Source organism: Phyllobates terribilis, unplaced genomic scaffold (assembly GCF_046119375.1).
Source record: "Phyllobates terribilis strain yellow unplaced genomic scaffold, ASM4611937v1 Scaffold_4126__1_contigs__length_64735, whole genome shotgun sequence".
Lineage (NCBI taxonomy): Eukaryota > Metazoa > Chordata > Amphibia > Anura > Dendrobatidae > Phyllobates > Phyllobates terribilis.
In genome coordinates this window covers 1-64,736 of record NW_027366878.1, presented here as the reverse complement: position 1 = coordinate 64,736, position 64,736 = coordinate 1, and the positions used below count along the sequence as shown (strand labels likewise).

At 35.6% G+C, this 64,736-nt stretch overlaps 3 protein-coding genes across 3 annotated transcripts; 1 reads left to right on the top strand and 2 right to left on the bottom strand.

The window, feature by feature from the left end:
- Window positions 1-32,052: 32,052 nt before the first annotated feature.
- Window positions 32,053-34,589, top strand: LOC141248875 (uncharacterized). The gene is made up of 2 exons (XM_073669477.1): window positions 32,053-32,086; window positions 33,217-34,589. Exons 1-2 carry the CDS (start codon window positions 32,053-32,055, stop codon window positions 34,587-34,589), a joined length of 1,407 nt encoding a protein of 468 aa, XP_073525578.1.
- A 9,730-nt stretch (window positions 34,590-44,319) lies between these two features.
- On the bottom strand, window positions 44,320-46,270 carry LOC141248873 (uncharacterized). Its single transcript, XM_073669474.1, has 6 exons — window positions 46,159-46,270; window positions 45,255-45,400; window positions 45,071-45,190; window positions 44,817-44,984; window positions 44,653-44,742; window positions 44,320-44,421 (listed from the first exon to the last, which is right to left on the bottom strand). Exons 1-6 carry the CDS (start codon window positions 46,268-46,270, stop codon window positions 44,320-44,322), a joined length of 738 nt encoding a protein of 245 aa, XP_073525575.1.
- A 239-nt stretch (window positions 46,271-46,509) lies between these two features.
- Window positions 46,510-50,361, bottom strand: LOC141248874 (uncharacterized). Its single transcript, XM_073669476.1, is given in 12 exon segments — window positions 46,510-46,563; window positions 47,009-47,127; window positions 47,486-47,707; window positions 47,750-47,848; window positions 48,192-48,326; window positions 48,408-48,556; window positions 48,628-48,880; window positions 48,962-49,149; window positions 49,240-49,397; window positions 49,475-49,692; window positions 50,155-50,209; window positions 50,212-50,361. Coding segments are annotated over 12 exon segments (1,800 nt in total).
- Window positions 50,362-64,736: the final 14,375 nt, after the last annotated feature.

Here is a 64,736-nt window from a genome sequence, read left to right as displayed (position 1 = left end):
AAGCTTGGGACTATTAATAATAGGTTGGCGTAGAAATTTAAGATCCCAATTTATCCGGGATGATTGAGCATAATGAGGTCAAGCCACGACGTTAAACAAAGCGCTTATCGAGAGGCAACCCAACCTAGGTAATTCCTAATTTCCCTATTCTATAGTTTGTTTTGATTTTTTGAGTCATAAACTCATAGAGTCTTTTGTCGGATATCTATTATGATTTTGGTGCCACCTATTTTCTTGTTTCACTTTGTATTCTGATTTTTTAAAGGCTTTTGAACTTGTTTTTGAAATTGAGCGACTATGGGAGGTTTCGAGACAGAGAACTAAAGCATTTCCAAATGTCTTTAGGTGAAGAAATGAGTGAAAAGAATTTAGAGAACATACGAGTGATTACGTGAGCCAAAAGAATTGACGGCGTGAAAGTAGAAAAGAAAGAGTTGCTAGAGTGAAAAATTGAAAGGGAATCCCCTTAAAGAAAAATTAGAGTTTAGAGATGTGAGCATTTAGCTATTGTATTGTGAGGATTCACCGCCCAAGACCATCTTAAAGACTGAAGAGTTCCATTGTTGTCCATCACTACTCAAGGACAACCCAATTCATGATTCCACAACTTATCCGGATATCCTATTTCCACCACTGTCACCCTTGTATTTGCATATGCTAGATTGAGTCAGAATCCTTTCATCCCTGACAATCTATTGCAAGTAAATATCCATATTCAATAACCATTGCAACCACAAGTGTCCATTCAAGACAAAGATGAGTGTTTTCTGAGTTCCTTTCATCAAGACTTTTACCTTAACTTTTGGGTATCGCTCTCTTTTCCCTAATCTTTTATGTCCATACATTGAGGATAATGTCTACTTTGAGTGTGCGAGAGGAGTTGGGTATTCTACATATTATTTTTTAAAATATTTAAAGAGCATAAATCTAGGGAGGAGTTGAAAACCCGAAAGGGTGACTCAGGTAATAAGCAAGTATCTCGCGGGTAATATGCATGTCAAAAACAAGATTCATAGTGATAGTGAGGTTGGTGAGCACAGTTTTATGAGTGTGTTAGGCGAAAACCCGAAAGGGCGCCTAAGAAAGAATTGGAGTCTAAAAGAATTGAGTGTCTTAGGATGTTTGATTTTACCTAGAGCAGAGATATAAGTGTACGGTGTATCGGAGTGTTTTCGTGTAGGTTTTCAATTGGAGAGATAAGTGTAGTATCTATGAATTCACTCACGTTTCGAGCTTGTTGAAGAAGGTTAGTTATGTATTTTCATTTTATTGTGCTTGTGGAACTTTATTGCATATTTAGGACTTGGTTGTGTTGAAGTGTGGTAGAGTAGAGATTTCGATATTAATATGGCATTTTGGTGCACATTTGATGATGGCATGGAGTAGTCTAGGTTATATTTGTTCTCATATGCTGTTTGATGTATATTGATGTTATTGAACTATGGAGATTTTTCCTAGGAATTGATCTTTGATGAAGATGAGATTGGATGATATTTATGAGTTGAGATCATTTAGTGGAGTTTAGGTTGGTTTGAGCATATTGTGTCCTTTTTCTTGTTAATGACTTTTCACTTATAGTTCTACATGATTTTCATGTCATATAAAGTGGTAGCGCATTCCACTCGAGAAGAGTGGAATTCAAGTGTGAGGGAGCTTGATAGGCACGTCTATGACACATATATTTTTATTATTTAAGGATTTGATGGTATTATTGGTACCATATGAGATAAATTAGTGCATATTTGGATACATTGCTTGTTCTATATAATATGTGCAAGATAAAGTTATCTAGAGTGATTTAGATATAATGATAGCTTGCGAGACTTTGATGAGTTTGAATGAAGATCAAGACCGAGTCAAGAAGCCAAAGACAAAGATATTAGAATAACCGAAGAGAAGACGAGAGATGAAGATCAAGGTTCATAAGAAGAGAAGTTGAAGTTCATGAGATGTGTTTGTGACCCGCGGTGCCCGCCTCCATCCTTTGGCGCCCGCCGGTGATGTCCACGTAAGATTCCCATATATGGAATGGCGGCGCCCATCTACGGGTCTTAGGTGCCCGCTGGTGGTCCTTTCTTAATGTTCGTTGATTTCCCTTGCAAGTTGGCCGCCATTGCTAGATTTCCATGATTGGAGTTTGGCCGAGATTCTCTGCATAGTTTAATATTAGTTTTCATATCTTTGTTATTCTAGATGAATTAATTAAGGTAGTTATTATTATTATTATTATTATTATTATTATTATTATTATTATTATTATTATTATTAGTTTCCTTATCTTATTATTGGAAGATTTGATTTTAGGTTTTAGTATTTAAGGAGAACTTCTATTTCTATTTCATGACTTCTTCCTTGGTAATTTCTACCTAGGGGGATTTTGCCCTAGTTTTCCATTATTGTACAATATGAACATGTGCTAAGCTCTTTCGCTTAGCCGGATTATGAAGTTTTCAGTTTGATTAAGTTGGGAGATTTTCTACCCTTACCTATTGCTTTCATGATGTTATCTTTTATCTTGAGCTTAGTTGTTTAGGATTGATTGATATATTTTTTAGTTTGACCAACTAGTCTATGTGTTGATTATATCCACTGCTCGGATAGATTGTGCTTGTTTAATGCTTTCTATTCCTTAAAATCTAGCATGTTATTCTAGTATTTGTTTGTGTTAGGGTTTTCTTGTAGAGAATTGATATTTAGGGCTAGTCGCTCATGCTCATATCTTGATGCTCTTTGCTTAATGCCTCATATGGTTTGAATCATTGATGGGTTTGTCGTGGTCAACTAATATGGATAGGACTATTATGCTCTATTTGATGTTCTAGTTAAATTAGTATAGGAGTAAGAACTCAACTGCGTGTTGGGTATTTGATGAATTTCTATGATCAACTTTTCTACTGGAGATGTATAGACTCAGTTAAGTGTTTTGCATATTTCATTCTCGCATTGCTTTGTTCTTTTCCTTTTTGTTCTTTGTTTATTTGTGTGACTTTTTCTGTAATCCCTGATGTGTTCACATGAATGTTGGTCCTGACAAGACTTGCATTCTTGTGATTTGTTATTGTTGAGATTGGCATAAATTATAATTATTACGTATCTATATCTCCCGAGATTTTGACCCGTACTTCCACTAGACTGCCCTTGGGTTAGTTTGTTTTAGTCTGTTTAAGAGTTTAAAGAATTCTATTTTTCATAGCGCACTTTTGCATGTCTATAAATGACCAGGCAAAAGTCTTCTATCAATAGAGCAGTTATAATCACACTAGTGCCTACACACCGATAAAGTCCACCAAGGAGCAGACGTTTTACTCATCAGATACTCACCCAAGAGTAACTCGGATGATCACCACAATTGTGCTTCTAAGAAAGTAGACCATCAGAAATACTGTGCACCCAGGACTCATCCCGCCAACCAATTAAGATGGTTAATACTTAATAACATTGAGATCCTGGTATCCTATCCATCATGTTTCTTCGGCATGCACAACTTAGCCCAAGAAAGCTAGTGTGCTTTATGTTCCCGATCTCACAATCCCAACGAGAACCATGCTAGCATCACATTGATCTTGTCAAATAAGGTCTTACGCAAGTGGAAAATGCTCAGTACATACAAGGGTATCGCATGTAGCACAGATTTAAAAAGTACCTCTCGCCCCTGCCTTAAAGTTATTTAAATCGAGATTTTTGGATCGGATCATGAAGAATCATTGAGATCGGATCGTATAATTTGATCTTAGTGTCATAAGACTTAACAATTAATAAAAGACAATTTGATATTCAATTATAAACATTGTACTACAAAAAATCTATTCTAAATTTGAAGTCTAGAAAATAAAATTTAAAGCATTGGTTCAAAGGGATGATTATTCTTTGCAAATTATAAACAATCACGTATGGATTGTTTTAGTTGTAGATCACAAATGAGTAAATCATAGGATTTTGATCTAATACTACTATATGAGAGATGCACATATATAGAGATTTTAATCATATGAAAAATAAAATATAGAATAATAAGATTCATACAGGCGTTAGTGTCTCACAAAAGTTCAACATTAGAATCTTACACGGATGATAAAATCGTAAGATCCTATTGATATTAAGAGATCCAATAAGATCCACAATAAAATTTTGATACAAATAGAGTATAGCGATATATCTGGATCAGATATCTATCTTGGATCGTAACATCATAAGTGTTTAAGATCCAGATCTAGATTTTAATAACTTTGACTAGCTTTTCTTTCCGACCATTAGCTTTCTTCTAAATGCTCTTTTTAACCTCCATCAAAGATAATCTTTTTCGACCTCCCCGCAATAGTTGGCAACCCCATGTATTTTGAATAACAAACTACTTCCTTCACACCCAACAGATCTTAGAAACTCAAGCGGACAACAACTTTCACATTGGCACGAAAGAAAGTTCCCAATTTCGACATACTGACCTTTTGTCTCATATACACTGAAAATGTCAGTTATAACCGAGAACTCAAAAAAATTCGGTTTAGCAAAGTGCCAGCTGCCATTAGAGGTACGTGATTGGTGGGCCCGAATGACAAGTTTGAATCTCATGTATCAACCCCAAGCCAGCAGCTTTATAAATCAAAGAAGACAGTCCTTCTTCACACATGCATGATGAAAAGATAAGGCGGGAGAGGGCATCCCTAACGCAAACCACGGGTTAGAGTAAGATGTCCATAGACGTATTTGAATGAGAACTGGACCATGTTGAGGCAGCTAAGAACTTGTTTAACCCATGCACGTGAGGAACCGATTCTACTCATAACAGCCTCAAGAAACGCCCATTCCACACGGTCATATGCCTTCATACATATCAAGTTTAGCACCAAGTCCCTTCCCTGATTTTTCGTTATTTCATCTTGTGGAAAGCGTCAAAGGCAATCGTGGAATTATCAGTAATCATCCTATTTGGAATAAAAGCACTATACACAGGTTTGAGCTGATTTGCCAATATTTTGGAAGCAATTTTATAAAGCACGGTACATAGCCTAATGTCCTACAGTCACTAACTTTCTTTGGGTCCTTAAGTTTTGGAGTCAGAGTCGCAAAATTATACTTTAACTCCCTTAGAGACCTCTCCCCCTTCCACCAACATTGTACATAAGCAATAAATTTGTTCCCCATAATCTCGTAGAAACGTTGAAAAAATATAGCGTGTATACTATCAATGCTAGGTACTTTGGTGAGATGCATATGAAATTAGGCAACCCGAATCTCATCCATAGTAGGCATACAATCCAGTTCACCACTCACATCCTCCGAAATTGCACACGAGATGTTATAGATTGTTTCATCCAAGTCAATACATGCTTCGGATTTGAACAAGTTGTCATAGAAAGTAAAAATTTTCGACTCCAACTTTATATTGTATGCACACACCATTCGCATTGAAAAGGCCCTTGATGCGATTAGTAGCATGACGTTGGTCTTCCTTGTGGTGGAAACAAGGTGTATTTGAATCCCCTTGTTGTAACTTATTCGACCTTGTTTGCATAAACTAGAAGGCTGTTAAGATTCCCTAGTTTTGATGGTAAAAAACATTTATTTAAACACATTTTCATGAGTGATATTAGTATATACTTTGTTATATAGAGCTAGAAAGTTATTTTTTTCAGATTAAGCACTTAAACAAGCCAAGTTTATTAATGATGTGTTGTAATGTGGCTTATTTATTAATGATGTGTTGTAATGTGGCTTATTTAACACTCTAGACATCAAAATTAAGCATATTTTCATATCTTTAAACTGTGTTGTAGGTACTAGTAGTGACAACAAATGTCCTTGTAGATCCTAGTTATCAGTGTCATGAAGGCAGTTTTCCACATTTTCATAGATTGGCTGAGTCTATCACGTACTTCTCCATTGCTTCTAATTTCTTCCCTTTTTAGAAAGAATTATGCTCTAAGTTATAACATCCTGAGATAATATTTTGACCAAGTTCCTATTGAATTATTTTCTTGGCTATGCAGAGTAATGAATGGAATAAATGCTTCTAAAAGTAATGGATGGTATTTTGAAGGTTGTTTTTTCGTTGTCGTTAGCTTTTTGTTATTTGTTTTTCATCTCAGACCATATAGCACCTAATTTGCAAGCATCACACCCTAAGCTCTGTGGAAGTTCCACATCAGCTGCAGATTAGTTTATCCTTCCACCCTTGTATATGTTTGAGTTTCTATCATGATTTGACTTCAATAATGGTCTGAAAGGCTCCATACATTCTTAATAGAGGTCTATAGAGTTTGTTTAGATTTAGTGAAGCTTTCTTAGTAGTGCTAACATTTCTTTTCTTAGACATTTCCACAGATCAAGCCTTGGTCCATCAGAAGGTATAGTCATTGTGATATAGGTGTTGATCTGATATTGTTTTAGAGGCATCCTTCTAAGTGTTCTACATCATGTTCTATACAAGAACTGCATATTTTGTACCATAGTGAGGTGTGCATTGTTCCAAGAAATGATGCTTCTTTTGCTACTCATGTTTTGCTAGTTGTCCATGGCATCTTGAAGAGCTAATGTTGTTCTACATGAGGTGTTTGATGTGCTCATGCTTTAGCTTGTTCAATTTGTTGGCGAGAATGGTCATTGTTGTATGTTATTGCATCAAATTTTCTATGTGCCTTGTTATTGCTACATCGTGCAACTTGTATGTTTGTTTTTTGTTTTTGTTGAAGCTTAGGTTGTATGGTTGTTTGTGCATGAGATATAAATGGCTTGTATAATGATGTTTTCTGTATAGGTGGTAGCATATTAGCTCAAACAGCAGGGCAACGTGTTTGTGTTAATGTGGGTTCAAATTCCTCATGGTCTATATATGAGATTTTGCAAATTTATAAAGATTTTTGTTCCCTTCACAAGTTTTATCTAGGTTTATAGTTTTTCGTAATAGAGTGTTAGATTATGGGTTCATGGTTTTTATATTGTGGGTTCATGACTTTTATATTGCGGGTTCATAATTTTTTATTTAAGTTTGTTTTTTAAGTATTTCATGGTTTTTTTCCTCACAAATTCAAAAGTATTGTTTGAAGGTTCATGAGTTTTGTATTATACGCTCAAGAATGTATATTGAGAATTCACAAGTTATTTTATTTAATTCTATTGTTTTTTTCATTTAATTTTATGCTTTTTTTCCCTTGTAGTTTATTGAATTTTTTATTTGTAATTTAAGAATATTTTCTAGCAATTTCAAGAGCTTCTTTATCAAGTCTAATGAGTTTTTTATTATATGTTCATGAATTTATATTGTTGGTTCATGACTTTTGATTGCAGGTTCAAAGGTTTTTCATTTAATTTTGTTGTTTTTTTTTATAAAATCTATGTTTTTTCCTTGTAGTTAATCAGATTTTTTTTATTTTGATTTATGAATATTTTTTCTATAAATTTCAAGTGTTTCTTTTTAAATACTATTGAGTTTTGTATTATACGTTCATGAATTTATATTTTAGGTTCATGAATATATATTGCAGGTTTATAAGTTTTTCATTTAATTCTATTGGTTTTTTAAATATTTTAATAATTTTCCCTTGTGTTAGTCGATTTAATTTTTAATTTATTACTATTTTCTTGCGAGTTCAAGATACTTTTTTTAATGACTAATGAGTTTTTATAATATGTTCGTGAATTTTATATTGTAGCTTCATGAATTCATATTTGCAAGTTTTTGATATTGAAAGTTCATCAAAAAATCAACAAAATCTAAATGAAGGTTCACGTCTTTTTGATCATGAATTTTCTTTTGGATTTCTATTAAAAAAATTCTGGTTCATGAGTTTGACTCATGGACTAACTCACCTATTTATAAAAATATGAATTTTTTATATCGTGAGTTTTGTTGAGGTTGCGTAGAGCAACGTTGGGGGAAGTTTTCAAGGATTTGGTAGTTTTCTAATTGTAAAAAGAATGATGAATTTGAAGAATGGAAGATTATAGAAGAGTTGAAAAAGAAGATAGATGGAGAAGCCTTTTTTCAAGATTCATGAATATTATATTATGGGCTCATGATTTAGTATTGTATATTCAGAACTTTATATTGCGGGTTCATAAGTTTTTTTTCATTTCAATCCATGTTGTTTTACGGGCTATCAATTTCATATTTTAGGTTCATAAATTTATATTAATGGTTCATTAATATTATATTACAGGTTCATAAATTAATTTCACGAAACTTTTATTGAAGTTCACGTTTATAAGACTCATGAATTTTCTTTTGGATGTCTACGATATTGTTTTGAAGATTCTTTACAAGTTCATATTTTTAGGTTCATAAATTTATATCAATGGTTTATTAATATTATATTACAAGTTCATAAATTAATTTCACGAAACTTTTATTGAAAGTTCACGTCTTTCAGACTCATGAATTTTCTTCTAGATGTCTAAGATATTGTTTTGAAGATTCTTTACAAGTTCAAAAACCTTTTCAAAGATTCATGATTTTTATGAGATTCTGCAAGTCTAAAAGATTTTTTTGTTATAGGTTAAAGTTTTATACTTGAGGTTCACAAAACTATATGTAAGGTGCATAAATTTTATATTTTAGGTTCATGAATTTATATCAAAGGTTCGTGAATTTTATGTTGAAGTTGATAAATTTTATACTACATGTTAATAAATTGTTTTTAATAAATTATATTGGAGGTTCACATCTTTCATAAAAAAAATGAACGTCGTTGATCTTTTTTCTGGTCCACAAATTTTCTATAGTGAGTTCATGAGTTTATAATATTTTTTTTCAAATTCATGAATTTTCTATAGTAAATTCATGAGTTTTCTCTAATAAGCTCATTCACATATTTATGAGAGTTTGCAAGTCAATTTGAATCATTGTTATGAGATACGAATTTTATATTTTAGGTTCAATAATGTATAGTAAAGGTTTGTAAATTTTATATTGAAGATTCATAGAATTTAGATTGAAGATTCTTTTACAAAATTCCAGTTGAAGGTTCACGTTTTTTAAGATTGATAAACTTTCTTTTGAACTTTATGATATAATTTAGTCACCTATGATTTCTTAAGCCTATAAGAATGTTTTATTTTGGATCATGAGTTTTTTACTTTAAGTCCATGAATTTATATCAAAGGTTCATAAATTTCAAATTGAAGGTTTATTAACTTTATATTGAATGTTTGTAATTCTTACATATAATTTTATGGTTTTTTCCTGTATTCATTGTTTTTTCTATTTCTAAAAAATGTTTTTTTTTCGAACAAGTCTAACAGCCTTTTTTGATGTTTCAAAGCCTTTTGTATGTTTTTTGTCATTGAAGTCACTAAAATGAAAGAAAAAGTGCCCTCAAAGAAACCACTTGAAGTTGACACATCTCTATTCTCAGCTAAGTTAATCTCAAAGCTTGGCCTTCCGCCATTAATGATGGGAAAGGCTTGAGAAAGTTGGATTCGCAACCCCTGTTGATGTTGGATTCGTAGCAAAACTAATTCAAAAATAAGAGTCTATTGTTTCTGAATTCTTGTGCATTGAACAACAGAGAAGCTAGTCACTAAGGTTCTCATGGCTTGTCATCATTCTCTCAATTTGTGCAAGAATGGGATCTCCTAAGACTTAACAAACTTCCGGCTCACCCTCAGTACATTTAATCACCACAAAGAGCCAAGCACAATGATGTATCTATCCTTATTGATTGTTGCAAATTTAGCATAATATTCCTTTCACTTCCTACAACCCCATAGGCTATTCCAGGAAAAAATAAAACGGAGCTAGAAGAGAGTTGGGAAGAAACTGAAACAAATGTATAGTTGAATTTTATGTTGACTGTTGTTGACAATGTAAAATAGGCACTACTAGAAAATTCCGATGGACCAATAGTCCTTTGCTAATCACCAGCAATCCTTCGCCAATCACAGATAGCGACGGATTCCCGATGGACCTTGTCCACCAGTTCCATTGTGATCGTGAATCACTTTCAGTGACGGAATCGGTTATTCGTCGCGGATTTAGCAACGGATCATCCGTCGCGAATATAAACTGTCCATCGCAAATCCCAGTCCCCCTTGAGACTAGTAGGATACGTTTTGCCGATAATTTTTTTATAAATGGCGAAGGATTTCCGTCACAAAATGGTAATATTTGAAGGCATTTTCCAATTTCGTCGCTATCACGTCACTAGATCTCTCGCCAACCCGTTACTAAATCCATCGCCAATCCGTCACCACTCCATCGCTAATATGTCGCCTATATTTTTGGAATATATCATTTGGAAACCTCTATTCATCTCAATTTATGTCTAAATCCGTCGCGAAAAGGAAGGTTTTTTTGGTTTTACGTCATTTTGTCGTTTTCCAACAAAAACCTGGTAATTCAAGATTTACATTCATATTCAAACACGGTATTCAAAGTTTACACAAACATAAAGTTATATTATCCAGATCATAACATACAAAACACTACAAACAAAGTTCATCCAGATCATAACATACAAAACACCACAAACAAAGTTCATCCAGATCATAACTGTTAAGAAATAAAACATAAAAATACTACATTGTTGTAGTATCGTCGTCATCGCTTGATGATGGGCAATGCTATAGAGGAAGGTTCAGCATCAACTTCGACACCTCCTCCCGAACAAGCTCGACCATTTATGCCTACGTTTGTGCCTATGCTTGTGCTTGCATTTGCATTTGCAATTGCGTTTTTTGCATTTTCTCCTGCATTTTCTTATGCATTTTCTCCTGGATTTTTTGAACACACCAATGAACCTTCTCTACGTTAGACTGTGAATATGAGTTGGGTCGTGATAAGCCAGGTTACGCCCTGTTGTGAGCTGTATTGATATATGCATTGGTCGTTGAACCAAGTCTATACACTCGATGCTTCTTATTGGTTCCCTCGATATCCAAAAACAACTTGGTCTCGTCCACGTCTTCTATGCTCGAGCAACCACCTCTCCGATTGATGAATGGGACGCTAGCAACAAGCTTCTGAGCGATCGCGTCCTATAGTAAGATTGAAAAACATATCAGTTAGATAGTAAAAACGCATAACATGTTATTAGTCTACAACTTACCGTCATGTTCTGGGCCCTCTTGTCCACCAAGAGGTTCTTGTCCTTCTTCGTGGTGTGTAGATGGCTATACATATCTGGGACACTCGGCTTGCGACCAAGCTGTTTAGACTAATACATATAAATAGTTTGCCACAAATATAAAAGATATCGTTATACAGAAAAAAATAGAATTAAAAATCAAACGATGATTTCTAAATGCATAATGGCGGAACAACATAAGCCCAATGATTAATTTTCCAATTTAAAATTTAAAGATATTTTGATTCGGTTTATTGTTGTATCTAAGTGCTTATGGGTATGTGGCATTTTTAAACATGTCCATGTCACAGTATCTATAACCTATTCATTTTGACAAAAATATTATTCTCATTTCATTTATATATTTGTATATCAATATTTAGATTGATCAAAATTTTTACATGAATAAATCAAAGTTTGTCTCAACTTGCCAAAAGCTAAGCACGAATATATAAACTACAATATTAACTAATCAGAACATGAGGGGTAACACATTTGTGTGTTGCTTAATTATTTATATTAAACGCATACAATATAAATAATGTTCAATCTATATATAATCTCCTAAAATGATAAAACCCATGCGAAGCATGGGTAATAAAAACCTAGTTGATTATATAAGCATAACTCAAGCATATTTTTAATGATTCCTATCTTGAAGAATGATATGATCGAGATCCTATATCGCTTTTTGTAAAGGAAGGCGAAGATGGTTAGTTAAAAGAATAAAGAACATCATATATACAATTGCTTTAAGAATGTGGAATGGTAGAAGATTATGTTATCAATTGATCTATACTATTACTTTTTCAAAATTTTGGAATAATCTAATATGTTTTGATATTGTATTTTTCTTAATTGTTGACTTTCAAATTTTATGAAATATGTTAGACTTTGGAATAATTTTTAATTTTATTATCATTTAGTTTGTGATTTGATGATATATAACGAGTTTCGTATAAAATAGTAAACAAATAGTATTGTTTAAGCTTGTTAAGCTAGTTTTATTTTATTTTACTGAACACTCAAGATGCTAATTAAGAAAAAAAGAGCTATTTTAAGCTCCAAAAAACTCGGCCGAACGGAGCCTATATAAGCACAATTATTATTTTCAAAATAAAAATATTGGATAAACATTTGCATGAAACACGAATTAAACTAGTTCTTATCCCAAGATATCATTATACTGTGATTCAATATGACATTTTTCATCACATCAATTATTTATGCGTATTTTAATATTTATAATATATACTCCCTCTGGATACAAATACATGTCATTTTATATCACTTTTCTTGGATACAAATACATATCATTTTACCAACTTTTTCCTACTTTTACCATATTTACCTCTATGCAATCATTACATTAAAGCTACTTTATTTACCTTTTTACATTTCCAATGTACTTTACTAGGGTTATTTAGATAAGTAATTTCTAGCTTGATTTGTGTGAACTTTTGTCTAAAGACATGTATTTATATCCGGAATAGGTATATGAATATTCTATTTTACGTATAAGAATATTAGATAAAAAAATCACGTGATATAATTTCTACTCGTTTATGAAATACCAAATAATAATACTTCACGTATTTTTCTAGCCCGTCAGTCCAAATCTTGGATCACCGGACATATCTAGTTTAAAAAAATAGATTATGGAAGATAGATTTAGGTTCACGTAAAACAGTGAGTTATGGTAAAATAGTAGTACTATTATAAACTGTAACACCCCCAAATTACCTTGGAATATTACCGCCAGTAACCCCGAATCATCGACCCGAAGTTACTAAGGCTTAGAACATTAAATGAAAAAAAAACAAATACTCAATGTATTAATAATAAATAATTGTCTTACAATGCAAAACCAAATCCCAAAAATAATAATATAGCGGAAGACTTAATCATAAACAGATCGTAACCTTGTTGAAACTGAAACAAACAAAACAAATAATCTTCAACTGCCCTGCGCCCGAAATCTTCAATCCTTGAAGCTACCACCTGATGTGCCGTAAAGAGACGGATGACACCAGCCAACCATAAGGAAAAAATAGTGGTTGGTTAGTCGAGAGACTATGCAGTGGGATTTATGTGATGCTCTATGTAGTCGTATCTAGTTAAACCTAACGGTTTCTCGAATAAAAAGCCGATAACCAAGGCAACTCCGACACTTCCACGGAATAAGGAAGAGATATAATACTATATATATATATGTATGTATATATAACAAGAGAAGACTCCAAAAAGTTGAGTCTTATGGGAAGATATTAATATAATATTAATATAATAACTGTGTGGGAACATTTTATATAATTCAAGCAATAGGTTTTGAAATCACCCCCATGAATAATTGGGTCAACGACCAACCTCACCGCATACGTGTTGTGCGAATTCAGATCGGAAAGATGGCTTACTTACCCAGGAGGCCAGACAATTTTCCAAGTTGTACTAATTGTCCGGAACACATTAATTATGCACAAAAGTGCTTATCTTTCGTACTTCCAAAACGATTTACGTTGAAGCTTTTAATGATGTCTCGCAATGAGAACAAGGGAATAATCCCGATAATCGGCACCAGCTGTGTGCACCACCCTCATATAAGGATAAGGGTATGATCATGACCAAAAAGGCTATTAGGGCAAAATCCTCCTAATACCAGTTATAAAGAAACCACTAGACCTCGTGAGGTACATAGTGTTCCTACGAATACTCGTTCTAACTATATAGTATACATATCCACAACAATCCACAACAAGTCCATCTATCACCCTAAGGTAATAATATAAATATCATCATATATATAGTATATCCACTATATGCATAAACCTAAATAACATTTATTTTAGGTTATTAAAGTTCCCAACACACAAGAGAATAATATTTTACCCAACTTAATATAACAATCGATTCATTGTTAATTAAGACAAATATGGAATAAAAGCAAATAGATAAGCAAGAGCGAACCGCCACTTGCCTTAGTTACGGGAATTTATCGGGATCTCAGATGGAGTTTGGAGCCTTGTCAACGAACTCGATCTTCAAGAATTCCGATCCAACGCGGTACCCAAACACACGAATAAGATTATAATTAGACTTTGTTTGATATAATTATCTCATTAAATTATATCAATCTTAAGTAGGAGTCAATTACAAAATAAACTAACCTTATTGAATATTATTATACTCAATATATATTTATAAATAAATATATGATTAGTTTACAAATTAGGAGAATGTAATAGTATGTATGAATTTGTCTTCACCTTCGTGTATACATATGTGATATATGGTTAATCACATCATAAGTATAAATTAGATGAACCAAATATACAAATCATAAGTGATATAAGGATTGTCTTCAGTCTCCACCTTCGTTCTCTTTATACAGAGGAAGTGAACAACTGCAATTCAATGAAACAGGGCAACCCAGCAACTCACCGGAGGATGACGAACGACGGCGGTGACTGCGGGTGGCACAACAGCGGCACGACGGCGATGGATAGGGCTGGGAACGGAACCGGAAAGGTTAGCACACCAGAGCTATATATACAAACTAAAAACATTGAAAGCTCGGAGCTTTACCGACGGTCGACGACGACGGGGGCGGAGCCACGGTGAAGACGACCACTGAACCGACTTCGACGATGCCGTCGACGACTATGATAGCGGACGAACCGGTGGCGCGGAGCAGCTTTCGTCGGCGCCGAAACAGGGGAGCGTCGTCGACTTTACCGAGAAGGGAGGCACTCTCTCCGGAGGAGGGAGGAGGTGCTGCGGTGGTTGGCAAGCGACGACCGAAACAGAGGAGGAAGACGGCTGGGGGAGTAAACGAAACCTCTGTTTCGTTTATTTGTGCGGCCGTTTAAAGAGATATAAAAATATGTGGAACGGAGGTGGGTTTATATAGGGGTAGAATAGATACCTCCAAACCCTAATTTTAATTAAGGAAATCACTAATAAACAAAATTTAATCTAATTAAATTTATGGAACCACTTTATGGTTGATACACCACAGATCACAGATACTACTCGTCGAGCATCTCCATGAGGTGCTCGTCGAGTATCTGTTGACGGCCAAAGAGACACATAGATCAGATAGTCTTTGGGAGACTATCTGCTCGTCAAGTATCTCTCCAAGATGCTCGTCGAGAACCAATCCAACATGCTCCTCGAGAACCTATCCAACACGCTCGTCGAGAACCTATCCAACACGCTCGTCGAGAACCTATCCAACGTGCTCGTCGAGAATCTAACGACAGTTACAGAGATACGTATAACAGATAGTCTCTGGGAGACTATCTGCTCAATTCATCCAAAAGATAACATTCATAAAATCAACTGAATATCAAAGTACCAAAATAACCTTCAGAAATAGAGGGTTATTACATAAACCGTCAGATTGAGTTACATTTTAGGGTTGAGATTAAAAGCTAATAATAAAAACAGAAAATAATAAAGTAAATTAAGATCTCTTCCCTAAGTTTAGGGATTTAACCTCTCTCATATCCAACTTATCATTTTTGGGCCGCTTAATTGGGTTCGTCGATCGCACTACCTACTCCCTCACTTCCTTTCTCCTATCGCAAGGGTACTCGTTCTCCTCCGGATCCATCCTTCTAACCGGAGACTCACTTTATCCGGCGGCTGATAACTACTGATCGGCAACAACGAGGCTGAGGCATAATCAGATCTGATTCTCCTTCAAGCATATCTGCTTTCTTTCCAATGGCATCAAGTCTACTGGCTTCCAGATTCGCTTCCTATCTCAAGATCTCCACCTTCAATAGAGGCTTCGGTTGTTGTTGTCGAATCTTATATCCTCCATTTTTGGCTAATTAGAAATTGTGATGCTGCGTTTACTAATGAAAGGGCTATCGCTGTTATGCCGCTCTCTTCGGTTCACCGCATCTCTGTCTCGCTCAATCAACCGATCTTTGTTGTTTATTGGATAATCTCTCTCTTTTCGGCAATTATTTGTTTGCTGGTCGTTTTTCTTTTCCAGTTACAGTTTGGACTATGAAATTCGCGATTTATGGCCTCTTCCTTTGACGTGATTGTTAAAGATTTGAGAATTTTTCTGTTGTTTGTGATTCTCGGATTGACATTTACTGATTTGATGTTTCAGGTAAATTCACTACTTACAAAATCAATAACATACTCCTTGAATCCCTTCAAATATTTTTTTGTATCGCAAAAGATCATACTCATTTGATAATGATTGTTATTTCTTAAGTGAGGAACCAAGTGAGTCAGAAGTAGATGAATTAGTTGAATGAGCAGAAAAGTACTCCCTTGCAAATCATTTCATCTGGGGATAATGGGGCTTCATTCCGGTATGCAGACTTAGTGCAGTTAAACTTATCTCTATGTTGATCCCATCTTTTTATTTATGGATGCTAGTTTCTTGGTTTATCAAGTCATTTGCAGGTATACGTTAACAAGATTGAGTTTAACTGCAAGGAGTAAGCAAGGCAGAGGCTCCAACAATACTGCATTTTTGTGATTACTTTTCTTTTGAACTTCAGTAACTTCTTAGAACTTTCTTGTGATTATGATGATTTCAAAAAAAAATTGTTGAGATCTATTGCAGATTGAGATTCTTTAATCGGATAGATTAAGCATGTATAGTTATTTAATTTGAAATTTATGGTTCGATATTTGTGAGGGATGAAATTCTGCATATTTGGCCACTGTTTTGGGTTTGTCTATATTTGTTGCAATTTTTGGTGCACTGTGGTTATGTTCTCTAATTCTGGTTGAATTTTGGTTATCCTCGTTTTCACGATATAAGACTTGTTGTTCACTCTAAAACTTGCTTTTCGTGATGTTATTCATAATTTACACATGTTTTCACAATCCGAAACTCGTTTTTCACATACAAAAACTTGTTTTTCATGATCAAAGATTCATTGTTCACAATCCAAAACTTGTTTATTCACACTTCACATTTATTTTCACGATCTGAAACTCGTTTTTCATAGTCTGGAACTTGTTTTTTCGTGATCTAAGATTCATTGTTCACAATCTAAAATTTGTTGATCTAGCTTGTTTTTCACGATCCCAAACTTGTTTTTCACAATCTAAAACTTATTTTTCACTATCTAAGATTTGTTGTTCATAATAAAAAAGAGTCGATAAATTATAGGAACTATTTTTTCACGCTCTAAGACGTATTTTTCACACTCTAAGACGTGTTTTTCATGATCCCAAATTGTTTTTCATGATCAGACTTATTCATTCGCATCTGATTTCCGGGAAAAACACAACCGAAAATCAGTACTCCAATCTCGAAAATCATTACTCAAATTCGCGAAAAAAGAATTTGTAAACATTGAAATTGAGTTATTCGTAATAGAGAATTCGCGAAAAACAAAACGAGAAAGTTTGACAGCAATCACTACTAAAAAACAGGAGATTAGCGTCGAAATTTTTCGACGCTAATCTCCTATATTTCGACGCTAACGGTTTGTCGGTAATACCCTTGTCGCAAACCAAATTTAGCGTCGAATTTTTTTTTCGACGCAATTAGCGTCGAACACTTTGTCGCTAAATCGCCTTCCAACCCCAGCTGCCTTGCGTCGAAATTCAAAATCCGGATTAGCATGCAAAGATTCGACGCTAATTTTCGACGCTAATTAGCAAATTTCGTCGCTACTTATCAAGCACCATTTCGACGCTAATCGACCCATTTCGACGCTAATTTACCCATTTTGTCGCTAATTATTGACGAAACAATTATAATTCGAGCATTTAGCGAGCACCATTTCGACGCTAATTGACCCATTTCGACGCTAATTTTAGGTTTTTTTACAAATTCAGATTTATATATATTTATTTTCCTGTTAAACCTATTTAATACTGAAAAGATGTAGACATTATAAAAGTGAATAGTAATTAAGGAATAGTTGTTCGAATAAAAAACATAATCCCACAAGTAATTGTTTCAAGTAACAAACAAGTAATTGTTTCGAGTAACCGACAAGTTCGAACCATATCTATCACTTGTCACTCTGATCTGGAACGTTATGGTCCTCATTCTGATCTCTTGGACGATGCTCGGGGGGCAATGTGGACATCAATTGTGCTATGTGCCCCTGAAGTGTAGCCTGGAGTCTAGCTTGGGCCTCCGCTTGCATTTCATAGCGGGATTGGAACTCTCTCATCTTCTCCTGCATCGCCGCCCTCGTCGCCTGCACCTCCGCCTGCACCTCCGCCTGCACCTCCGCCCTCATCTGCTCCCTAATCTCCTTAAGGCGCTCGTCCATGCTTGTCTGTCCTTCTTTCTCTTGTGAGTGGCTGGTGGAGGCACGACGACGCTGATGAGAGGATAACTGATATGATGAAGACGATGTGCCTATCCCGTAAATACGGTGCCCCTTCACTCCATCCAGAGACAAGAACAACTCGTTATCGTCTACCGCTACTGATGTTGAGCTACCCTCGACCTCGCCAGTGCGTTGAGACTGTTCAGCAAGAGCACGCTCAGCCTGAAATCGATCCTGCAATTCAAGAAATGCACATTAAATAAATGTACATTAAATATTTTTTAAAAATTTGACAGCACTTCCCCTATATTACGAACATTACCCATTTTTCAACAGTGACCTGCAAACCTATAAACGCTACCCACCATTCATAACATTTATCACATACACAAAATGCCCAAATGCAACACACAAACACAATACAAATGTCTTTCCTTCAAGGAAATCAAAACCAATATAAATTAGAATTGACTTACATGAACATCTTTGGATTTCTGGTCAATGAAATGAGAGTGATCGTCTTTCTTCGTGTGCATGCGCACATGAAGCTCAGGGAGAGTCGGCTCCCGTCCAAGCTCCTTAGCCTATCACAAAAAACAATTGATTACTCATAAAACTTAAGAGATTCTATGTAAGAATATTTTTCAATCATACCAAAACTTTTTTGAGCTTAAAAGAAGACCGAGACCCTCCAGTATGCTTCACTGGACCTTCATGTCCTGTTGGAGCGCTTCGTCTATATGCACGGTAGGTGATTGACAGCTGTTGTGCTTCTGGTGTTGTCCATTGTCTCTGCCAGGCTTGCCAAATCGCATCGGGAACGGTCGCACATTTCTTGTTATTTTTCTTCATTTTAGTTAATGTGTCTGAATACCGTATAGCAGCATGCTTTTCGAAGACGCTTCTAATGAATTGTTCACTATAGCACTGGTCCCACCAAAAGTATTTCTAAACAAAGTAAACAAACAAGTTAGAATAACAAGACATTAATATAATAGAAAATATGATAATTACCTTCAGTTCCTCAAAGTAGAAACCAATCTGGTCGTGACTAAGACCCTTCCATTGGTGGCCTTCGAGATACCACCGTTGTCTGTATATTCGAAGCATATGCCTCGATACCGTCCCAGAATCATGATTCTGAGAATCATGAAGACGGTTTCTGTGTGCATTAAAAACTATAAGTCGGCTCAAATAATTAATTAATGTTAAATAAGATTACACATTGACGTACCCCTGAGGATAAATATGCGTCCTCTCGGATGGAACTCGAGAACGTGGCTCCTCATGAACAGATACGTCGGTGACAGGGTTTTGTGTACCTTCCCCTGCTTCTGCGTTAACCTCTTCTACAGGTTCGTCGGTGACAGGGGTTTGTCTACCCCTACCTCTATTGTTGGGCTGTCCTCTCATCTGTAATTTTACAATAACGCATAAAAAATAACATATAATTCATTGTCATAATTTAAAGATGGTGTAATATAAATTTCTTCATCAACATTCAAAAATAACAACGCATAATCTAATGTTCATTACAACAATACTAGCTACTCGTCATCTTAGCTATTTATTCATAATTTGAATCAGAATCATCTTCTTCTGAAGAAGAAGATGGAATGTCAACTTCTTCATCTTCCTCAGATGATGATGATGGAATCTCAACTTCTTCTGCTTCGTCAGTTGGATCAACAAGTATGGGTGCCTCGTCAGATGTCGTAACAATGAGATGATGTTCTGTGACGTCATCCTGAAAAGCCGTAACAACAGTCTCTGGCATGTCAAGTTCACTTCGCGCCTTTATCTTACACATAGCCCACCAATTTACTTTATCTCGTCTTTTGCTTGGATATGGTAAGTAATGGACTTGAGCAGCTTGTTCTGCTAAAATAAATGGCTCATATTTGTTGTACTTCTTTCTATGATTAATATCCACCATATTATAGCTTTGATGCACTGTCATACCGACACTTGGTGTTGGATTGAACCAATCACATTTAAATAACATGACCCTCTTGATTGGCAAGGCTGGGTACTCCAACTCAACAACATCAACCAACACTCCATAAAAGTCGCTTTCTCTCGGGGCATAGAGAGATCCTTTCACACAGACACCACTATTCATCGTGACTTTGTCTTCTCCATATGCTTGAGTTTGAAACTTAAACCCATTCACACAAAATCCATTGTATGTAGACACTCGTTGGAGAGGCCCTTGAGCCAGACTACGAATATAAGGATTTATGACTGTAGTGGAAGAATGTACCTAAAATACAAAAATGAAATATTTAGGTCACCTCACTCTTGAAACGATTCCATTAATAAATACTGTCGCACAATACTTACATGTTCCTTAAACCATAATGCAAAATCATTCTCCAACTTCGCTTCAATTTCAGCTTGCGTTATCTCAGGGTTGATTTCATACAATCCATCCACAAAGTCACTTTGACATCGATGCAAAAAAATGAATCAAATTAACCGATGATCCAATCAAAAGGAATCCATTGAAATGACTTGAACACTTACTCTCTGTATGATTCGATTTCAGGACAGTTCAAAAGAATATAACTGTGGGCAGCGACTAACTCCTTGTTATCCAAATACCTTTTCCCACAAGCACCTACATGTCTTCCTGCAGACTTGAAAATGGATAACTTGTCCGCGTCGTCATCGACATCCATATCATACACTACATTTCTTTGCAACCTCTCAGGTAACCTGGGATCACCGTCTGTAAAATAAAAGGAAGCAAATTTTGCGGTTTCCTCTAGCAAATAACCGTTACGAATGCTTCCTTCCACTTGACCTTTATTTGTGACCTTTTTCTTCAGCTTTCTTAAATATATGTCCCATAAAAAATAATATAGTTACTAAGCATTGTTAGTAATTGGCATTACCTTTAAAGTAGATAACAAGTACCTTTCAAATGGGTACATCCATCGATACTGCACAGGGCCTGCCATTAAAGCTTCGTATGGAAGGTGTACAGGGAGATGTTCCATTGAATCAAAAAAGCTTGGTGGAAATATGCGTTCCAACTTGCAAAGTATCTTTGGGATCTCAAGATCCATACGCTCTAGATCGGTAGCCTTTAACGTTGTAGAAGTTAAGTCTTTGAAAAAAATACTCAACTCCGTTATCGGCTCCCAAACTTCCTTTGGAAGAAGCTCCCGAAAAGCAATTGGCAGAAGGCGTTGCATAAAGACATGACAGTCATGACTTTTCATTCCAATCATTTTCAGATTGTTGAAATCCACACACCTCGACAAGTTTGACACATAGCCATCCGGAAACTTTATGGACTTAACCCATTCAAGTAGAATCTTCTTTGCCTCTTTATCTAAAGCATACAACGCCTTTGGATATTTACCGGTGCTTTCATTCCTTGCTAGACTTGGACGATCACAAATATCTTTCAATTCCTCCCGAGATTTCGCAGTGTCTTTCGTCTTCCCGGGGACATTTAACACGGTATTGAAAACATTGTCAAAGACATTTTTCTCAATGTGCATCACATCGAGATTATGTCGAATCATATTTGTCTTCCAATACGGCAAATCCCAAAATATACTCTTCCTGTTCCAGCCATGACTCTTAGCTTTCTGAGCATTAACCTTCTCAGCCTCATATTCGTATGCCTTCATGAACCCCAAACGCTCCACTTCTTCTATTAACTCTTCTCCTGTTTTCACTCTTCCAAATCTCTTGCTCACTCCTTTTCCCTTTCGGAAATCAGTTTTGTTCCGACGGTAAGGATGACCTGGGACTAAGAACTTTCTGTGACAATCAAACCATGATTGTTTTCCACTTTTGGGGAGTGTGAATGCATCAGTATCCTCCATGCAATATGGACATGCAAGTTTTCCCTGTGTGCTCCAACCAGACAACATAGAATATGCAGGAAAGTCGTTGATTGTCCACATCAATGCAGCCCTCATTTGAAAATTTTGTCTCATATGGATGTCATATGTCATCGTACCTTGACTCCATAGTTGGTTCAACTCGGCTATCAACGGTTGTAGAAAGATGTCCATCCGGCTTTTTGGATTTCGAGGGTCGGGGACAAGTATTGTCAAAAACATGAACTCGTCTTTCATACACATCCCTGGAGGTAGATTATACGGCGTCACAATTACTGGCCATGAAGAGTATTGCTGCCCAAAGCTACCAAATGGTTGGAATCCATCAGTGCATAATCCTAGTCTGATATTTCGCACTTCTGCTGCAAATTCATTATGTAACTCACTGAATTGTTTCCAAGCTGGTGAATCAGATGGGTGACACATCTTCCCATCAATCATTTCATGTTCGGCGTGCCATCTCATATACTTCGCTGTTGCTTTTGAAGCATACAACCTTTGTAGCCTCGGAGTTAGAGGAAAATAGAACATCTTCTTGTACGGCACATTAACTCTTCTCTTCTTCTTTTTTGTGTTGGATTTCCACCTTGGCTTGCCGCATACTTTGCATTGTGTGGCATTTTCATCTTGCCCCCAATAAATCATGCAGTTGTCTATACAACATTCAATTACTTCATATGGCAAACCGAGACCTTTCACCAACTTCTTGATGTTAGCAAAGTTGGTTGGCATCTTGTTGTTATCAGGTAACAATTCCTGGATTAGGTCACTCACATCATCTACTAAGGACACAGAAGCTCCATGTCGACACTTAATCTCTAACATCTTAACAGCTGCAGACAAAGGTGAGTGTTTCTTATTACCATGCCATATGTCTCCTTCAGCTGCACGCATCATATCATAAAACTTCTGAGCTTCTTCATTCGGAGCTTCTTCATTCACACCTTCTTCTCCAAACATTCCTGGCCCAGCTGCATCAATAACCATTCTCTGAACTGAATTGTATTCCACATTTCCATACTCGAAATCTTCAGACGGTTGTTGCACACCATTCTCACCATGATGAATCCATACAAAATACTCTCGCACAAACCCATTAGTCATGACGTGTAACTTCACTTCATCGACGCTTCGATAAAACGTATTCTGACATGTAGTCTTACTACATGGACACTTCATCCGATCGCCGTCCATACACTCAGGATGTTGCATAGCAAATTCAACGAACTTGTCAAGATGACTTACGAACTCTAATGAGAGCATGCCATCTCCTAATATTCTATTATACATCCAACTACGATCAAAGCTCATTTTTTGAATTGTTTTATTACTCCTTAACCTGTATATAACTATAGAGATTCTATTAATGGACCAATAAATTCAATAAATAACTCATATAAACAAATTCGCAAATTCCTATAGTCGACAAATTTGCAAATTCACAAATTCAATTTATTTTCCAAATTCCCAAATTCAACCAATCGCAATTGATTCTACAAATTCACATTTCCACCAAATCCACATATCGACAAATTCGTAATTTCACAAATTCAATTTAGTTTCCAAATTCCCAAATTCAACCAATCACAATTGATTCTACAAATTCACATTTCCACCAATTTCACAAATCGACAAATTCGTAAATTCACAACTTCACACAACATTCACAAATTCACAAATTCTCAACCCTAATAATTCATATAACATCAATTCACTCCAAATCATAGTCAAAATCAACATGCAAGAGTACTATGACGTTGTAGAAAGCTAGGAGAAGACTAATTTGAACATAAAGCTTCGAATCTAACTAATTCAATCAAAACCTAATTTTCCCCCAATTTGTAGTTAACAAGAAGAAAGAAGGAAGAAGAAAGGAGGAGGAAGTACCCTTGAAGTCGTCCCTTTGATTCGGCCCTAGCTCGTTCGCCCTAGCTCTCGCGTCGCCCCTCTTATTCCGCCGTCGCCGATTCGCACTTCTCGCCGATTCGCACTTCTCTGCTGTCAACTAGGGAGTCGACTGAATTCTGGTGTTTTAATTCAAAATTAGTGTCGAAATTTAGCGTCGAAAATTTCCGACGCTAAATTTCACTAATACACGCCAGCAGCTACTCATTAGCGTCGAATTTGCGTCGAACATTTCGACGCTAATCTTCGATCGGGATTTTTAATGTTTAGCGACGATATTAGCGTCGAAACATTTGCACGCTAATTTTAGCGTCGAAAATTTCGACGCAAAAGTTGCCCGCCATGATTCCCGCCAACAATTATCTTCGAAAATCGGTTTGTCGCTAAATTTCGACGCTAATTATGGACTTTCTCATATTTAGCATGCAAACCCGCGTTTGTCGCTAAATTTCGACGCTAAAACGCTGTCTTTTAGTAGTGTTAGCTTCCACTTATGTAGTAACATTAGCAAACGAATTGACCGAGGTTCTCACTTCAATTATTGTTCTATTGTGGTCATGTTGATTATTACAAATTCGGTAGTAACAAATCATTAAGTTGGATTTCATCAAGCATTTGGTTGCATCAACGAGGTTCGTGATTCTTGGATGTCTTTTCTGCACATGATCCTCCTGCCTTTCAAAGTTGGAAACAGATTTTCCAACTATATCTCGTGATACAAATTAGTCAAAATAATTATGAAAGTGTGAACCATGATTGATAAAAAAATTAAAATATACCGAAATTACCAGAGGGTTACAATTTATCATAATTGCTAACAAAATTAAAGTCTACCAAAATTACGAGAGGGCTACAACCCCATAAATTTTAAATTAGTATCCATAAATTATCAACATAGAAAAGAAATGAACTTGCTTAACTATATTTATCCAATATAAATTACTATCCACAAATTCTCAATATAGAAAAGATTATTTTAGTAAAAAAATTTATTGAAACTGATCAAATGAAGGTGTTTCTTCAAATTTGCATGTAAATTCACTATTTCTTCTCAAGAACTGGATTATCGAAAAGAGTATATATAAAATTGTAGCGGAGATTCATTGATTTTGCAAATGCATCAATTGTAGCGGAGATCATAGATAAAATTATGTGCAAGAAATCAGTTGTAGAATAATTGAGATGGAGAAAAAAGATATTGAGTAAAAGAAGATTAGGTTTTTAATAGTACGTTTCAAATATTCAGTGCGTTGAAATCTTACAATGCAGGTTTTAACTTTCAATTGTAAAATGAAATAGATACATTAAAAAATAGAAGTAGAGAGAGAAAAGTAAAAGGAATAGAAAAATAACCTAATCTTCTTTTACTCGGTATCTTTTTACAATTGAGAATGTATTTCGACCGACAAACTTTCATATAAGGTTGTGCATGGTTGAATTGGATTATATGAGAACATATATTACAGCTGTATTCCGACCGACAAATTTTCAATTGTATTCCGAGTGCACCACTAGTGCACTCATTAGTGTACTAGGGTGCACTTTTATTAGTGCACTGGTGCACTCATTAGTACAATACTGGTGCACTACTCGATGGTGCACTAGTGCACTCCTCATTTTTAAGTGAACTATGAAGTGCACTCTACATTAATGCACCGATGCACTTTCTAGTAGTGCATTGCTGCCCTATCTAGTAATACAGTAGTGCACTATCATAGTGCTCACAGTCCTTCCACAAAATTAGCCCCCACCGAATTAACCCTCTATACTACTAAATAGGTTACTTAGTTAATATGGAACCATATCCATCTAATCTAATCTTATCCTAATTCTAATATATATATATAGAGAGAAAAAATAATTGGTTTTTTTTTGCCAAAGGTAAAATCGGATATATAGTCATATAAAGGGATAGAGTGATACAAAACAACGTCAAAACAAAGCACATACGGAGGAAAACAAGCCCCCAGGCTGTGACAATCCAACAAGAGAAAAACAAATCAAAACATCAAGATCATAGTGCAGCTATACGAGCAGGGTGAAAGACAACCCCGGGCCTCATTAAAACCCCTTGCTGGAAATTGTGGTGTTTAAGATTCCTAATTAAGATTCCGAAGTAATAGTCAATATCGATCAATCCACATTACCCTTAGCTGCCGTTTTGAACAATCCAAATCCATTCAATTCTTCGAATTCTAAACGTCTGTGACTCTTGATCTTCCTACTATCGGTTGAATTCATTAAACCCTCATATATCTTTATTCCGTGATGGCAATAATTAATGACATTGAACAAAGTAAGGTGCACAGATAGAAAAAAAATGAGAATACAATAAGCAAGACGACATAGCCAACGCAAAGAAGGGTAGTACTACATGGTTCTATTAAGGGAAGAAAAAAGGAATAGAGAAAAAATTACAAGAAAAATCCTCCAAAAAACAAACAAATATTCAGAAACACAAGAAAAATTAAAATGAACATACAATAAAAAAATTAGAAGAAAAAAAAAAGATGAGGTACACGATACTTAAGGGAAGAAAAAAGGTGTGAACTTGAGAAAATTAAACAAAGAAATGTCATTCAGATAAAATAAGACAGTGTTACTAACAAGCTTATTATTTAATTATGGGATTTAATTGTTATGAAATAATGGATGAAGTATAAAACACACAAAAAAGGGTTCCATGGTAACAAAAGAGGACAAGTAAAATAAAAAAGAGAAAAAAAACTTAAAAAAGAGGCACCATAATACAATAGGCTGATAAAAATGGAGAGTCAAAAAATAAAAAATAAAATAATGTATAACCAACATAAAACGCACAAAAGAGTGAAAAAAGAAATGGGTCGTGCTTAGGATGAGCCTGAAGGTCCTAGTATCATTAAAGTCTAGGTGGGTTCTAAATCATGAAATATCTCCATTAAAACTTTTAATCAATTTTTTTTATTGAAGTAGAGCTATATATCTTCTTCTTAACTCATTGAAATATCATGTCTAAACTCATTTAGTTGAATAACAAAAAGCAAAACTAAAAATCTCTCTTTAATCATATTATTTATACATTCTTTTAAATATAAAACAATCAAACAGAATTATATATGATCATGTTAAATTTATAGAATTTTAAGTTTTATATAACTATAGATAAAACGCTATATCGATCGAGATCATAATAGAAATATTTGTGATACACGGTATATCTTTAAATTTTCTTAAAATTTAGACCCATCACAAGGAAAAAAAACTAAAATATAGACACATATCCATAATTTTGTAGTTTTTATCAAACTTTAAAGAAAGATCAAAAAACATATAAGCAAATTTAATGTAAAACAATATTAGTAGTTAAATTTATACAAATCTCAATTGATTGACACACAAGTCTAAAACACCAGGATAAATTCACCGGTTTTCAAGACTTGGATTCCAAATTTAAAACATACTTATTAGTTTAACAGAACTATATATACTTTATGCTTAATCACTGGTATAAAATATTCAAGATAATTATATGTGATTTGAATGCGTGTGCAATTATATTTATTGAGCATAAGAATACCTATCAATCCAGTTGAAACTTGCAAAAAAAATAGTCAAAAGGAAAAAATGATGTAAAAAAATGACGACATACATCTAGCATTTAGTTTGAACAAGTTTTATAACATTAGTACGTAATAATAGAATAAACCAAACACATTATTGTTAGAAATCGTGTAACATATTATATCTAATATGTTCATTTGAAAATGTTTACTATAATAAAAGAATCTGTTAAGCAACGCAATTGATCAAACCAACCTTATCAAATAAATATAGTCACAAACAAACACTATAAATAAATATAGTGATATATGCGAAACACAAGCTATGTCTACCCGAAGGGTTCTAGTTGTTATAATACAATATTAACTCTAGAAATGTTAATATACTAGGAGCGAGTTTATCGTCCTTTGCACGAGTAGCTGGCTAATATATGTAGTATTTTTGACGATAAGGTTCTAGTGAAAAACTTCTTACTTCTGAGAAATAAGAACAAAAGCTAGTCATTGGATATTTTTGAATTCAATGATTAGGATTAATCATACAGTCAAGGTCAATGGTCAACATAGTCAAAGGTCATGGTCAACACCGACATTGACCTTTTTTTAAAAAAATAAATTTTGACCAATTTTTTTTCTAAGCATAAATTTTTTCTTCGGAGAATATGCAACATTTTGTGTGTTAATCTACAATAAAATCTACGTAGATGTGTAACAAAATCTGCGTAAATGTGTATTGGAATGTGAGTAGTTTTAGTTGATTTTTTTTATGATCAAATATGCATCAATTTTTAATACATATGCAAGATATTATGCATAAATGAGCAAGCTTTTATAAGTAATTGTGCAAAATCATATGAATAAAGTGCAATGTTTATAAGTAGTTGCGCAAGATCGTATGAGTAAATGTGCAAGATTTTATAAGTGACTGTGCAAGGTTGATTGAATCTATAGAGTATTATAAGTAAATGTGCATTAGAAAGTGATTAGATTTAATTAATTTTTTTATAAAATAAATGTGTATTGAAATATCATTATTGTGTGAGGTTCTCTTACAAAATATACACCGTTTTTCTTAACAATGTGAAAAGCCTAACGAATTTGGTTGTTGTAAATGTGCGTCTAATATACGTAAGTTTTCTACACATGTCCAAGATATTTTTAGTAAATGTCCAAGGTTTTATGAGTAATTTTACAGGATCATCTAAGTAAATATGCAAAGTATTCTAAGTAAACTAACAATATTGTTATTATTAAATGTGATTGAAAATTTTAGTATATAACCTTCTTAATCATATGTGCATCGGTTTCATATATATGTGTTAGGTTTTTTAAGTAAATTTACATGTAAATGCTAATAATATATGCGAAATATTTAAAATATTATCATCGAAATGCAATACAAAATATTTATAATTTTATTGCACTTACACGTTCAAACCATTGCATATTTTTAGTAAAAAATGTTGTACATTTAAGAATATGATAAATTTTGTCTTTAGACATCCCATGCATTATATATGTAAATTTATAACACATTCTAGTATAAATATCACACAATCTAAACAAAAATATTGCACATTTCATGTGAAAATAAAAATATCCCGTGAAAAAATAGATTATTGAGCTAAAGAATTATGAAGCTAATGGCCCTCAACACCGGTCAGCGACCAGTCAAAAGTGGTAAGCGATAGTCAACTCATTTTAAATAAGGTTGACTTCTAGTGATTGAATTTTTTCAAACCCAATGACTAGAATTCATTCTCACTTCTCACCCAAGAGAAACTTTCTTACATGAAACTTTTCAATTTTTAATAACCATTTATTTTTGAAAATAATACTTAATATTTTTTACTATTCATAGGTTCAATGTTATATTATTTAAATTTACTTTAGATGTTTTAGTGGGTGTTAATAAAAGAAAAAACGTCAGGTGTAAACAAATCTTATGGTGTAAAATGAGAACAGATAAAGATGAATATCGGAGGCCCAAAAATGCATCCCAATAAAAATGCAAGTCGGAGGCCCAAAGATGCATCCCAATAAAAATGCAAGTCGGAGGCCCTTTTATCCATCTATATTTTACATGCATTTTTAACACATTAGCATGCACTTTAGCAAATAAGCATGCACTCTCAATACATAAACTTGTATTTTGATTAATATGCATTGTGAGTTGGCTTGAATGCATTTTAAAAATAAGCATGCAAAAATGCAGACATATATTTCAAAAATGCATGTTTATTTCTTTAAAATGCATGTTTATTTCTTGAAAATGCATTCAAGTTCAGCTTAAAATGCATTTAAAATCAAATGTAAGTTTATGTGTCGAAAGTGCATGCTTATGTGCGAAAAATGCATTCTTATGTGAAAAAGTGAATGCTAATATATTAAAATTGCATGCAAAATATAGATGTATTTTTGGGCATCCAGCATGCATTTTTATTGACATGCATTTTTTTGCCCCCGACATGTATTTTTTTTATTAACATGCATTTTTTAACATCCGAATTGCATTTTCTTGAATGATCCAACGATCTAGATTTGTTCTTATTTTACACCATACGATTTGTTTACACCTGAAACGCATCCTTATTAAATTGCATCTTTCTACATTGAATTATGTGTATGAAAGACCCTAAATGTTTTAGTGTGTATATATACGTTCTATAAAAGAAATTGCTTCTTTCTACATTAAATTTACTTCATTTTATGAATATTACTATTGATTAATGACGAAGACTGTATAATATTCGTCTACATAAAATTATGTATATCAAAGATTTAAGTCTAACTATCTCACATATTACATCATAATTTTTATAGGCTCTATATGAAAAATTACTTCTTACATTAAACTTTCTACTTTTCTGAATATTAAATTGGAAACATTAATTGAAAAACTCAATTGTATATTTTTTTGAAGGTAAAAAAAGAGAGTCAATTGTATGTGTAAGACCCGTACTCTGCATTAGCCATGACATAAAATTTAAAAAAGGGTTTAGGAAACGACTGGCCACCCCATACTTACGCTATGTAATACTCAATGTTAATATATCATATGTTAGAAGTCAGTTGCTTGGATGGTAGGGGTGTCACCCCGCCCCTTTATTCCAGGTTCGATATTTGTGAGAATCAATTCTATTATTTTAATGTTGGCCCGATCAAAAAGAATGTTATTATATCATATTAAAACAACCTATTACAATATTATTATATTTTATGATTTTAATATTTTAAGGGATTTAGTTTATTTTGAATGTGCTATAATATCTTAAAAGATATTGGATATTACAATCACATAACTTCTCTTTATTCACTTCTTACGTTTGTGCTAGTATTTTTTTTTTTAACGGATCGGCTTGTATTTTTATTTACTGAAAAATAAACTGTTAATATTTGAAATGTCTAGATATTATATAGATTTGGAATCTCAATTTAGTATCTGAATTAAGTTATGAATTGCCTATCAAGTTTCTTATCCTTTGCTAAGCAATATATATTATACAGTAACATAATATCTTACTCTTAATTTCAATTAGCTACCTGAACATGGTTATAATCCTCTACTACGTACCACCCTCCCGCGTACTATAATTATATCATCCACTACATTTGGAAGTATCTTAGCTTGTGTTTCTATTTAAACTATTAATGCTTGAACTGTTTTAATATTATATGCATCAGAAATCACAGTTTGGTATCTAAATTTAAGTTAAAAATTGTGTATGAAGCTTCATATTTGTTGCTAGGCAATACATGTTATGCGGTGACATAATATTTTTTGGGCGGGGTTATCGAGGATGTCCGATCACTACTAGTGAGCTTATTAATCCCTAGTTAGGGCAGCTAGTTTATCAGTACTTAACATAGTGACATAATATCTTCCTCTTAATTTCAATTAGCCAATTGAAGATGGTTATAATCATTCACCATGTACCACCCTCCCTTGTCGTATAACTATATGATCTAACACATTAGGCAGCATCATATAGACTAAAGCCTACAACGTTCATCTTCAATTCTTCCTCTCTCTGGTTTCTTTTAGCTAGCTCCGCGACCTTATATAACTTGCTTCCAAAATTATGTAAGGGAACAAGAAATAAAAAATGCTCTTAGTCTTAATTACAAATTTATAATTGCTCTTATCTCAACTCAAACACACAAATATATTACATCATTGACATTGAATAAGCGATAATTTACAAATGAAATACTGAAAGTAAAAAAAAAATTTAAGACTAATCAAGGATATAGCTATAAAGAAAATCGTATCAGCTAGGTATTCTTCAAGTCATAAATCTTGAGTGCAGAAAATGTTATGAAGTTGTACATTCTACTTTTCTAGAAGAACTGAACTTCTAGAAGAACCCAGTTAGTTGAGTATTGCTTTGATCACGTTTATGAAACCCATGTAAAAGACGGAATGACAAAAGTTAGTTCTACTAAGGCTCCGTTCGGCAACACCTAGATGAAATTTATTTCATCTAGATGAAAAGTGGTAGATGAAAAAAATAGATGGAATGGTAAATGAAATAAGGGTAGATGGAATTTAAGGTAGATGGAATTTTTTTCATCTAGGATTTGGGAGATGGAAAGTTTAAGAGAAATTAGATGAAAGTAGATGGAATTTGTAAAAGGTAGATGAAAATTTCTATAGATGGAATTTTGCTCAAAAAAGGGCGTTCGACAATGACCTAGATGGAAAAGCTGAAATTTCAGCTACTTTAATCTACTTTCATTTGATTTTAAGTATTGGCGAGCCTAAATTCACTATCGTTATATTCTAAACGCATGATTAGAGATAATAAAAGAAATTGCTTAACATTATAGCCCGGAACATTGACAAGACCTAGTTTCCCTTAAACAACAGTTCAGAGGAAGAGCTCTGACCGGTGATTCTGATCGGTTATTTATCTTCCTGAATGTGAGCAAGCAGGAAACATTTCAATCAAACTGGAACCGGCTCTTGGCATTGTAGATCTAGGATTTCGGATCCTCTACAATTTATGCATGGTGTAGCTCGTCAGGAGATTAATGGACATTGTAGGCGTCTGAGAACTTTTAGACCGCCGAATTATTTATCATTTATATTATTAGTGTTAGTACTAAATCTGAATCTGTTCAAGTAAAAAAAGACGTAGGGGTTTGCAAAGAAATTTGTTGGGGTGCCAGAGAGTTAAAATCATTAAATTAATCGAGGGAGATAATGATATGGAAAATGAGTAGATACTGTGCTTACATGTCAATAAAGGATAATAGAGTTGATCCGAATCGTTACTAGGTATACATTACTGTGCATTAAGTACACAATTCCAACTCAATTTAGGCTAACAATTTAACACAGAAGTATATTAATTACATAGGAAAACTGATTTATATAAATTATAGAAGAGAGATAGATTACTTATTCTAGCTTGAAATTAGTCATAATATTGGGACACAAGGTTAAATGACTTAAATCCCTCTTTCCAATATCAAATGTCACTGCCGCTTGATGATTGTTTCAATAAAGAATTTGCTTAAATTACTATGACATCAAAAATTATAAGTTCATATAACGTCTATAAATATGTTAATTGGATTTTAGTTTCGCAATTTTGCTTCACGCAGGCCTTTGCAAACACAGCAGCATTGGTGACATTGGTGATAAACTTTCCAGAGGGAAGAGGCGTAATCTTAGGCGTATTAAAGGGCTTCGTTGGTTTAAGCGGTGCCATCATAACTCAACTCTATCGGGCCATTTTTTTCCAAAATCCCAAAGCTCTGATCCTCTTCATCGGCTTCCTCCCAACAGGTATCTGTCTCATCTTCATCGCCTCCATCCGCGTCATCAAAACTGCCTCTAACCCTAAAGAGGTCAACGTCTTCTACCAGCTTCTCTACATGTCTCTTGGCCTTGCATCCTTTCTCTTTATCATGATTCTACTTGAAACCCGAATCACATTTTCACATAACGAATACATTGGAAGCATGGTCGTCGTCATCTTCCTCATCTGCCTGCCTCTCTACATTGTCTACAAACAAGAGATTGCACTATGGAAGGCTAAACTATATCAACAAGAATCCAACATGGATGCCAACAATGAGTCTCAGATCGATGTCATGACAACCAAATATACCACCCTTGAGCAGAATGGGAGGGAAGTGGATAAATGGTATCAAAACATGTTCAGACCACCACAGAGAGGAGAAGACCACACTATCTTACAAGCACTCTTTAGTATCGACATGATCATACTGTTTATCATTATGACTTGTGGGTTAGGTGGAACTTTGACCGCTATTGATAACTTGGGCCAGATAGGGAAGTCTCTTGGGTACCCAGCCAAGAGTATAACGACATTCGTATCCCTAGTGAGCATATGGAATTATCTTGGTCGAGTAGTAATGGGAGTCCTCTCTGAGTACTTTCTAACCAAGTACAAGATCCCTAGGCCATTGATGATGACGATTATTCTGCTCCTATCGTGTGTTGGCCACCTTCTAATCGCTTTTGGGCCAACGAACGGGATCTATGTTGCATCGGTTATCATCGGATTTAGCTACGGGGCCCAATGGCCCCTTTTGTTATCCATAATCTCTGAAATCTTCGGACTCAAATACTATTCTACATTGTTCAATGTTGGGCCATTGGCGAGCCCTGTTGGGGGTTACATCTTAAATGTGAGGGTAACAGGCGGACTGTATGATAAGGAGGCGCTAAGACAGATGGAGGTTTTAGGGTTGGAGAGGAAAGAGGGGGAGGAGTTGAATTGTGATGGAGTTCAGTGTTTTAAGCCAGCTTTTTTCATTATAACGGCAGCGACGGCCATAGCCATGTTTATATCGTTGATTCTAGTGGTGAGGACAAGGAAGTACTATGCGACTGATATATATAAGAAGTTTCAGAAGGCAGATTTGGTTCCAGAAATACATGAAAGGGTCGTTATGGACAATAACTTGAAGGGAATTGACAAATAAATTTAAGGGTTTCTTAGTGAGTTCAGGCCTCTCATTGTATAATACTAGTACTTGATGTCCGTGGTTCGCACGGGCTATCAATTATTTTTATTTATTATTATTTTATATTCTGTAAATACTTGTATTTTTGGTGGGAAAAGGGGATTTCCGTGCTATATTCTATATGATCTATATCATAATGTTATAAATGTTTTGTTTGTATTTTTGTTTGTGACAATATATTTATGGGTGAAGGGCTACACAACTTATATCAGTTGCTACTACATCATTATCATCATATATTTGTGCCTTTAATATTTTTGAGAAATTTTATTTTTATGCATATAGTTGAATTATCAAATTTGATATCGTTAAAATGATTTACATACATATATAGATTGATGGAACTGCTTATTTATTCATAAATATTATTCTGTACATGTCAAATACTTGACTATGAACCATTTTTCTTTAGTTTTATTTTGTTCAAGGTCATTGTGTATAGTTTGTTAATAATTTTTATTTATTTTTAACATAACTATATGAATTAGTACTACTTGATTATCATGTACACGATGCTTTTTTTGGAACTCGACGGGTTTAGAACTTAATAATATTTTGACTTTAACTTATAGAATTATCTCAAAAATTTTATTTTGTACGAAACTCTTGACATTTAAATATGTCATTGTATTAAAATTTTGATTTATTGATATACATTTTATTAATAATGAGAGAATAAACTAAAATCATATAAGAGGCTGAATCGACGTAAAACTAAATCATAGTATTAAACGTCGGAACTATTGTGATTTTTAGATGGAGATTGCAAGAGAGAACAATAGTGATTTTGATTTAGCTCCAAAAAAGAAGACTTGATCATTTTAGAACAAAATCATAGCATAATGATTTAGTTTAATGTCAACCACATACCGTCAGAACAATTTTGATTTTTAGACGGAGGTTACAGAAGAGAACAATGTTGATTTTCACAGAACTCTACAGAAATGACCTGATCACATTGACCTATTAAATGGTGTGTACGATCCATATAAGTAAAAATAGAGGCCCATTAGTATGTAATAGGATATATGCTTTCAAGAAAAAAATGGAAGATAAAAATATTGGAGCATTGATGACACGTTTACTTGAAAGTAGGCCAAGTTGTAAGTATATATATAGATGTAGATGGTTTATTTGTGTGATCAGGTTCATTTAATCTTTGATATTTAATATGTACTTCAAAGAACATCTATCTAATCTTAATTTTAATATATACTTCCTCCGTCCCATTTTGTTTGGACAATTTTCATTTCGGTTGTCCCCTTGAATTTGAACAATTTCCTCTTTTGTACATACTCTTTCTCCCCTTAATACCCCTATAACTCTATTTCTTTACATATTTTATTCATACTCATCATCACTTTTCACTTTATTTATTTCTCTCTCTAACTATCAAATCGGACCCAACTACCCATATATTCCAACTACTTCTCCCACCAAAACCATTTCATCTTCAAATTTCAACAGAATTTATATTCATGAACTATACTTAACTTCACTAATTACATTTGAAAAATCCAATTTAAAATTAATTGTAGGTTTAAAATTAAAATTTTTTGTAAAGAAACACTAGTTATTTTTACACATAGATTAATTGGGCTGAAAAGAAAAACAAAAACCTACCCCAAAAGCCCACATTCAATCTAATCCTACTCTAACCCATTCCCTAACCCAACCCAACCCAAACCCAACCCAAACCCAAACCCAAACCCAGCCCAAAAACCCTCCCCACCGAAACCCTAAATCTATCCCTACCCCTCTCTTATTCTGATCTCTCCCACTCTTCACTCCCTCACTATCTAGAACTCTCTTATTCTACTCTCTCCCCCTCCGAAACCCTAATTCACTCCCTACACCGCCGCTCTCGTTGCTTGATCCCCGCCTCTCTTGTCATGGATCTTGGTCTGATCCTTTCTTCTACCTCTTTCTCGTCCCCGGATTAGCTCTTTTTATGTGTGTTGATCAAAATTTTTTCTTGGGCCTCCGATATCTGATCCAGATCTTCCCCTTGATCGATGATCTTGATCTTGTTCTTGATCCTCGATCTTCATCTGGCTCTCGGTGGTCGCATTTGATCACGATCTTGAACTTGAAAACTGCTTTTTATATTTGATTTTTGTGATTAAAATCGTCCCCAATACTGTATTTTGATGCGCTTGATTTGGGTAGTTTTTATGCTTGATTTGGGTCCTTAAAATCGTCCCCAGTTCTGTATTTTGCTGCGGTTGATTTGGGTGCTTTTTTGTTGGAGCTTGTGGGTGATTGAACTAGATCCTGAGATGAAGGTTGAATCCGATCTCGATCTTACCCTTTGGGAATTGTGTTCGATGATATCCCCAAAAATCTTGCTCTGTTTATGTTAATTTCTTTGAACTTCTTTCACGGTGCTCTGTTTCTCGTCCCCAATATTGGTACTGATTGTGAAATCGGTGTTTTGGCTTGATTTGGGTGATTTAAACCGATCTTGAGTGTTTGCAGTTCAAATTTGAGTTCAAGATCGGATCGATTACCTTGTTGTTCTTTCATGTCGAACCCCTTTATTGCTGCTGTCAATCTCCATGTGTCTTGATTTGCTACATTGCCCTCGCAGGATTGCATGCGTATTATTTGTTGTGTGATTGCTGTCGTTCGTTTCCCCTTCATTCTGGCTAGATCGATGGCGATCTGTTTGTGTCTTGATTTGTCAAAAGCCCTGGCTGTTTTGCATGTGTAATTGGGTTGTGTGATTGCTGTCGTTCCCCTTGATTGTTACCAGATCGGTGTCGATCTCTGCAAAACTTGCTTTGTTAAACACCCTGGCTGGGTTGCATTTGTTATTCATGTTGTGTGATCACTCGATTTTCCCTTGATTGTTGATAGATCGATGTCGATCGCTCTATTCCTTGCTTTGTTAAATACTGGATGAGTTGCATGTGTATGTCTTTTGCATGATTTACTGTCCTTTCCCCTACATTGTGATCTTTCACTATCTTGGATTGTTAACACTTGGCTTGGTTGCTCTGTCCCTTGCTTGGTTGCTCTGTCTCTTGCTTGGTTGCTCTGTCCCTTGATTGGTTGCTCTGTCCCTTGCTTGGTTGCTCTGTCCCTTGCATGGTTGCTCTGTCCCTTGCATGGTTGCTTACGGTTTGTCGTGATATGTTGGGATGTTGACATTCATCTCTGAGACCCCATTGCTCATGTTGAGGGATGAATGTCAATCTCCCACATGGATTGTTAACACTTGGCTTGGTTGCTCTGTCCCTTGCTTGGTTGCTCTGTCCCTTGATTGGTTGCTCTGTCCCTTGATTGGTTGCTTACGGTTTGTCATGATATGTTGGGAGGTTGGCATTCATCTCTGAGTCCCCATTGATCATGAGAAGGGATGAATGTCAATCTCCCACATGGTTGCCTTATATTGACATTCATCTCTGAGTCTCCATTGGTGTTTCTTTGTGTTATTTGTGTTGTTCTTATAATAGTTTTGTGTTTGTGTTGGTCACAGGAAGCCATGTCTCAGGCCCGTATGACTGCTCGTGGACAACCTCTGATGAGCGGCGCGCACAGGAGAAGGTCAAGGATAAGCAGCCCAGCGCCAGTGATGTCTGCTCCCAATACTACGGGAGCCGAGATGCGATTGGATAGCTGGCACGTGCAAGGGCAAACACAGCTACTCGTGCAGTCATCGTGACGGCCGAATTGGTAACCACGTCTCACCTGAGACCTCGGTGGAGGTGGAGCAGCCAACAAAGAAGAAGAAGAGGGTTGTCCCCCCACCCTCTCTGCCAAAGCCTACTCAACCGAGGAGTGGTCCCCCACCAGGCTTCAAGGAAATCATCATCATCAGTGATGATGATGATTCAAGCGTACAGTAGCTAAGTCTTTAACCCTTCAACGTATTTTGGGTATTTTGATTAGTCCCCCTGTGTTGTTGCATGTAAATTTTACTTTCTAATGGTCTGTATCGGATAAATTGGTCGTGGTAGGTGCACAACTGGTTGCTCTTACCATTTTTTGTGCTATAACTGATTCTGCAAGGGCACAACTGGTTGCCCATGCTAACTTTTGTGCTAGTTATCTGTTGCCTAAGCTCTGAATGTCCCCTAGTATCAGTTGCCTATTGCTTGCCTATGTGTTGAAGCTTAGTGGTCCCTAGTATGAGTTGCTTGTTTGCGTGCTTGATCCCCATTGTCTGTTGTCTTGCATGATCCTTTTTATGAGTTGCATTTTGCCTTCCTTATCTATTCAAGCTTAAATGTCCCCTTGAGATGTTCTGTTGCATACAACCTTGTGAATTAGCATGACCATGTCCTATTTACTGCCTGTGTCCCGAGATGTATGAACAATTTTAGGAAAACATGTAGCTGTATTCATGCATGATCAATGATGATATCTCTATGAACTGAGATTTAGACCTCTTTCTTTTATATTCAATTGCCTACCTTCCCTTATGCAACCAGTCAATACGACTAAGGATGGTATTGGGGAAGTTAGGCAACTGATAGATCTAAATCAATGATGGACTTTAGGAGATTTATGAGATTAAAATTTTCTTTTTTATTCAATGATGACACCCTTTTAAGAATGAGCTGTGGTTCTGTTGAGCAACAATTATGGTCTAACCTCCCAATATGATACCAGTCATTATGACTCAGGCGGCATTTTGGGCGTGGTTAGGGTATGATTAGGGCCAGAGGAATGATTCATTTGGGGACACTGAGAATATGTTTTTGCACTTTCTAGACATTAATAGGTTCATATAGGAACAAAATACAATGAGATGAGTATCATAACTTGACAAGTGGTTATGATATTTCATCTCAGTGTTGACATTCATTACATTGCATTCATAAGCATAATCTAAGCTAAGCATCTATAGTTCATGGTCATCATCAAGTAACTCATCATCTAGCAACTCTTCTTCTTCTTCTTGACTGTTTATGTTCCTGTTTGCATTTGCATTAGACGTACTAGCTGCATGTGCATTCATTGACTCATTTGTATTTGATGTCCCCGCTGCACTTGCATCTGCATTCACTGCATTCCATGCTTCTACTATAGCCCAAGTAGGTGCCATCAATTCTGTTGGCTTGTTCCCCTCTAATCCAAGCCTCTTCTTGCTGATGTGTGGCATGTCATACCCATTGCCCCCTTAGCATTTGAGTATCTCATTCATAACCATTTGCAATGACATCCAAACATTGCCTAGTGTTAGGGGGTCTAGCTCATAAAATGCATCAGTTACACATTCTAGCATGTGATCGACATCCTTAGGCATCTTTTTATGCATTAGGGACTGAATGCTTCTAAAGAAACCTAGGTCTAAGATGTTCAAGTCTGGGCTGTTTGCTGGTTGTTGAATTAGGATGAAAGTGAAATCTCCTTGGACAAAAACGTTTTGCCATTCCTTGTCTGACTGAGTGATATGTGCCCTTGCATTGTCTTGTTGGATGAAAATTGTTCTGTGAATCCCATCAGTAGGCCACTTTGCTCTAATGGCTGGTAGAATTTGTTCAATTAGCATAGCTCTAGTTACTTTCTGGTTGACTCTGTCCACTAGCTTTGTTACAACTGTCCCCTTGCTTCTGTTCTTTGAACTCCTTTTGGCTGGCTCTTTGTATGTGAATGGAAAGATTCCAATCTTCCCATCAAATATGCATTCCCCCTGTGCATTGAACCTAGGTCTAGCAACGCAAGCTGTAAACATTACCTTAGGGATGAATTTGCTCGAACTGGCTGCTCTATACTTGCCTTTCTCATTTTGTGCTAGGTAGACTCTGGTGCTCTTTTTTGTGAGATAGAACCACTTCTCATCCAAGTGGACGAAGTCATACATAGGGTAGTACTGACTCTTTTCTTGTAATGTTTTGCCCCGCAACAAGCTGAGCACCCACCTCAGTCTTGTTAATTTGTGCTCCGGTGATAGGCCTGGATGTAGGGAATTTGTGTGTGGCTTTATGACTCCCGCCTTGGTCATTCTGTGACATGTGCTCTTTGAAATTGCTAACTTGCTTGCTAGATCCCTCAGGCATGTTCTGTCCCCCATGCTTAAACTCATAATGTCTTCTTGAGAAACTTGGATTCGTTTTCTCCCACAGTTTTTGAACTTGTTGTTCACATTGAAACTCTGTCCCTCTGCTTGTTGTTGCTTAGCTGTTGCCCAGATCCTTCCAATTACTCTTTTTGACAGATTTAATTCTTCTGATATTTGCTTTATTGCACCATGTGATAACTTCCCCCCTGAGATTTTGAGAGAATAGTGTTCAATACCTGCATACGTTGCTTGTTGTTTAGCCTGGAGTTTGGTTGATGATGCAATTGTTGTGTTTTATGGTTGCCTTCATTATTCTGTTCAGATGAGTTTGCCACAGCTTCTGTTGGTTGGTCCCCACTCCCAGTTGTATGCTGTAATAAACTGTATTCTTCATCACTTATTGGCAGCTCATTTAAGTCTAAAAATGCTGAAGCCATACCTCCATAAAAAGTCCCCCTAATGCTATGTTTTCACTCTAAATATTCTCTGTTTTTTCACTTACAATGACAGTTAAGGTAGAGGGAATATGGATTGTTGAAGATGATATAAGTACACAGGGGTAAAGTTGTAAGAACAATTTAATGCCATGTTGGTTATCCTAGGCACCATTATACTGATTTCTCATTGGCTACAGAAAATTCAATGTTGTAATTTGATTGGCTGAGATTAATTTAATCCCCCACATTTCTATACCTCTCTCCTCATTAAATACACCTTAAATTGTATACTTTTGCTCAAATTATTCAAACTTTTCGGGACAGAGGGAGTAATTATCAAGGCATTTCAATATACTTTATACCATTCTCAGTTTAACAATTCGCAATCATATATGTTTAAGTTGGTTTCAAGTTGATCTCTAAGTAGCACTACCAAGTAAGTACTCAACTTGGTGTAAGAGTTGAAGCTAATAGAGAAAAGAAAAGAAATATGTCTATATAATATCAGATCAATATGAAAAACAATCATATATGTCGGCTCTCATTAGTTTTGTTAAATATCATTTTTTATTAATTCTGAACAGCTTTTTACACGTGTTAAAGTGAGTACTTTTTAATATAGTCACATATCATCCGATTTGACAGACATGTAACAGAAATTATAAAAATTTCTCTTATTATTATATGACTGGGACTGGGATATTCTTATTTAATAAAAGAAACAATAATTTAGAAAATTATCATTTTTCCTAATATTCTTATTTTTATTAGGAACTATAATCTTCAATTTTATAGAAATAAAATCTAGCATTATTAAAATTTTAACATTATCTTTTATATTTATTATAAAGATATTTAATAAAGATAAAAAGGAAATGACTAAAATAATTAATGCATACAATCACAATTACAAAAAATATTAGATATACAGAATTTATTTATTATCAATGAGACTCAATATATCTTTATTAATATTATTTATTTATTTATATTTAAAAATTGTAATATATATAAATTATTTTATTTTAAATTAAAATATTGAATAAATCACATGCACATCACATGGGTTAAACTAGTTTTATCTACTCTCTGCTTTATCTATCGTCTCACTATTTTTTAACACTTTTTAACATTGTTCACGGATTAAAAAAATCTTATTAATATCTCACAATATATAAAGCAAAAATATAATGGTAAATGGTCTTGTTTAATTGGTCTCAATAAATATTTTAATAATATCAAATTTTTAAAAAATTTTAATAAATACATTTAGAGATATATACGATATAAAATATGTCGTCCTTGACAACTTGGCGGTTTCCAATCTATTAACAAATATAAAAAAATAGAAAAATAAATGAAGAACTTACCAAATATTTGACATCAAATATCTCCATGATTAGATTCCTTTAAGGCGCTACATGATCCAGCTATGTTTCAATGGATTTTTTATTATAAATTATTTCCACTACTAATCATGTTCGAACAAGGATCTTTCATTATCATGCACTAATAAATTTATAATCCTGAACTCACCTATTTTGGCTGATAAATACCAACAATATATGTGTAATCAGATAACTTAGAGTGGGCTTTTTAATATTTATAATAAGAAAAGATACGATTAATAAAATAAATGTGTAAACTGCATTTTTCAATCAAAGCAGGTTCATCTATATGATTTAAGTTTTGGTGAAAAAAAAATATTACGTACCAAAACAGAAATGTTAATTTGTTTAGGGTTTAACCTGAACTAATTGGATCCAAGGGAACTTGGCGTTGAAGCGGCGAGAAACATCCTCACTCAGTGGGGCGCCGCCGCAGCGGATTAGGTCCAATGACCGGATATCGTACTGTGACGTCAGCTCCGACTTCACCATCAACACCACTACAGGCGGGGAAACCGGAATGTAGGTCACCTTATACCTCTCCACAATCGACAGCATCCCCTCCAAGCTGAACCTCGGCAACAGCACCGACGTCTCCGCCAACGCCACCGCACACAGCACCAGTGAGAATCCGAACACGTGGAACAGCGGCAATCCGAGCAACCCCACCGCCGGCGAGTCGCGGATGCGGCGCGTATGGTACTGGATAGTAATTATCGCTATGAGGTTGCGGTACGTGAGCTCTACTCCCTTGATTCTCCCTGTCGTGCCGGAGGAGTAGAGAATCGCTGCTGGATTTGACTGTGCGAGAACCACCGGCTCAGCGAACGAGACGTCGCGATGTAAGAGAGAATCGAATTCTGATGAGTCGAGTATGACGGTTGGGAGGGAGGTGGGGAGTCTGCTGGAGGAGGAGGAGACGGCGAATGCGACTTTCGGCTTAGAGATTCCGATTATGTGAGCTAGCTCGGAGGCGGAGAGTAGCGGATTGGCGGGAGAGACAACGGCGCCGAGGGAGAAGAGGGAGAAGTAGAGGACGGGTATCTTGAGGGAGGAAGGGGAGAGAATTAGAACGACGTCGCCGGAGTTGATTGGAGGGGAAATGGAGGTGCCGCGGCGGAGGGTGGAAGAAAGGGAGCGGACTTGGCGGAAGAAGTCGGAATAGGAGAGTAAGTCGCCGGTGACGGCGTCGACGAAGGCGTTGTGGGTGGTAACGTCGACGGTTGTAGAGGAGGAGCTGAAGAAGGAAAAGATGAAGTCCGAAATGGAGATGGAGTCGGATTCCGGGGGTAGAGGGATGGATGGGTGTAGGTTTTGATAGATTCCGGTGGCGGAGCAGTAGCCTGTGCTTGTGTTTTTGGATTCTCCGGACGCCATTGTTGAAGGATTAAGCATGAAATATAGCTAAAAATGTCGAATAAATTTAAACAGACAAAATTGGTTAAAGACGTCTGAAATTGTGCTATCACACGAATATGATATAATATCATTAGCCAAATGGCATAAGACGTGATAAAATAATATTATCAACCTCTCCACTCCAAAAAGTGACAAAATGTGCAGAACTTATTGTCATTTGAAAGAATATTTGAGTTTGGTACTCAAATCATAATCTAAGCTAAATGATGAAATTTCTAAGAGGTAAAAAGCATGTGCAAAATAATAAATTATTCTTTGCAAAAGCTTAAGAGTTGTCTGCATGTAAATTTGCAGTAACTTCAGCCTTGAGGCATTGCAGGAAGGTAAAATAGAGGAGAAAATAAAAAAGAAAAGCCGATGGATTTGCAAGATCCAAATATATGAGATACAATTCCAATATCAGCAATTTGTTTTAGCCAAAGCTAAAAAGATGTTCATGAAGAAAGAGCCTTCTGAACTTCTTCACTGACTTGGCTTGGAGGTTTGTCTGCGTGAATGTTCGCCAGTATGCTCTTCTTCGAATAGTAATCAATCACCTAAATCACAACGAAACCGGTTACAGATTAGTAATAATACTCATACAGGCTGAAAAAAAATGCAACTTTTGTAAAAATATGAGCATTAGTGTAAAAATATGAAGCATGAACAAACAAATAATCCAGAATCGCGCAGATTTGCAGTTAAAACAGGATAAATCATAGATTTAGTCACATAATTACACTGTTAAGCTAAGAAAGAAGAAGAAGAGTATAAAGGAAAGCCCATACAGGTTCTGTTTGTCTGTGGAACGCCTCTAACCTAGACCTGAGAACAGCGGCTGTGTCATCCTTTCGCTGAATTAAAGGTTCTCCGGTGACCTGTAAAACAATAAACAGTGTTAGTTAGTCATTAAACTAGATTGATAATTAAAAAAAGGTTGATGAGGACTGACATCATCAAAACCGGGCACTTTGGGAGGAGCGAATTTAGTGTGGTAAGTACGACCACTGGAAGGGTGAATCCAACGGCCAGTGATTCTCTCCTCCAAAATGGAATCATCAATTGCAAAATTCAGAACTCTGTCAACTTTGACCCCTCTGTGAGCAAGCATTTCATCAAGCTTCATGTAAAGAAGAAACAGAAAAGCAAAGTGAGACCACCATTTTTACAGCAGAAAGAAACAAGACTTGAGAATATGTAACATACCTTTTGTGCTTGAGCAACAGTTCTAGGGAACCCATCAAGAATAAAGCCCTTCTGACATGAAGGCTTATTCAATGCTTCATCAATGATTCCAACAACAAGGTCATCAGATACAAGCTCTCCCTGTAAAAACATAGGGTAAGGTGAATTAAAAAGATAAAGAATTTAAGTATTTGACTGCATTTACCTTCTCCATGGCTTCTTTAGCTTTCACCCCAAGAGGTGTCTTGGCAGACACAGCAGCTCTTAACATATCTCCTGTTGCCAAATGGCACAAACAGTACTCATCCTTGATGACAGGGGACTGGGTACCTTTTCCTGACCCAGGTGGTCCTGTAAATCAACACAAACACAAATTAAATTCATAGCTATGATCTAATTCTACACAAACACGATAGAGAATGAGAGCAAAGATTTACAATGCATTTAAATAGGCGTTGAGCTTCAATGTGTGGATTATGGAGTTATTAGTGTTCGTACAAATTATGCATGATACATCACTTCCATTAAATCAACCAATGAAATGCCACAGTTCAATGAACAATCAAGTTTTACTAACAGAGTATTAGCTCAATTGCAAATCTGCCGACTGAATGTTTTTCAAACGACATAAATTATCAGAAATGTACACCAGAAAGCAAAATTTTAATGACATCGAAGCATGCAGTCCCATTCCAGAAGAAGTAAATCAAATCAGTCAATAGGAGAAGATTTCTAATGATGCTAGTCACAATTCGATAGAAAGTTAAACGGACAAATTGAGCATTATATATTGCAACGTTTCAGAGCTGCGTGTAGAGGCATAAAAAGGCTAATTGAGCTATCAGCTATTCTTAGTTAAAGGATTGAGAAATCCATCACACAGTGCATTTGACAGAGCAGAGCAAGTAGCAAATCAGGGGAAAGTGAACCCTAGAAAGCCCCAGAATCGATAGCAACATCTCAAACCAAAAAAATCCACAATTCTCAAGCAGGCAAACAAAAACCCGGAAAATACTCGATTTCACGCAAATAATAAAAATTCGGACATGCAGAAATCGAAAGAATCGGCACAGAAGAGGCGCAGATCTGCGAAGAGGGTGGGACTTTACCTACGAGAATAAGGCGTTTGTCAGGCTTATTGGCGCACTTCATCCGGCGGAGGAGCTCCGTCATCAAATCGACGGAGGGAACGTCTTCCAAGTTCGCAGCGCTTGTCGCCATTTTCGCCGGCAATTGGTTCGTTAGAGATAGAAAGAGAGAAGAAGAAGAAGAATGGCTTGTTGTTGGGATTGGAATTTGGGTAAAGTGGGAGATCTCTTTTGTAGTCTCTCAGTCAGTTCAGTAGTAACCAAATCACCAACTCTTTCTCATTTGGTTCTCTCAATCAAGGGGACTTGAAAGTACAAATGTACCCTTTCACTGTTTCACATGTTTTATTAAAGCAGATAGATATCAAATTATCAACCATCATCATATTTCATGCACATTCGTGCCTTACCATACATCTGTATGGTCTAATTTAAAAGACTTAAAAGTATATTTTCATTTATAATAACACTTTTCTGAAAATAAATATGTGAAGCTTTGAAACTTGTCCCAAAAAACTAGTAAATGACTTTTATAATAATATTATAAGATTGAGAATGTTTCCGGTGCGGACTAATTTTTCATGCGGGCTCATCTCAACTGGTGCACTTTTCAACATATTATCGGTGCACTCTCCAGCACACTACCAAGTGAACTACTCAGCACACTACTGGAGCACTGCCAGGTGCACTCCTGAGGGTGCATTTCTCAATAGTATATATTCGTAAGTTTTGAGTACATTTAATAGTGCACTCCACAATAATTAATACACAGATTATATAATCCACACCTTAATTAACCCTCATAAGAGATTAAGTTATCAAAAATAATCACTTATATTGAGAAACATCCTTATAGTTGAATTAAACATACAAAGCATTCTTGCTGAATTTCTGTAAATGTGAGATGTGTATGTACTTGTTTTTGGATTGAAGATGAAAAATTCAAGTCAATGATTTGATTCATGGAACATATATTCTTAATCAGATCTCCTTAAAACATAATTATAGTATTGAAATCAATAACCTCTAGACCCTTCCACCAAATCTGACCCATCCGACACAGCCACTATTACCAAGAAGATTAGGTAAAGGGTTGGTAGAGTAAGCCAAATGAGTGAAGGGCTGAAATCCCATTGCCAACAACCATAAAACTGTGGTCACAAAATTGAGCGATTTCATAATCAAACATAACTTGATAGGCAGAAAATACACAAAAAGAGTTGAACAGAATCAAGAATTCTTAACTCTATTTCGGGTTTAGACAGAAAGCTTAAACAAAAGTTAACCCGATGCTTACAACATCCTAATAGACAGCAAAAAACCCTAGATCATACTATTCATTCATCACCTTTAGATTTCTTCTTCTTTTTCTTCTTAGTACCTTCTCCTTCCTCTGCATCATTACTCTGTTCAGCGTCTTTACTCTTCTTCTTTTTCTTCTTCTTAGAACCTCCATCTTCATCAGCTTCAACACTCTGTGCCTGCTCTGCTTCCTCTTCCAATTTTCGCTTCTCTTTCTTCTTCTTCTTCTCTGATTTCAAATCCTCTTTTGGTTCCTCATCATCATCCTCTTTCTTACTCTTCTTTTTCTTCTTCTTCTCAGATTTAGCACCATCAACATTTGCAGCCTCTTCTTCTACTTCACCCTTGGATTTCTTCTTCTTGCTCTTCTTCTCACTCACTGTCTCATCAACATCCATTTCATCATCATCTGCAATGAATTTCATCACCAGTTAGTAGTTGCATATGTGCTAGGGTTCAGAAAGTACTAAGTCTTTTGACGAAAAGATACACTACAATGCATTTAGGGCTAGTTTGGTATGAATATCAGAGATATACGGTATGGCGTATGGATATGAGTGACACCTTTGACATAATAATTCACAAGGAGATATCAAACAACACTCTAAATACACAAAAAGATATCATTTTGATATACTGATATCCATATACTCCCATACCAAACACAAGATATCAAATTTGATATGGATATCAAACGAACCCTTAGCACTACCATAGCAATATCAATGTTGTTCTAAATAATTTAGTTTTACCTTTACTGTTGACAACTTCAATAGCAGCTTTCATAACATCAATGTTCTTCTTAGGTGCAATCCCCTTGTCATAGAAGTCCAATCGCTCCTCCACTTGCTCTTTTAGTTTCTCACCAAAAACGGTAGTAGCACTCTCTGAACAACACAATAATGCCATGCATATAACAAAACAAAAGCAGCATTTCTGAGGTAATAAAACAATATATTTAAACAAACCTGAGAAGCAATCAATACGAGAGGCAATTGAGCATTTGTTGGCCAAATAGCGAGCCATGCGACCTTTATTGCGAGAAGATGCGCGTCCAATAAAAGAAGAATGGAATATAAGTCCATATTTAGGAGTGTTTCCTTTTGTTTTCAGAGCCCTGAAGTATGAACAGTGTATTAATATAAAGGTTCTTCATCAAACTCATATTTGGTATAAACATTTATATACCTAAAGAGTGCCTTCTCAGCACCAAGAATCTGAAGTGTAGAAGCAGGGCACTTTGCTAGATTAGTAAGACTACCAGCATGAGAAATTAGACGAGCACCAACAACTTCACCGATCAAAGAGGTCAAATTAGGGGCAATGTCATTCATCTTTGTGACCAGATAGTCATAAAGCTTCTTCCTGTACTCAGTAAGATCCATTACCCTCTGAGCAAACTGTTGAACATTGATCAAGTCAACGATAGAAAGATCTTGACCTAAAGTTAAACAATAGCAATAGAGATCAGATAAGGAAACAGAAATACATTGCAAAAGATAGAAAATGTTAAAATCTTTACCCATTGACGCTTTAGCAGCTTCAATAACCTCTCTTGCTTTATCTTCATCTCCGAGAATATCAGTTAAACCAGCTAGTTTATCCTCAGAAAGCTCTGCCTTGTTCTCAATAAACTTGCATGTTCTTGCATACAGATAATTGTCATTGACAATCTTGACCAATTCAGGGAAATGCCAACCATACCATTCCCTGCATGACAGAAAGATTACTCCAAGATATTTATATTATCAACATTAACTCATAATTAAGAAAACAGGCAACAAAGAACCATGTACAGACCTTACTCTCATAGAGAATGAATTGATATCTTTATCAAGAGTGTCAAGAAGGAATATAGCCTGGATAACCATGTTATCCACTCTGTTAACATTGAACTTAACCTTGGCTCTACTGTAACTATGTGCCAAACCCAGTTGGGCTTTTTCCAAATCTCCAGGCTACAGAAATTTATAAAACCACAGTTTAGACAAGGTACATTAATCCTACTATATAACATTTTACAAATTCTACAGACCTTCAAATCCTTGATGAACCTGTCTATGTGAGTTCTCACACCACGTATAAGCTCAAGAATGAAGTCATTATGTCTGCACGGAATTTTGGTTTCTTCGTGGATCTGTGATGCAATATTTGTATGGGAAACGCCAAGAACAAAGCTTGGTTCACCATCCTTTGCCTTTGGTTTTGGAAGATTCAGCTCCAAGAAGTTCCTCAGCTCTTCAGTCACAATTCCTACCAAAAAATAGAGCAACTTAGAACATACATCACTTATATATACTATTGCATCATATTACAGTGAAAAAAACAAAATACAACCTAAAAGAAACTTATATATACACTCACATGAACGTATTTCATTCATCAGAACTGAAGCCCATTATCAAACTATTTTAACATTATTCAAGACTAAACACCAAATACAACCTCATACCTAACTCAAGGTAACACCATGTAAATAAGCTGAAATTCCAATCACTTCTCATTTGATAGCTCAATATTTTAGTTTTTCAGTGGATAGTTATCATGAACCAAAAGAAACAGTGTCCGTTACATAAGCCACTCCCCTAGTTTACCATTATAGAATGAAAGAAAATCCAATCTATGATAATGACGTAAGTGATGAAACTCCAAGCAGTGAAATAAGGAGGGATACCACAAATGAAAGAACATTGTTGTCTCCACCCAAAACCGTACCTTCAGAGATGGCGTTGATTTGATTAAGAGCGTCGACAGCAGACTCAAAGGGTTTTGGAATGCTTCGAGCTTGACGACCTTGCCGAAGCGATTAAGGTCAGTAACGGAGTTCCGAACTGCTTCAGTGTTCTGCCCAATTTCATCGATACCGTGTGCTTGTAGTAGCGCGTAACCGGAGGACGACTCGTACAGCAAATAGGTCGCCATGGAAAGAAGTAACTACTCTCCACTCCGAGAGTTGAGAGACAATCCACGGGTTGGGTTAAACACGAAGAAAGAGGCTGGAGTAGGGTTTAGGGTTTTTCTGATTGCAATTTGTAGTTGGGGACTTGGGAAGATGAAAGTAAACGGTCGGGTTATCCTTGCCCGTCACCTTTTTTTTCTTATCAAAGCTCGTTTTTTGGGCTAGGCTCCGTGTGTGGGTTATAATCGGCTCCAGCGACTGTTTGCCTTGTCGGCCCAAATCCGCGTGATCTACGGTGTTTTATATTATGAGGTGAGTTCCGGTGAAAACAACCCTTATGGTGTGAAGTGTGAAGCATGTTGAGCCATTAGATTAGAAAATGGAGGGCTGAGATTAAAAGATGGGTTTTTTTAATGAACCCACGCGGTGACATTTTTGTAATTAATGGTGAATTGTTATTTTATTTTATTTTTACGTTTTCTGGGTAATTTTTCTATCCCTTTAGATATGAACATTAGCGTGTTATATGTGAACATTAGCGTGTTATATGTGTACCCGAGAAAGTTCGCACTTTACACCGTAAGGATTGTTTTCACCGGATCCTTATTCTTTATATTATAAGTAGTTGTTTTTTTTCAAAAAAAAATATTAGTAGTAGTTGTTTTATATATTTTTACAGAATTGTGGTGATTTTCGGTCCTTAGTTACGGTGGATTTCAATCTCTTTTTTTCGATGGTGATTTAAGGTCCGTTCGATAAAGGTAGCTGAAATTAAATTTTCATCTAGTTGAAACTAAATAGCTGAAAAGTAGCTGAATTGTGATGGTAAATGAAATTAAATAAGCTAGCTGAATTTTTTGAGTTTTTAAAATAGTGTTCGGCAAAATGGGTAGATGAATTGTATAAGGTTTAGGATAGAATTACAAAAAAGCCTTCATTTAGCATGTGACTTGCACATGACATAACAGTACATCATTTGGGCTTCTTTGGCACGCACCTGGGCGATATTCAGTATCACGATAGGCGCCAGAAGGTTGAACGGAGGCGACGAAGAGCTCCTTGGCCACGACGGTCGAGTTCTGCTCTCTCCCGACGACACAAATCAAGGTACCCTTTCTAACACCTAAAGGCTTGCTCCTTCTATTTGCCCTAGCTACAACCGGTGTTGAGATTCCAAAGCATAGGCTGCCATAGCTCATACTGCAGTTCGTGCTTCCATTCTAAGAGGTCTAAGGTTTCATTGTGCCTAGTTCAAGATAATTGAATTTGTTTGTTTTCGATTGAGGATTTAGAGGTCTTATTCATTGTCTTGTGGTTATCTGCATGTATAAGGTTCAACAATGGTGGAAATGGAACTGGCTTTACGTATTATTAGCTATGTACAGGGACTTCATCATACTGCAGTTCTTGATTTGTTTGTTATGTATTCTGTCAGTATAGATCAGCTGTACTGGGTTGCTAGTATAACGAATTGAGGAGGACTTCATCGAGTATTATTCTATTGTTTCTTTTGGTTTCTCTTGAATTAGATCTGTAGCATCTATTGGCAGCTAAGATCGAAGTGAATATTTGGTCAGTTCATATGGGTCACCACTGCAATCTGCAAGTGGAATAGACTCCTATGAACTTTTTTTGGTTTCACTTGTTGGTTTTGGAGTCCATTGCTTATGGATACTTCTTGTGGGATGCTTAGGAGTATGTTGATAGAGTTTATAATTTGAGGAAGAACTTGAAGTCTACTTGAATGGTCTCAGTCTTTTTTTGGTAGAATAGGTATTTTTGTTTTGGTTTTTAGTCTACTTTAATGGTCTCAGTCTACCTGAATGGTCTCAGTTTATAATTTGAGGAAGAACTTGAAGTCTACTTGAATGGTCTCAGTCTTTTTTTGGTAGAATAGGTATTTTTGTTTTGGTTTTTAGTCTACTTTAATGGTCTCAGTCTACTTGAATGGTCTCAGTTTATAATTTGAGGAAGAACTTGAAGTCTACTTGAATGGTCTTAGTCTTTTTTTTGGTAGAATAGGTATTTTGTTTTGGTTTTTAGTCTACTTTAATGGTCTCAGTCTACTTGAATGGTCTCAGTTTATAATTTGAGGAAGAACTTGAAGTCTACTTCTTTTGGTTATCTTTGTACTCTAATAGTGGATGATTTGCTCTCATATTGATTGTGCAATTACAACATTATTATCGAGTTAGAAAGCAACATATTTCACAAACATGGCATCTAAACCTCCAAGGGAGACGGAGAAGGGTAAAGGTAAAGGAAGAGGCAAAAGACAGTCAGCTGGAGATGAAACATGAAATGATGATGGAGTAGAGAATGATAGTAAAAGTAAGGCAGTACGGACTGAACCATTACTCAACATATTGTTGAATATTTGTCGAGATGCTCAGAAAGTTTCGACAGCGAACCATTACACAACCTAATTCACATCCTAAATTCACAACCTAATTCAGATGAAGCTTTGAATCCACTCCTCAATAAAACAAGACAAACAATTCCTTCAATTCGAATATGCAATAACATAATTTCTTGAAAAAATCGGTCTAAATATCACCTAATTTCAATGAACCCTATAATCCCAAATACATACCTGATTTTCCCCAAATGTAACCCTAGAAACCGATTGCAATCAGATTTCAACAAGATTTCAACCTAATCAACACTTAATCCACAAATTACATAACCCTAGAAGCCGATTTTCACCAAATCAACACATAATCGACAAATTTAAAGAAAGGATGATAGATTAGTAGTTACCTCAAGGGAAAATCGGGGATTGAAGTTGCGAAGAGGAAGAAACGAAGGAGAATGTAAGAGACAAAGGAGAAGGGATGAGAGCCCAATTTGTTCACCACATGTGTTATTTTTCTTGTCAAGCTTTGACAAGTTAACAACCTTGTTTGGGATATCGGGTGTTTCCTATTTGTTAGAGCAACCTTGTTTCTGATCACTGTCAAACCTACAAAAAACACATTGATCTGTTAGTTTTGATAAACAAAGTCATGAAAATGGCAAAGAAAATCCAGTAAACTAAACGAGTTATCAGCAATACAACTATACGAGTTATCATATTAAACTGTTGGTGAAATCACAGAGTTCTGAACAATTATCACCTCTCACACATCAATGTGAATCATGTAGATTTCATACAAACTAAGCATTACAAACCATTTCATGAGCAGGTACATGTTCTACAATGATTAAACACACAATAACAAACCAACATCTTGTCCGGCTACATTACAAACTATTAGATGAGCAGCTACATGTTCTACAATACATCCAAAATGAGCAGCTACATGTTCTACAAAATACCCAGAATGAGCAGCTACATGTTCTACAAAACACCCAAAATGAGGAGCTACATGTTCTACATTAGACGCAATGAGAACCTACATCTTGTCCAGCTACGCATTACACACCTAGATGAAGAAAACAACATACAAGAGGTATAAAATCACTACAAGTAATACGATAATTATGAGGCTACCGGTCCACACAAAACACTTCATAAACCTCTTCATTTTGTCACGCTCCAAACAAACCATTACATGGGCAGTTGTGATCTTGCTAACGGTGTTAGCAAGATCATATTCGTCTTCTCAACAACCACCAGTTTAGATTCCAAATACATATTCCTTTATAGTTCTTGCTCATACATCTGATCACTGAGTTCATTTGTGCTAAAGGAAGAAGTCAATCTGGGTGGGTGGGGTGGAGATGGTGTCGATGAACCATTCATGTCACACTCCTACCACAGTTCAAAATAATACAAACAATTCAATATAGGCCTAAATAAGATATCTCCAAAATATTACCTAAAAATCTACAAGCCTAAACAAACTTGTTTATGGAAAAAACATTCCTTATTTTGACTTACAAATTCGTTAAAAAACCTTAGAGACCCGTTTGAATCCGGACTGTAGTTGGTCATTGTTTCTAGCACTTCACTTGGCAACCTTCGAAACTGACGGTGAAATTCTTCTTCTTCCTCAAGCAAAGCCATTGCCTCATACTGTACACTGAATGAATCCGATGTGTTTGACATCTTGATAATATTAAAGTATATGAAACTGATCAAAGTTTACACATCCTGAAATATTAAAGTATATGAATCTGATGTAGGAAATTATTTTCAAGCTGATCAAGTAGTTGCCTAGATTTTAGTTTTGTAGATGCTTTAAGGAAGCAAAAATCTAAGTGACTAATAGTTCAAGAGAAACAACTCCCAATTGACAGGGGTGTCTTATTGTTGTTCATCTAACAGACAAACAAAACAGAATGATCTTAAGAACGAGAAAGTTTTGATTCACTCTTAACAAGTTCTGCTAATATTTCATATAAAGGATTGGGGTCAGCTAGATGTCCTAAACATGTTTATACAATAGATCTTAAATACATTAAAAGCAAACTTATTAACTTCTAACACAACTTAATGGCTAATTTAAACGTGATGGTCAAACACAATTGGATATGGTAGTGTTCTAGTGATTTGGCTTTTTAGGAAATAACTCAAATACACATGAATTTCCCACTACACATCATTATTCACTACAAAATCCTTCCAACTACCATACAGAGTCTTGTATCTAAAGCTAATAGTATAGCACTTAACATGCCATGTTTCTCCAAGTGTAATAGAAATATTCTACAGAGAAGAATAGTAAGAACACTACCATATCCAATTCTAAGTTAACTGAAATTGTAACTGACTATTATATATTTAACACTTAACTTATAGCTGATAAGTGATAGTTCCTTCTAATTGTTGAACAACTAATTATAGTTTCTCTCAATCTCAACAATTAGATGGTAAATCTCAACACTTAGATGGTCCTTCAATCTCACCCTAACTGATAGTTCCTTCACCACTCAATCTCAACAACAAAATGGAATAACATATGAGCTCTCAGTCTCAGCCTAATATTCGGGTAATTGGTCATTCATCAATCTCAACAATTTAGGCTGAGCTCTTACATCCCCCCCTTTCGATTTTCTACAAGAAAGATCTCAGTGTAGAAAATCGAAACAAGAAAGAGCACAACGCCATTACCAACCATGGATTTCCAGTGCAGAAATTCATAAAATATGGGAATAATCGATAGAGAAGCAGTCGAAAAATGGGGAAATTAGGGTTCACGTGTTCACTCGAGATGGAAATTCGAAGGAGACGAGAATGGTTGTGGTCACCTGGTCAGTGACTAGGGAATTTGAACCAAAAATCAACAACAACAACACAAATGAGAAACCGAAAGAGGAAGAGAAAGAGAAACAGAAGAGGAAAATTGGAGCTTCACCTGGACCCTTGAATCTCCACTCGAATCGTCAATCGAAAGAGAGGTGCTCTGCTAGTGAGAATAATGAACAAATTGGATGGAAAACTGGACCAAAAAATTGCACACAAGCTAGCTGAAAACCCACAATCCCCACCCCCTAGCTTGGCAGCTTATGGGAATTTTCAGCTGGATTTTCCCAAGCTAGCTGAAATGTGGAGGAGATGGTTTTTGGAGCCAAAAATGCGTTCGGGAAGGGAAGGGTGAACAAGCTAGCCATTAAGCTAGCTTTCCCCCCCAATAAGCTCCCTACCGAACGAGGCCTTAGAGTACTGTATCAAGATAGATGCAAATAGGATTTACAATGGATTATATGTCGTCTGCAATCTAATGAATCAGATGATCATCTTCCTCCTAGAAACTTGTCTGAATGAGTAGGCCCCTTCGTAGATAATTGTGTATTGAAACAACAAAGAAGAAAATGAAGGTATGTAGAAGCGTCATATGTAATGAACATGATTCATGGTTTTCTTGGAAAAGATTGTTATTTTATTTTCTTATGTTTGTGGTACTTCAATATTTAAATTTGTAATCATGTAAGAACATATAAATTGTTTGTCTTGAGAAAAAGTGTATATATTTTCAAAGAAAAAAGGAGTTGTTTTGATAATATAAAAATTAGACTATGACTTTGTTGTTGGGATCGCGATACGGATCGCACGATCCTACAATCCAAAATTTACAACACGATCCTGATCTTATGTAGGATCGGACTCATGTCAGATCAGGCGCTAGATCGTATAATATCGGATAGTATCGCATAGGTTCGGACATGTAGGATCATAAAATCCTACGACCCTGATCCTGGTTGATGATTTTCCAATTTTACTTGAAGTTTTTTACTTAATTGTTTATGCGTTTGATTTTTTTACCTAAATTTATTTTCCAATGCTATTTAGGGTGCATACAAAGAAGAGAAATGTTTACATGCACAAAGGGCGAATGATTTGGTATTCATATTGCAAAATATTAAACTAAAATCAAACTATAATATAAAACATTTAACTTTTGTTTAGATTGATGATTGGAGGATATAATACTTAAAGATAATATCTTTTTTTCATTTTCGAATTTTTTAAATTTTAAACTAACCATCACGTAATCGTTGTAATTATGCATGCATGATACTAATATTGATCTCATGTGATAAAAAATGAATATTTTGGCATTATTTTTACTAGAAAGACATATCAAACTCATATTTTAACATTTCGATCATTCAATTTATGAAATCCACATCTAGACAACGGTAATAAAAAAATGATTACATGACCCATTCGATATCGACGTCTAGATATTAAGTATAGTTATGAGGAAAGAGGATCTGGTACAAATTAGTTGTAGGGTATGAAATACAAAGCATTATACACCGTTTGATTTAGAATCCAATGGTCAGATCTGCCTCGCTCATTTTTAGAAAATTTAATTCATTAAAGGCAATTGGTCAATTTACCCTTATATAGTTATATTTCACAACCTGCTTCTATTAACCATCTCCCTCACCAGGATGCACTCCTGCATTTCTATAATCTTCCTTATTAGGTTGCTTCATCGATTCCATTGACTTTGCATTTCCAAGATCTAGATGTTTCCCTTGCATCTCACGTCACTTCGAGAAAAAAATTGTCACGGGCCTTCACTGAACCTCCATGAATTATGTGGTATTTTCTTTCAAATTTTATAGTTTGTGTATCTGAATCGGTCTATGTGCATACTTCTTTCATCATAAAATGTACGTTTCTTCAATTTGTTTACTCAATTTGAATAAATTCCACTCAAATTCTATGGATGGAGATTTCTAGGATTTAAGCTTTATTCTATTTGATTTTCGAATTGTTTTTTTCAATTTGCCCGCATTTCCTAGATTTATGTTTCCTCCAGTAGTCATTGTTCATGGTGTAGAAGATTAATGTTTGGATATATTATATGAATTTGTATTAGTTGTTACAAGGTGTTTGATGAAGTGCCTACAAGAGATGTTTATGTTCACGAGACATTTGTACTCATTTAATTTTGAGTTGGTCAAATCAAGCACCAATTGCATCAATTTGTCCAAAATTAGTATGATACTACTCTTATATCATACAATCCAACAGCTAAATCTTTGTATCTTTTGATGTAATATTATAGAGAGATTACCTTTTGTGAACTTTAGATGTAATTAGTATAAACCTGAGTTTAAAAGTATCTTTATGAGCTTAATAAGGCCAAGATTTTCTTAGATTCTTACAAACAATTCAAGGTTGGAAGTTGTCCCTCAAGAGTTTCTAGCCAAGAAGGAGGAATTCGTAGAAGATGTGAAATTGGGGATAGCTTTCTTAGACAAGAGTTTGGAAAGGCTAAGGGTGTTGAAGAATGATACGAACAACTCAACACGTTGTAAGGATTTAAGAATACTAAATCTTATTCTTACAAGGGTGCTTAAAGAATGGAAGAGTAAGGTTATGATGATCAAGCTAAACAATTGTATTTAGAAATTGTAAAGTATAATGTTTTGACTTATTTTTTCTTTTTTTGTAGGACTTGTTTTCCCCTTGTAATATACCAATACTATGTAAATACATTTTAAATTGATACTGATTGACAAGCCTTTGTCATTTAATTCACGAAAAACTAATATGTCATTGCATCACTACTTTACAAAACTTATAATGTGAACTTATGCAACTTATATATCTTATCTTATCCTAATCCTAATCATAATCATCATAATACTTATAAAGTTTAGTTTTTTAAGTTCTTAAATGCCTCTAAACTCAACTACAACTTAATTACAAAACCCTAAATCTAATCTACATAAAATAGAATTCCTTTGATAATTATTAATAGTCTAAAAATTCACCATCACTCTTCTTCAATTTTAATTTAAAGAGTATCAAAACACAACCTTTACCTCCATACCTTCCTAGTTGTTACGCTTCCCTAATCAAGTCTTTAATTCTCTTCAAAGACAATAGTAGGGTGATAAATTATAACGCTTCACTAATTTTCATTGGTTTATTTTAAATATGGCATCTCATACGTTTAACTCATTCTCAGTTCTCATTCCTTCGTTAGTTTCATCTTCTTTCAATCGCTAGCCATGGATAAAGGAAAGTCTGTCGCTAGTGGGGCTTGATTCCTTGGGGTTGGTGCGCCATTATCCTTCAATTCAATATTAATTATTGTGATTCATGTTATGATGCTCATGTATTTAGGTTCAATGACATCGTCTTTTACTCATGTCTAGATGTTAGTATTGAACTTCCTCTTATCTTATGAGTTCATATTGTTGGATTCTCTTACTCGTCCTTACCTTGCTTCAAAAGGATGAGATGAGAACTTCATCTAAAAAAAAGTTAAATATATAGACTACATTTACATCATTACATCTTCTCTACCTCCATGATTTACAATAAAATCCATTCTTATACTTTGTTAGTAGTTCTATTATTCTTCCTTATGGCATGTGCTTTTATTTGTTCGCCAACTAATTCAAACCGCCCTATGCAGAACCATCGTCTACATATACACGATACAAGATCCTCTATCTAACCTGCCCTATTTCCCGATCAATCTCCTCCACCACATGAAGGTATTTGGGAACAATATCCTTTCCAAAAAATAAATCTGAGATCTCCCACAACAAGGAAATTTCCTTAGATCGAATCGACCATATTCAATATTAGACATACAAAAACTTATAATTTTTTGTGCACATCTTGGAGTACCATAAACCGAGATGGATGATAATGTTACTCATTGACCTTCCTTTATATTTATTATTGTGATTGAACCCAGGGAAATGATATCCAATGCAAACATTTCACTCGGAATTGTATCAAAAAACAAAACAACACTAGCTAATGTTTTCTAAATGCTTCATTTATAGTATCAAAATAAAAACAATATTTGACAATCAAATTACAACCGAATTCATATGCTACTTCTGCTGACATTGTCACTATCATAATCTTCTTCACTTTCATCCTCCTTTTGACCATTAACATCTTCATCTTCCTTGTCACTGCCACTGTCAATGCCATTTTCGTTGTCATTATCTTCACCACTTTCATCCTTCTTCTCACCATCTACAACTTCATTTTTCACGTCCTCTATGTGCTCTCTTTATAAATCACCAATAGAATCTACATATATCAATCAATGATAGTGAACAAACTACAAAATAACAATGACTTTGGTGCAAGTATTTATGCACCTAATGACAATAATTATGAACCTAACAATGTTAAATGTGAACATGTATCACATCAACTCAAATAATCAATCTTAGTAGTAAATCATCAATTACTATCTCAGTAGTTAATTATGAACCTAATGACTTTAAATTTAAATATCAAGACCTTAACTAAGAACATGTATCATAAACATGCACTACAAGCATAACAATATTTAAAGAACAATCTCCAAACAATTATTAACCAATATTAGGCATCAAGACAATCAAGCATGGACTTCAGTATGATTGTTGTAATAAAAAAACAAACAAGAGAGTGAGAGGCACAACCGGAAATTACTAATACAAATCAATCAACATTATAAGTTGGTAAGATACTCAAACACAAGAAATCTACTCTAAATACGATTAAATCTCAAACTTCAATAAACAACCTAGCAAAACCTTATGTTCATAAACTCTAAATGTTCAATCATACAAACACATAATAACCAACTATAATCATAAAAACAAAAATAAACGATAAGTCAAGGTTGTATTATGTGTTTGTCTTTATTATCATCATTATAGCATATATCTTTCTTATTTGTGAACATTAATCTTAAACATATTCATCGAGCATCATCTTCACCGGAATTGGTAAAACAGATAAAAAATTAGCTTTTAAACATGAACATAGTGTCGTTAGTTATGAACTTTAAGTACACGTTTTTTTCTTAGCTTAGAACATGAATCCTAGACAGATATAATATAGTCAACAACAGATCCATTAAAACTCAATGGAATCAATGCTCAAATCAACCAAAAGACATAAAACTAACGAGTTTGACTCTACATGTGAGCTTAAGATGATTATTCAACCAAAATCAACACTCAAATCCACCAAAATCAATTCAATATTGATGTAAACCCTAAATTTTGAATCTCAAACAAAGAACGAATAAAAAACCTCTATTGACGAACTCTTCATCTTTAATAGGTAAAAATAACCAACAAAATCATGTGCGTACGTTCATTAGAACCTACATCTTCTTTATTTGGGAACATTTATCTTATAAATATTAACACCAAGAATTACCTTCAAGATATATAAAAGAGATAACATATAATTCTTAGGGCAATTTAAAAAAACACACCCTTAAGTGTCCAATTTCCCCTAAACCAAAGTCCTGACTCACCATTGGCTTCTTCTTCTTCTTCTTCTTCTTCTTCTTCTTAAACGGTTAACACTAGCAATCCTCCTTAACCAGGAGGCAATGCCGCATTATCACAACGGATAATGCTTACAAAATAAACTGAAAAACTAAAGAGAGAGGATTGTGAAATCCTTAACCTCTCTCGCAGAGCCCTGATATACACATCAGGTACATGAACTATATTTAAGATACAAAAAAACTCATGAATATCAATATCTGAAGCATTCCTTGAGGCAAGAAGATCAACCGCTTTATTTCTCTCTCTAAAAAGTAATAGACCTTGGCGTCCCTGAATTTGCTGATGTGCACGTCTATATCCCTGGCAATTGTTTGGATGCTACATGCTCCACGGTACTTGCCAAATGTTTCTGATTGGATTTATTAATATTAGATTATCTCCTTCAATAATTAAATTATGAAGGCCAAGATGAAGAGCTTGTTTAATACCATTTGAGGCTTCAAGACTTACAACTTGTAAAGGAGAAGATGAATTTATCTTTTGATTATTAATATGAACAATATTACCTAAATGATCTCGAATAATGTATCCAATAAAAGATTCACAATTTTTTTTGCCAAATGGTAATAAATTATAAAGAGGCCAACGTACCCAAACTCAGTTCACATACAACCTTCTCAACATGGCTCTACCCCATCTACTAGTAGTACTAAGCTTATGAATCATACGAAACCTGCAAACAGAAATAATCTCATTCGACACAATGTCAACATTAACACTTTTATTGTTGAAGACCACATCATTTCGCAACCTCCATGTGTAGTAAAACCCCCAATGAAGGCAAGCTGCCGTCCCAAGAAGATTGAGTTCTTTCTCCTAGTACATGCACCAAACCAAGTCCACCAATCATGCATCGTGCCATGCTGAATAGTCACACCTTTCCACTTCATAACCTTCTTTAAAATAGCAACAACAACACTACAACCGAACTATAGATGGGCAGCTGATTCATTATCACTGCCACACAAAACGCATCTCTCATCTTGCACCGCCCCCAACGAATAAGATTCAATTTAGTTGGGAGGAGATTTAAGGTAGCAAGCCAAGTAATAAACGCCCACTTCCGCGGCTGAATACCATGCCAAATAACTCCACACCAAATGATAGGGGCAAGAGGGGGAGAAATAACCTGATAGGTGGCAGCCGAGTCCAACACACCTGAAGCCGAACCAATGCGATCAACCGAAGGAGCAACCCCATTGAACCGCTGCAGAACCAAATCCCTCGCATGAAGAATACCCCTCCAAACACAAGACGCACCCTGATTGCAAGAATCGTCCGCATGTCCTAACGTTTGAGCAGATTACGACGATCCCAAACCGTCCATATACTTTTACGATCAACAATAACATCAAATGCAAGCCGGAAAAGAAGGGTTTTGTTCCAAGATAACAATTCCCTGAAACCGGGCCCCTCATTATCAAAGCCCCTACAAACCGAATTCCACGCAACAAGAAAGCGCTTGTTTCCCACATCACCGGTCCAAAGGTAAGAATGACACATGGACTCAATTCACCAAATGATACACTTCGGGAATTTGATAACCTGCATCCAAAAGCCCACAATACTCTCTAATACAGAAAGAAGCTTAGCTTGTCTCCCGGCAATTGCACTCTGAATCTTATTCGGAATAGGTTGGAAGTCACCTCGTTTTAGCCTCTTAGAGTGCAGCACGATACCAAGATAACGAACTGGCAACCGCCTAGTTTGAAAGCCCATGAAAGCAGCCAGCTCCAAACACCGAACAGAGTCAACTCCCCAGAAAAACATACACATTTTGCTTGGATTAGCAATCATCCCGGATTCTCAAGCAAACAATATAAGTATCTCTTTTATGATCTTAAGATAAGACTTAACTGGTTTACAAAAAATGAGGAGGTCATCTGCAAAGGCAAGAGAAGAGAGACCGATTTGCTTACATCGAGGATGATAGTAGAACCCAGTCTGAGCAGCCGCCTACTTAACCGCCGGTTGAACATTTCCATAATTAGCACAAATAAGAAAGGTGAAAGTGGATCCCCTTGATGCAACCCTCGCTCCCCTTTGAAAAATCCCTTTATCTCCCATTAATAATGATGGAATAGGAAGGGTTAGACACGCATTACATGATCCACCCAATCATTTGGTTGGGAAAATTGAAGTACTCAAGAGTGCCATGAAGAAACTTCCAACTAACACAATCATATGCCTTTTGAAGATCAATATGGATGAGGCATCTAGGAGAGGTGAACGTGCTATCATAACCTTTAACAAGATCTTGCGCAACAGCTAAATTATCAACAATCCGACGATGAGGAACAAATGCACCTTGATTAATAGAGATGATGTCATCAAGGATATGCCGAATGCGATCAACAAGGATCTTGGAGAATATCTTTTGCACGACATTGCAACACGCAATCGGGCAAAATTCACGAATGGAGAAAGGAGAATCAATCTTAGGGATAAGGCTAATCAAGGTGGCGTTAGATTGACGGAGAAACCTTCCCCTTCTAAAGAAGTCCTAGACAGCCAATCAAACATTGTCTTTTATGAAATTCCAACAACTCTTGAAGAAGCAACTTCCAAAGCCATCCAGACCCGGATTTTTAATATTACCAATGTTAAAGAGAGCAGAATGGATCTCCTCATACGAGCAGCCAAAACATAGAGAAGAATGGAGGTCCGGTGAGATGACATCCCCTAGAAGGTCGTCCGCAACCAAATCAGCAGTATCATCCCTTGTGCCAAACAAACCCCGAAATAAATCAATGATTTCCGAGTTGATATCGGTCCTCGAGTCAAGGATATTATCTGCAACATCTTTTAGTCGGTAAATAGTGGACCGACAACGCCTATGCTGGATACCATAGTAGAAGAATGTTGAATTTTCTTCCCCAAGCTTGATCCAACAATCTTTGATTTTTGGGCAATGAATCTATGAAGTTGTGAGATGCGTAGTTCAAGATTACCCTTCGCAACCGAGACCGCTCGCTGCTTTTCAAGACACGAGAAATCATTATGGAGAGCACTATTGGTATTACGCAAAATATCCGAGCATTCCTCCACCATAAGCTGAAGTTTCCGAAACTGACCCTTTTTCCACGCTTTCAACACACCCTTAATCTTTTTCAACTTTGTTGAGCATTGCCCACAAATCTATCCCTCCAAGTGTTATCAATCAAAGCAAGAAAGTCCAGTTTCTCCATCAACAAGTTTTGGAATTTTGAAAGGGATTTTCTTAGGACATGAAGACGGATTAATACAAACAATACTCGGGGAGTGGTCAGAAAAGCTTGGGTCATCAAAGAAAACCTGAGATAAAGGGAACTCCAGCACCCACTCATCATTAATAATCACCCTATCAAGCTTGCAAGCCACATGACTATTACCTTCTTGCTGGTTACTCCAAGTATAATGCGCTCCCGAGTAGTGATGGTCAACCAAATTGGAGGAGCTCATGAAACCACAAAGATCACGATCAATAGAGTGACTTTGATGATTGAAAGTAAGTTTATCACTAGTAAGTAAGATGCAATTAAAATCCCCAAGCACAATCCACGGAGAATGAAGAGAAGTACTGAGAGCATGCAGTTCAGACCACAACAAGTGACGAGCAACCCGACAATTCCGAGCATAAACAAACGTAGCATGGAAGTTCAAATGCAAATCCTTACTCATGACGGGACAA

Excerpts from the sequence above, each read along its gene's own strand:
- LOC141248873 (XM_073669474.1), bottom strand. The coding sequence starts at position 46,270 with ATGGCGACAAGCGCTGCGAACTTGGAAGACGTTCCCTCCGTCGATTTG. Across the intron at positions 44,743-44,816 it reads AAGTGCCCGGTTTTGATGAT|GTCACCGGAGAACCTTTAAT; the intron begins GTCAGTCCTCAT and ends ATTGTTTTACAG. Across the intron at positions 44,422-44,652 it reads TCCACAGACAAACAGAACCT|GTGATTGATTACTATTCGAA; the intron begins GTATGGGCTTTC and ends GTTGTGATTTAG.
- LOC141248875 (XM_073669477.1), top strand. The coding sequence starts at position 32,053 with ATGACAAAAGTTAGTTCTACTAAGGCTCCGTTCG. Across the intron at positions 32,087-33,216 it reads TTCTACTAAGGCTCCGTTCG|TTTCGCAATTTTGCTTCACG; the intron begins GCAACACCTAGA and ends ATTGGATTTTAG.